Raw genomic sequence first — 72089 nt, forward strand, 5'->3', positions numbered from 1 at the left:
TTAGAGGGGATGTGATTAAAATGTTTAAGATTGCAAAAGAAACTGATAATGTTTGTACGTCAACATTTTTCATATTTAACACCGAGAATTATAGAACTAAAAGATTCAAATACAGATTTAGACAAGGCAGAAGCCGTCTTAAGCTAAGACAATTTTATTTTTCAAATAGATTGGTTGGCGTGAGAAATGGGTTGCATTCAGATGTTGTGGGGATAGAATATTTGAGTGAGTTCAAAAGAAAGCTTGATAGGTATATGAAGGATAAGAACTGGCTTTAAATTTATTTATTTAATACTCTTATTTTGGGTTAGAGAATGGAATAGTCAAGATTGACCAACAGGTCCTTTGTTGCTCTTAGGTTAAATTTGTCTAGTCATAATCATTGTCAATCAGAGTACTTCCCTGCGTTATTAGTTTGGAATACATTCTTAACATGTTTGAACAGTTGTCATTTCTTTTGTTAACCATTCCACTTAGATTGTAGCGTTTTTTTCCCTTGGCTATAATATAAAACAAACCAACAAATTCTGTTCAATGATTTTTATGATTGAGTTTGTTACATTCACTGAGTAACATAGTATTTCTTCAAATATAAGGACTTGTTATTTGTATAGTTTATGGATATGTTTTCAAAATAAAGTAAAACTTGTAATATATATTGAAATCGCATAATATTAATAATTGTGGCATTAAACTAAAAAGATTCTGAAATTTATTAAATTAATTATGAACATAAACCCACACACATATATATATATATTACATACACACTCAGTTATACAATGCCCGGCTTGGCCAGATGGTGAAGACACTCGACTCGTAATATGAGGGTCACAGGTTCTGATATCCGTCCTACTAAACATGATTGCCCTTTCAGCCGTGGGGGCGTTATAATGTAACAGGCAACTCCTTTTTTCGTTGGTAAAAGAATAACCCAAGAGTTGGTGGTGGGTGGTGATGATTAGTTGCCTTCCCTCTAGTTTTACACTGCTAAATTAGGAACGACTAGTGCATATAGTCCTCGTGTAACTTTGCGCGAAATTCGAAAAACAAACAATTATACAGCTAAATTTATTCAATGCTAGTTACCCAGTACTATTGCAATAGTTACCAATAAAAGTAATAGTATGTCTCATGTTTTACATAGTATCGGGATTTTTTACAGTAGGTGTCGGTAAGTTGTTGGCGATAAATTTCAACATAAACGGACACCACACAATCCACTTGTTTTAAAACAACATATATACATACGAACTAGTTCAAACGTATATACAAAAATTCGTTACACTATTGTTTACCACAGTTGAATCTAGTGCTTTAAATAATTATTTTCTTTTTTCTTCGTCCAAAGTCCATACAGTCTGGTTGATTTAACTCCGACCTCAACTGAAAAGAATAGTTGTCCTTCTCTATTGCTGTTGTTACAATACAAGACGTAAACTTCGTTTCAAAATCACCATTATAACTATTGGGTACCAGGGTACCACAACTGTATCCAGAGCTTTAAATAATTGTCTCTTCTTTCGTGAAAGTTCACGCAGGTGGGTTCAATTACTTTACACCTTTGAAAAGACAAATTATACTTTATCTGTATTATTACAATACAAATTGTGAAACTCTCACTTTAAAAATCGACTATGGTTATATTAACAATCACGCAGTCTAACTTCACATTCAATAACTTCCTCTCTGTAACTGTACGTATCAGAAACATCTATAAATTTCTAGCCCACTAGTAACAACAATAATAACCATAGCTAGAAAGACGTAGAAGCTTTGAGTACGATGACGTCAACAATATTACTGAAAGCCTAGTACAACAATGAAACTGTATAGAAAACGTACCACTCGTATACAGTTACGTAACAATACTTGTCGTAACTATTGCTTTTAAATAATTAACTGTTAACATTATTGTTATGAAAACTAAATATAACTCTTAAATTAAACAGTCTTGTATATCCAAAAGAACCGTAGTAAACAAAATGTGCCTCAATAGTCACCGTAACATACAAATACAAAATAAAGGAGAATAAAACGTAGAATAATTTAATTTATGTTTCATCATTTGAGTTGGAATTCATTGATCTTAGCAGTGTATTTGTCCAGAAACTCAATAGGTTCAAGCTAATTACCAAGTTTAGGTTAAGCCTAAGTCGCGTCCATAAAAGCTAATTGTAGAAACGAAAAAGTCCGTTGCTTTGTGTTTAACACGTCAGCACGTATTATCAAACAAAAGGACAAAACTAACCCAAATTACCACTAGCAATAATAGATGGTAATCTTAACTAACAAGTTAGCATTATATGACAAAGATTTTGAGTTAATTTATGTGTTCAGGGTTTAATCTTTTAGCGTGAAGTTTATGAGATTTCTTGTCAGAATATGAAAAAGGAATCAAGGCAAAAAATAGCTAATGTTACAGGCGGTTAATCTATCACCTGGGAAATTCTAAAACAATTTCCTGCTGCAACCTTTGTTTTCCGAATGATATAGGAGGACTAAGTTTCTTCCAACTGAGTCCTCCAGTGGCACTATGGCATGTCTGCGGACTTACAAAGCTAGAATCCTGTTTACGATACACGTGGTGGGCAGAGCACAGGTAGCCTATTGTGTAGCTTTGGGCTTAATTACAAACAAATAAAATGAACAATAGTCCAACTGAAATTTTCTGTATAAAATTTCAATAATATTTATAATTGCTTAACTTTTGTTAAGTGCTAATGAGAATGAAAAACAAGTAATAAGCTGTATGAAAATGACGTAATACTTTGTTTACTGTTTACATGTCGTTTTAATTCATTTTCTTTCGAATGGCTCTATAGGCTTAAACTATCTTAACTATATGTACATAGGCCCGGCATGGCCAGGTGGGTTAAGGCGTTCGACTCTTAATCTGAGGGTCGCGGGTTCGAATCTCCGTCACACCAAACATGCTCGCCCTTTCAGCCATTGGGGCGTTATAATGCGACAGTGATTTTCACTATTCGTTGGTAAAAGAGTAGCCCAAGAGTGGGCGATGGGTGATGATGACTAGCTGCCTTCCCTCTAGTCTTTCAATGCAAAATTATGAACGGCTAGCGCAGATAGCCTTCTTGTAGCTTTGCACAAAATCGAAACTAAACTAAAACTATATATATTATTATCAGTAGTAGTATTCAAGATTCTTTATTTACAAGTTTTTAACGAAAAGAATGGAAACAATAGTAAGTTTTGTAACAGTTTTAACAAAATTATTACATCATCAATCTCTTTTAAGTTATGAAGTTAAAAACTAAAAACTATTCAACTGAAACGTATATTATATCGCCTTCATAAAAAAAAGTCCTTATGTCTTTATTATAGTCTCGATGACAGATAAATAGTGGAAAACTCATACTGCATTTCCAATAACTTTTTAAATCTGTTTTCTCAAAATGATATTTAGGTGACAAGTAAACAGAATCATAGAAATAGCAGTTTTTCAACTCTCTTCTTAAAAAAAGTTCAAATGATATTCAGCTAGCGAGTAAACACACATACATACAGAGTATATTTAAAATAAGTTTTAGTTCCTGTCATTTCCATGCTTGATGGGAAATTCTGTGGTAGTTGGCATTTTAATGCTTTTTACGGATATACGGAATGTGATTTCTATGAAATTCATTGTACGTCATAGAAAAGGATCTTTTTTTTTTTTTATTGTGCCAAGAGTACACGTACAAAACTGTTCGAGTTCTTGCTTGTGATTAATTTCATTTAGTTCAACGCAAATTATAAACGTATTTACAACTTATTTAAAAATTAATCAAATATAAACAATTTTATCTTGTTTTCTGACTAGAGTTCATCATTCTTAATATAAGACCATTTTATCTCAAAGGTTTATGGTGTTAAGTGGCCATATTCGTGGAAAGCGAAATGTATTCAGTGTATGCTGTGAAACAAAAACTGTGTTAGATTTCTATTCAAATTTTGTCCACGAATCGACAAACTGCAATACTGAAGACTTTATAGCTGAAATGACGTGTTGAATGGGCCATTAAACGTTTATAGGTTCAGACTTTTTGCTTATTTTTGACTGATAAAAACGACGAGTCTTTAAGATAAGTATTACGCTTAACGATAACATCTAGTTTATCTTCGAAGCATAACTAAAAAATAAAAGAGTTTCACACTGTGCTATGTGTAAGAGAAATGTATGTGTTATTCATGTAAGCTGATGTCCAATAGATAAGTTTAATAGTGTCCGTAAGAATGCAGATTTCAGAAAAATATTGTATAGAATATTATTTTGTTTGTTTGTTTGATTTTTGAAATTTCGCGCAAAGCTACACAAGGGCTATCTGTGCTAGCTGTCTCTAGTTTACAGTGTAAGACTAGAGCGAAGGCAGCTCGTCATCACCACCCACCGCCCACTCTTGGGCTACTCTTTTATTAACAAATAGTGGGATTGACCGAACATTATAACGCCCCCACGGCTGAAAGGGCGAGCATGTTTGGTGCGACAGAGATTTGAACCCGCGACCATTAGATTACGAGTGGAATGCTTTAGCCCATCTAGCCATGCCAGATCTGTGTAGAATAATGTCGAACAGAAAAGGAAACAAGTAAATATTAGGAGCTTAAACAAACATTTATTCAGGAGTTACAAAAACACACCTAAAATGTAGCTGGTGTGGAGTGCAACTTGAAGAAAATTCAAATATTCATTAGTACAGGATAAGGATAAAGAAAATTAGACAAAGGGTTTTGTTGCGGCGTACTGTAATCCTAAAAGTGCATGTGCCACCATCTATTCCAAATAAAACATATAGGGAAAAGTTAATTAAACTCATACCAGTTTGTATAAGGCTTGCATACAATAAGGCCAAAGTGATACAAGCTTTCTTCTACCTAAATCAAAGGATTAGCACACGTATGATCTTTCAGCATTCACTTAATAAGAATATCATACTATATACAGAATACTGACACGAAAAGTACCTTAATGTGCCTGAATAACGACATATTTTAAAACTATTTAGGATAATATAAAGCTCTTAGCTGTTCAAGCTATGATAATTACAAACTATTTACGCTGAACAGAGCTACAATTTTACAAAAACAGAACCACATCTGTGATTCTACCGTGTAAACAAAATACGAAAAGATTTCTCTATGTCTCCTGGTACTTAAAGCAAGCATTTAGATTAGTCTTGCGAATTTTAAAATATTAATGTTTTGACACGTTTTAAGTTAACAATATGAAACTTAAATACACGTTTCAGGTTTTTAACTCATTGGTAGCTGATTCGCAGTATAATAAAGTAGGTTCGTCTCCGACAGTTGGATGCGAGTGTGTTGTATACAACGCACGTATAAAATAACTGCAATGAAAGGGTCAAAGAACAACTTTAGAGTTCTTTTCAAACTTTATTAATTAGATCAAATGATTTGTTTTATAAATTGTGATCAAGATGATTGTCATAGCCAAATAACTAACGTGCTCAGACTGTGAATCTGAGGATACAAAGTTCGCGTTTCTTTGCTGCAAAGAAACTCTTATTTATGGGACCGTAATGATCCATGAGCTGTAAGAGTGAGGGTCAGCTCCTACTATTTCGATAATACAAGTGTAACCCAAAGGATTGTGATGGATGCTGAAGAATAGCTATTTTCCTTTAACGAATATTTTATGATTTTGTTTATAACAAGAGAGTTATAAGCAATTATTTTAAAGTAAATGTTATGATAAGTTTAGTTACGTAGCTCGGTAAAAGTCATACGTTGTTTTTTATAACTCATTGATGTGGAGATTAGTGAATGTCGCGTGAAATTTATTAGCGTCGAAGATGTAGCGAGCGAGTAATAAACATGTAAAACGTGTGAAATTAGTGGGAAAAGTAGACAGATAGACAAAGACAGAGAAGAAAAGAAGTAAAGTTACAAGGCGAAATTAGGCCAAAGAGAAGTTAAACGCAGAGTTAATCATGGTAGGAATGGAAGACCTAATGATTAATATAGGCCTAATATTTGATATATTAGATCAGTGTTGAAATAAGAAGGATACGTTTATTTCATCAAAGAGAGTTATAAATAATTGAGCTTGATTCATAAACTTTGACAAAATGACAGACGATTCTCGGAAATACAAAGAGAAAAAAGGAGCAGATGATTTTGGAAGTATAGGATACAACCGTGGAAACTCGACGATAAAGTAAGTGAACTGTACTCGGGTAGTTTGGTCATAGCAATACAGAGAAACAGTTAAGTTTGTCAGCTGAAATTCTAAAGCAGTTGTGGACTAGTGAAAGATTTGTTTGCTTGTGTGTTTGTTTTGAATTTCGCCCAAAGCTACTGGAGTGACATTAGCGCTAGCCGTCCCTAATTTAGCGGTGACAGACAAGAGGGAAAGCAGCTAGTCATCACCACCCACTGACAGCTCTTGGGCTACTCTTTTATTAACGAATAGTGGGATTGATCGTGACTGCGTTATAAAGTTATAAATATGTCCCTCACATTGCGAGTCAAGCGCCCTAACCACCTGGCCATGCCAAGTGTTCGACAAGAACAGGAGTTCTATATAGTGTAAATAAGTTGTTGTACATAGTTTAAAATAATATACATATTATTTTGAAAACAAGTGAGTTGAGTGCCGTTCGTTTGTTTTTTAATTAGACTATTAACTTTTTATTTATGATATGTTGCTAGTGACTCTGTTTGATAGAATACATCAATAAACATCATATCTGTAAACAAATGTTCAACTGATAACATTATTTATTGTTGTCATTAAAGCCAATGACGTTTCTATAGAAACCATATGGCTGCATATTTATAACTCTTCCATTATTTGATTGGATTGGTTTCTCTTAATATTTGTTTTTAGCACGTCTTTGGAAAAATAAATAAATATAAATTGTCAGCAACTTGAAATCTTTACTAGGTTTGTCGAGAAATAAACCTACTTGATGTCTGAGCGCGTTCGCTTACCGAAAAACTAAAAAAGCGTAAGTGAACTTAGTAGAGTAGTTACAGTAGCTTGTCACGTCACGCGAGCGGGGAAACTCAGGTAACTTAATAATAGTGATGGCCAATGTAACTTTTTCTTGGAACTTCAATTGTGGTGCTCTGCGTGGGAGGGTGCCGTTCTGGTGAGACAGTTTTGCCTGTTCGCGAGCCCAAGCTACAGAAAAATAAATTCCTCAAGGTCGTACGGATTCTAGGTATCCAGACAATCAGATGGGAGTAAGCAGTTATTAGTTTGATCAACAAGCACGTGCCAAATAGAAGAAGCAACTCGCGTAATTTAATGTTGCTCGTGGAATCACTACAAAAACTAATTACAATTTTTTTACCTCATTAAATCAGTTTTTTTTTCTTGTTTTCCTACTGATGTCAGTTGTATTCGCTCTGCGAACTGGCACAGCATATAGCTACCTATACCTCTTTTGTATCTATCTATGTGTGTCATAACTACATGACCAAACGATTCAGTATTGTAGAAAACCTGAAACGTAGTGCATAAATACATCCAGTAAAGGTCAAGGTAACCTATCGAAAATTCTAAACAAGTGACCCGAACGACCTCTAGACGAGAGGTCAGAATGCCAATGATTATATTTCACTCGCGCTTTCTAAGGAATTGGCATTCTTTACCCCAGGAGACACAGAGCTAACTTTGTACGTGAAATATCATCTCATAAGTGTTTTACTTCAACATTTAAGATGTTTAAGAAAGAGAGTGCTCCTTTTGAAACCGTCCCCAGTAGCACAGCGGTATGTCTGAGGACTCACGACGCTAGAAATCGGGTTTCGATAACTAGTAATGAGCAAAGCATTGGTATCCCAATATGCTTAAATTACAAACAAGCAAACCTTCTAAACCGCTGAGATATATTAATAACGTTTAGATTTTCATTCTTTTTTCTTGGGCTTATTTTTAAAATATTGGGTGTCTAGGGTTAAGCCAGGATTTTCTTTATTAGCTAGCAATTTCTAGAATATCTTATTCACAAGAGCAAATTGATACAACCGAGTGACACATGAGAAGCGCCATCTCAATATAATAATAATTTATAAGTACAATTTTATAAAATAGTAGTAGGAACGGCTAGCAAAGATTTTCCCAGTATAGTTTTGCGCGACATTCAAACAAATACGGAACAATATAAATTATTCAGTGGCGTAAGAAGCAAGAACAGAAGGTATGCTTTTAGATCACCTGTGGCGCACATTTTCCTTGCTTTACTCGGTCGAATTGACCTTTGACCCTCCACTTTTAATTTATCCCCTGAATAAATTGTAAGTTTATGTTAATTCTAATGGTAATAAACGTTCTGTTTTTGTTATTCTGAAAGATATATACCAAGATGAAGGCCTTGAGCACTATCTTTTCAGTACTCGCTGTCTGAAGAAGTGAAAACTGTGACCGAGACAGGTGCGAGTTTGTTTATAGTTAAGCACAAAGCTATACATTGAATTATTTGTGCTCTGTCCATCACGGGTATCGAAACCAGGTTTATAGCATTATAAGTCTTCAGAGAAACTGCTGTAAATCTCTGGTTTGTTTTTTGTTTTTGAATTTCGCGCAAAACTAAACGAGGACTATTTGCACTAGCCGTCCCTAATTTAACATCAGACTAGGGGGAAGGCAGCTAGTCATCACCACCCACCGCCAACTCTTTGGCTACTCTTTTACCAACAAGTAGAGGGATTGATCGTCAGAGCACCATGCCTCAAGCCTGAAAGAGAATGTATTGGGGATTATGAGTTGAGCGCCCTATTCACCTGGCAATGCCGGGCCCTTTGGATATTAAATCCCACTGTACATAAAGTTTGTTTAATATGATTAACAATCCATATGAATTTTAAAATTCGTACAAGCGAAAGTTGTGTTCAATTTCTGTAATGTAATTGGATAAAACGTAATTTAAAAAAACACAGTCTTTTATGCACATCAGAAACTTGTTTCTTTTGTTTTTGAATTTCGCACAAAGCTACTCGAGGGCTATCTGTGCTAGCAGTCCCTAATTTAGCAGTGTAAGACTAGAGGGAAGGCAACTAGTCATCACCACCCACCGTCAACTCTCGGGCTACTCTTTTACCAACGAATAGTGGGATTGACCGGGACATTATAACGCCCCCACGGCTGAAAGGGCGAGCATGTTTGGCGCGACGGGCATGCGAACCCGCAACCCTAAGATTATGAGTCGCACGGCTTAACACGCTGGGCCATGCCGGGCCCTTCAGAAACTTAAGCATTAACAAAACAGAGAAACAACAAGGACATCTGTTAAGTTTTCTGTAGGGGTTTGAATATAATTAAAATAAAACCTAGGGTTAACCATAACTTAAACTTTCTTACTTTTAATTAAAAAGAAGATATTTTCCCCTATGACTTTTCTTTGCAATCGCAAAGCTGCAGAACGATCAACTGCGTTGTATAAATCTCAAGAATCGAGCCCTGATTTTTATTGTAATGATTTTGTAAGCTTGTTTTTTTATAAGAAACTTAAGCCAAAATTAAGTTAGTTACTATATTGTTGAACTCACTGCTACAGGACACAAATTAGTATGATTGTTTGTTTGTTTTGAATTTCGGGCAAAGCTACTCGAGGGCTATCTGCGCTAGCCATCCCTAATTTAGCAGTGTAAGACAGTGGAAGGCAGCTAGTCATCACCACCCACCGCCAACTCTTGGTCTACTCTTTAACCAACAAATAGTGGGATTGACCGTCACATTATAACGTACCCACGGCTGGGAGGACGAGCATGTTTGGTGCGACCGGGATTCAAACCCGCGACCCTCGGATTACGAGTCGAACGCCTTAACACGCTTGGCCATGCAGGGCCCAATTAGTATGAATACATTAATAAATCATTCTAAACAGCTATGTTTTAAGACGCTTATTAGTTTAAAAGTGCAATACATGTTTAAGGTGTGTGTAAGATGCAGTTTATCCAATTACAGCACGTGACTTTCCTTCGCAGTATAGTCAGTAAAATGCAACCACAGTTTTTCTTGTTTTTAAATTCAAAACTGCACAACAGCCTATCTGCGTTGTGACCATCGTAGGTATTAAACTCTGATTTCACTGCACAACAAACGTTTTGCTTCTTGAACACAGTTGGGTGTTCCTTATAGAGGTTTGGCTGCTGATCACGAAAATAACTTCCAAATTTGCCCATCACGTACCGTTTCATCGAAATCTTCAGTTTTGCTACAATGGAAAAACGATATCAGGGCAACTGGAATCCGTCAATGCTTGCTGATTACTGTTGGACACTGCAACGTGATGCACCGGACATTGAATACAAACGAAAATTAGGAGCAAAGCACTTTTAATTATGTTGAACTTAATAGCGTATTAGAAACATAAACGCAATTAAATACGTTATTGCCGGTAAACAGTTAACTGTCTATTTCAAAGAGTTCCTATGTGATGAAGCAAAACCAAAACCATATTTGTGCATAACCACCAGGTACCTGTCACAATCAACAAAAAGTTTTCAGGAAGCAAAATTTAAAAAAAAAATTGTTGTACAGTGTTTTTTGTTGTAAAAAGGCTTGAGCTTGCCATTGAGCCAACGCAGGAGAAACGGTACAAACGTAGTTAAGACATTGCTAAGATGTTGGTAGAAATTATACTTGTAAATTAATGTCACGTTAATAAGTAATAATAAAGTTACTTTCTTACCGATTTATAAAATTAATTATCTCTCTCTTTAACTAAAACCTATGACATTGATTTGTAAATGTAATAACTATCAATAGATGGCGCGTTATCATTGAATTATGCATGGATCAAATGACAGCTTTGTTTTATTCAAGACTGCACCAACACTTTTTGAAACTTACTATTGAAAAGTTTCAATTATCTCTAAATTTGGTAGCCGAATACTGGAGTTACTTAAATCTAGAAACTTTTCATTATTTAAATTACTTTCGTCCACAATAATTTAACATACAAAAATGACAAGCTAGATGTTCCGCTAAAATAGGCCTGGCATGGACAAGCGTGTTAAGTCTTAGAGTAGCTTTGTGGAAAACTCAGCAGGCAAACAAACGACTTTGTACGTATATCTATTAGAAAACTGATCTATCTAAAACTGCACTGGGATTCACAGAAAGTTGAAAAACTACGAATTAAAAGGGGAGTCGGTTAGTTGAAGTAAAGTACAAAACAACAACGTGGGCTATCTTTGTTCTTCCAACCAAGGGTATCGAAACCCGGTTTTTATCGTTATAAGACATGTTTATTTACCACTGCAGGCATAAAATGAAGAGAGAGAGAGAATCAAAGTATTAAGTTCACCCGGGACTAAACATGGTAAGTTTTCAGTAATATTGCAAAGGAGTTTGACAAAGACTAGAAAGCTAATATGAATTTAGTTAAACATAAGCGTGAAATGGTAAAGTTTATATGGGAAACGTAAAACCAAGTAAGTCAATTGAAATTACGTACGAGAACGTACAATCTTTAAGTGTGAATCAATGTGATTTTTAACAACAATTGAGGGTGAAAAAACTCGGAAAAACAAAGCTGAAGTTAGGCCTAATAAAATGGATTTAGAACAGACCAGTTATATTCGAATCTCGGTATACAAGTCAGAAACAGGACAGTACCAGAAATTAGAAAATAAAAAAGGTGTCACTGAAATTGTGGCTGTGAACATGAAGTTTAGAGGCAATATGTGAGCATTATCATAAACATAATTCGCATAGAAGAACTCATTGAAAGACAATTCCTTTGTTTGTTGAATTTTCGCGTAAAGCTACTCGAGGTCTATCTGCGCTAGATGTCCCAGATTTAGAAGCGATAAACTAAAAGGAAGACTGCTAGTCAACACTACCCATCACCAACTTTTACCCCGTTCTTTTTCGGTCCAGCATGGCCAGGAGGATAAGGCACTCGACTCGTAATTCGAGAGTCGCGGATTCGAATCCCGGTCGCACCAAACATGCTCGCCCTTTCAGCCACGGGGGCGTTATAAAGTTACGATCAATCCTCCTACTCGTTGATAAAAGAGTTGCCCAAGAGTTGGTAATGGGTGGTGATGACTAGCTGACTTCCCTCTAGTCTTATACTGATAAATTAAGGACGGCCAGCGCAGATGACCCTCGTATAGTTTTGCGCGAAATTCAAAATAAACCAAACTGTTCTTTACCAACGAATAATTGGAGTAAACTTCACATTATAATGCATCAAAAGCCGGAAGGGCAAATATTTTCTGTGATGGAATTCGAATTCACAATCCAATGATTACCAGGTAAACTTTCACCTGAGATTAAAAGATACCAAGTAATATAGATTGTAAATTTACCTGAAATGTAAGACAGTTAAGTCAGTTAGTGGGCGATACTAAATTCTTAATAATACTTTAACATTCAACAGTTTAAAATCTTACAAAAAGGTTAAGAAAAGCAGAACTATATAACTCCTACTAAAACTAAATAAAGCGCTATTAAACAGTAAGGTGTGTGTGCGTTTTCTGAGCGGGCTATCTGCTCAGCCCACCGAGAGGAATCGAACCTCTGATTCTAGTGTTATAAATCCAGAGACATACCGCTGTACTAGCGGGGGGCATAAACAGTAAGGATAGTGACTGAAAGACAAAACTAAACAAGAGTAAAACACTATGACGTAAAATATGAAAGATAAAACTAAATAAACAGCAAGAAAATTGACCAATCAAGAGTAAACAATGAAATTATACGTGAAAAACAGGAGTAAGTAGATTGTCAAGAAACTAACTGAAGCACATATATATGTAAAAACGGCTCATTTGGGTTGAGAAAATATTTTACGCAGAGGAGCGAACAACGTTTCGACCTTCTTCGGTCATGTGTGAAAACCGAGTAAATTACATCAATTTTGGGTCAACTACAGTACACTTCTACGTACAAAAGGTGTAAAACGAAAAAATGTGCAGCGTATTTTAAAAATAAAAAAATCATGTTAATAAGTTTTGATTTATGGCTTAAATATTTTATAGTTATTATATATATATGTATATACACACATATGGTTTTGAGGTTTCACTCATCAAGAGAATGAAAGTGTCGAGTTTAATAGGGTTTGAGTGCATAAACAGAAGAGTTGACAGAAAGTTGCAACAAGTTGTTTTCATTTAACACTTAGGAAAAAAAAACAAGGAAACATACTTCAACTGGTAACGATGGCTTTATGATTATAGAAAAAACAAACAAGGAAGAAACCAGCATGAATTAACAAGAAGAAAATAAGATAAGCTTTGATCTTTTAAATGAGGAACTGAATATTACGATTACCCACTTGGTCCCAAATGGACCAAATCTTTTCTGTTACACACTTCTCTCTCTCTCTTTTTAAGAAACGTGGACCATCCCAAAATGACTTTTGTACGTTATGGAAGGCGTCCAGAGATCTAGTTAAGTGAGTTATTTGTTGTGGATTTGAGGGTTAAAGGTAGCCTTAAAATTCATCTCCCATTCTTGTTACAATTATGTCGGCCCTCCTTACTCACCTAAGGTCTCGTGGTCTGATATCTTTCAAAATAAGTCCTAATCAAGAAATTTTTTGGAGGCTGTTTTTTGTCTTTTTTTTTGTATTCTACTTTCACGCATTATGGTTCTCGCCAAAGTTCTTTGTGGTTCAATGTCGATACCAGAGCATGATTTTACGTTTTGTTCGTCTCATCTGAAGGATCGCTTTAAGAGGAGACCACGCTTCGACTCATTATAACTTCACAGTATGCACTTAAGGAGAGTAATAAACTTTCCAGAAACGGCAGGAACAGACAAAGACTCAGATAATGATAGTTGTAAGATGCATCGAGGACAGGAACAGACACAAACTCAGATAATGATAGTTGTAAGATGCACTGAGGACAGGAACAGACATAGACTCAGATAATGATAGTTGTAAGATGCATCGAGAACAGGAACAGACACAGACTCAGATAATGATAGTTGTAAGATGCATCGAGGACAAGAACAGATATAGACTCAAATAATGATAGTTGTAAGATGCACTGAGGTCAGGAACAGACATAGACTCAGATAATGATAGTTGTAAGATGCACTGAGGACAGGAACAGACATAGACTCAGATAATGATAGTTGTCAGATGCATCGATGACAGGAACAGACACAGACAAGAACTCAGATAATGATAATTGTAAGATGCATCGAGGACAAGAACAGACACAGACTCAGATAATGATAGTTGTAAGATGCACTGAGGTCAGGAACAGACATAGACTCAGATAATGATAGTTGTAAGATGCACTGAGGACAGGAACAGACATAGACTCAGATAATGATAGTTGTCAGATGCATCGATGACAGGAACAGATACAGACTCAGATAATGATAATTGTAAGATGCATCGAGGACAAGAACAGACACAGACTCAGATAATGATAGTTGTAAGATGCACTGAGGACAGGAACAGACATAGACTCAGATAATGATAGTTGTCAGATGCATCGATGACAGGAACAGACACAGACTCAGATAATGATAATTGTAAGATGCATCGAGGACAAGAACAGACACAGACTCAGATAATGATAGTTGTAAGATGCACTGAGGTCAGGAACAGACATAGACTCAGATAATGATAGTTGTAAGATGCACTGAGGACAGGAACAGACATAGACTCAGATAATGATAGTTGTCAGATGCATCGATGACAGGAACAGACACAGACTCAGATAATGATAATTGTAAGATGCATCGAGGACAAGAACAGACACAGACTCAGATAATGATAGTTGTAAGATGCATCGAGGACAGGAACAGACACAGACTTAGATAATGATAGTTGTAAGATGCACTGAGAACGGGAACAGACATAGACTCAGATAATGATAGTTGCCAGATGCATCGATGATAGGAACAGACACAGACTCAGGTAATGATAATTGTAAGATGCATCGAGGACAAGAACAGACACAGACTCAGATAATGATAGTTGTAATATGCATCGAGGACAGGAACAGACACAGACACAGATAATGATAGTTGTAAGATGCATCGAGGACAAGAACAGACATAGACTCAGATAATGATAGTTGTAAGATGCATCGAGGACAAGAACAGACACAGACTCAGATAATGATAGTTGTAAGATGCATCGAGGACAGGAACAGACACAGACATCAGACAATGATAGTTGTCAGATGCATAGGACAGGAACAGACACAGACTTAGATAATGATAGTTGTAAGATGCACTGAGGACAAGAACAGACACAGACTCAGATAATGATAGTTGTAAGATGCATCGAGGACAGGAACAGACACAGACATCAGACAATGATAGTTGTAAGATGCATCGAGAACAGGAACAGACACAGACTCAGATAATGATAGTTGTAAGATGCACTGAGGACAAGAACAGACATAGACTCAGATAATGATAGTTGTAAGATGCATCGATAAATTAGTCTTTTCCTGGCGTTATTCTACTAGTACAAAGGACTTTTCGGTATTCACTACTAAGTGGCTGACTAATAGAATAGAAGAAGATCAGAAACTCTGTCAGCAACAGATTATTACAGGGGTGTCAATACTGCAAATTGCGTTTAACAACTTTGATAACCTATTAAGAATTTGAGAGAGCCCCGCGATGACTTAACTCAATCGAACCCTTTACCAATAAAGTTATAACCTGTTCTTAAAGGGTTATGAATTTGTTCTAAATATATTACTTAGTCTCAAATGCAGGTTAGTAAACGAAATTAATAAAAATGTACCTGAAGTCAAACTTCATTTACTTAGAACAGTACAAGAAATTTATGAGCGAGGAACTTTACCTGGCATTAATTTCAGTTATTCATATTAGAACAATACAGGCTAAAATTTGAAATAAAAGAGTCTAAAAGATTCACGTCATGGATAAAGCACAGCAACCTCTAAATAATCTATAATGAATTGTGAAAACAGGAGCAGAAAGAAACGCAAAAAAAAACAAAACACGATAGTGTTAAATAAAGTAAAAAGGTTCAAAACAAAACAAATATTTTGAAATAAGGAAACCATGAAATTAAATAAATTGAAAGATATAACCGCAGATGATCCCCTTAAAGTAACACAAACAAACATAGTTTAATAATACTTGTGTTTTTCAGTGACTAATTTCGGTGCAGCTTGTGAAAAACAAGAAAATATTGAAATATCTTAAAAATTAACCAGAAAACTTTAGTTTTTGTATCCATTTTTCCAATCTTCCCTCCGGTAGTTTCATGTTTAACAGAAAAAAACTGAGTTTTAGTTTTTGAATCAGAAGTGTCCAAAAATTTATAGAAAGTCATTTTTACTCAGAAAAATACCAAATGAAAACTTAATTAATCAAATTGTTGCAGGTTTAAATTGTTTATTATTTATTTTGCCTCAGAAACGAAATTAAATATTATATTCCCTTGATTATAATAGTAAGCAATTGATATTCAAGCTTGTATGTTTTTATAAAAAATGCATTTCAACTGTATTTTAATTGTAGTTTGGTCCAAATGTTATAAATTCGTACTTTCAGATACACTGCGCACTGTTCTAAACTTAGATTCATTAAACATTCAACACATATTTGTAATTACCCATTAATAGATATAATTAAATGATTAAGTTAAAAGCTGTTTTCGGTTTTGGCTTTGTTCGAAAGTTTGTGATTAAAGATACAAAAACTTTTCAAGGTGATATTGAATATAGTTATATGACTTTCGAATAAAAGTGGAAAAAAGTCATTGAAAAAACAAAGACGACACTTGAATAAAATAATATTACATTAAACACATTTTCTGATAACTAGAAATGTTTACAATAATTTTTACTTCACAAAAGCTTTTATTTCAAGTAGATCTCGTACAGAAATTGTAAAATGAATTATTATGTTAAAAAACACGGAACTCTCTTTTATTTGGACAGTTTTGTGTTCCATTAATCGTTTTCAAAGAACCACCAGTTTCATAATCCCATACTTGTTGCTTCAAATAAAAAAATAATAATAAGAAACAATGAACCCTCCTATTACTCTTCAGAGCAAATATGTTATATTCACATAAAAGCCAGGTTGTTTTCCGTGGGAAATGAAATGAAACTATTATAGATAGGGGCGTTGTTCACTCTCTCAGATAACCACGTGTTTGGCAGCTAGGAAACCAGCTGTATGAAAATCATACTGAAGAGACTTTGCATAGGTTTAAAGTAGACGTTAAAACGAACCAGTTACGGAACACTGATCTTACGTGTGTGTTGGCGATATTCATTTTTCTATACACAACATACTACTCTTCCCATATGTTTATGTCTATCTTTCGACTAATTAATATTTTCTGTTTACTGGGTTTCGATATCTATAGATAGTTAACAGTCTGTACCATGTTGTAGCTGTGCGTGTATTCCAAGAAACTGTACAAAAATTATCTATAGTGGTGGATACGTTTCTAAATAAAGAAAATGTTCATCGTTGATTCTTTCTGTATTTGAAGCACGAACTGGTGGCTCATTCGTTTGACTCTTAATCTGCGAGTTGCGGGTTCGAATCTCCGTCACCGCACATGTTCGTCCTTTCAGCCGTGGGAACGTTGTAATGTTATGGTCAATTCCACTATTCGTTGGTAAAAAAGTAACCCGAGAGTTGGCGGCGGGTAACATTGACTAGCTGCCTTTCCTGTCGATTATCTCTGCTAAGTTAGAGATGGTTATCAAAGATAACCCCCGAGTAGCATTTTACGAAATTCAAAACAAAGTAAACAACACTACATATATGTATGAAGAGTAAATGTCATTAGTCACATGAAGAAACATCACCCGACACTCTGCTATTTATATACATTCCTAGGTAAACAGAATTACACCTAACTAACAGAGAATAAAACGTATGGAATACATAAAAAACCAACGGAATCATATAATACTCATTTCTATTTATGTGCATTCCCCCCCCAAACTGGCAGAACCACACGCAACCAAGTTATAACAAAACTCAAGTAATGTGTGGTTGTAATAGATAAACAGAAAATATTGTTTAAATCCGGATATACGTACATAGGTAAATCAACAGAATCACATGTATTCAATAACCGGATATGTGCACGTTCTCAGATCAACGTTGCGATATGAGTAAGTGTATGTACATACATACACGGAATCATTGGTGTCTAATATCCAGGTGTAGTATACGTTGTTACGCTCTCTCATAAAAGAACTGGTCTATTCAATGTCTGCGTATTTTTACTTTCTCAGACAAATAGAAACATGTTATCAATGTCTGAACATATCTGTGTGTTCTCAGATATACAAAATATAAGATAACCAATCTGTGTATTTTTCCACGTAGTCACAACGAAACTCAACCAATACATGGACTTTTTAAGCAGGTTCCAATTTGGACAGAATAACACGTAAACGCCAGACAGATAAAATACCTTGTAACTGATACCTGGATAAGTGTATGTCTTCACATAGACAGAGCAAAACGTAATCTTCCTTGAAGATGGAATAAATCTTAGTTACTATGTAGATATTTGTAACTGGTTAATAACGACAGAGTAGCCAGTAAAAACAGGATAAATAATAAATTATTCTACGAATAAAGTTATTAACAGGTCTAATAAATGTTCAACATGTTGGCCATGAATGAAATGTTCAACATCTTGGGCAATAAATGTTCAACTGTTGGTCATTGATTCATATCAATAATGTTTAAAACGTTGACTGTTTACAAAAATGTATTGTTGAAGATAATCCTGAAAATTGTGTTGCAAGTTTTTCCCAGTATAATGACACAGTAAGAATAGTGTGTGTGAGTGCAGTAGAATCGGGATAACCGCGTTTTAAAGATAGAAATAACAGTAGTTAGCGCAGTTCTATTGCTCAGTGTGACTGGACTTTGTGAGATGGTTCCAGTACATGTAGACACATTCTCTTCATTTTCATGTTCTTTCTTCTACTTCCTAACATTTCGTTACAAAGTGTCATAGAACACGTGCTCTTATTTACCTGTTGACGGTGAATATACTTCATTTTATTACAAGCTATAGTCCATCTTGGCTCGACATAGTCAGGTAGTTAGAGCAATCAACTCATAATCTGAAGGTCGTGGATTCGAATCCTCGTCACAACAAACATGTTCGCCCTTTCAGTTGTAGGCACGTTATAAAGTGACGGACAATCCCACTATTCCTTGGTAAAAGAGTAACCCAAAAGATGAATGGTGATGACTAGTTGTCTTCTATTGTTACAATTCTAAATTAGGGGAATGTTAGCGCAGATGGCCCTCGTGTAGCTTTGAGCGAAATTAAAACAAACAGTCTTCTCACTCACATTTTATGACTGCTAAAGTTAAAAACCCTTTCTCGATCCTTTCAAGACTGGCTTTTACAGTCTCGTAAATTCTCATCATCAGGAAACAGATCTCATGTTAGAGAGTCGTGAGTATAACGTTTCTGATCTGATATCAATTTACTTAATCACGAAGTTTCAAAATATCTCTTAATTTATCCAGTGTTTGTTTATTGTTAAGTTCAAACTGCACAATAAGTTATGTGTTGTACTCGTCGATTTTTTAGCGAACGGAACTGTGGACATGCTACAAAGAGTGGCGGTGTTGTTATGACCACCCCCGGTTCTCTTTCATGCCCCCAAATTAAAAGGTTTTTAATCCTAAACTTCTGCCATGAATGTTATTTTATTTTGTTATCCGAGCAGGAAGCGGTAGTACAGAGCTATTGGTTGGTATTGTTGATTAGTTGTACAGATAGACTTGACCTCCAGTAACACAGCCGTATGTTGGTATTGTTGATTAGTTGTACAGATAGACTTGACCTCCAGTGACACAGCCGCATGTTGGTATTGCTGATTAGTTGTACAGATAGACTTGACCTCCAGTAACACAGCCGTATGTTGGTATTGCTAATTAGTTGTACAGATAGACTTGACCTCCAGTGACACAGCCGTATGTCTGCGGACTTATACTGCTAGAAACCGGACACAGCCGCATTTGGTATTGCGATTAGTTGTACAGATAGACTTGACCTGGACGACAGAGCACAGGTAGCTGCGGACTTTGCTAGAAACCGGGTTTCGATACTGCTTTGTGCAGCTTTGTGCATAATAACAGACAACAACAACAGATAGAATTTGTGTAGTTCTGCGCGAAAATCTAAAAGAAAAAAAAGGAAATATTTTCCCCGTAACACAGACAGAGATAAAAGAGACTGAGAAAGCATATTAAATCTCTTTGAATATATTAATTTTGACAAAAAAGTAAGGAACTTCAAAGTTATTTTTTTAATCTTTTCTCTCTTGGCAACTTATTTTGGAGCTACCCGAAGTCACGACAGAAAATCTGGGAAAAGTTTTCTCCTGAGATCATATCTTTGAACTGTGAAGTGATTTGTACGAGCTGACTAAACTATTACATGTGGTGGTACACTGGTTGAAGGTGCGTAATCTATCCGTTCATTTTATGTCTACCCTATCGATGTAACTGTTCAACAGAAAGTAGCGAATTCACAAAATCTGAATGTTCAAAGATGTGAAATTTAAAAATACGAGGATTATAAACCAGCTGAAATACAGGTGCTTCTATTGCCTTAATCAATGACCATGAAAAATCTGCAGGATCTGAGCCAAGGGCAATCAGATTATTTTAAATGTAAAAAAATAAATAACAATAAATTAACAAACTACATACATTTGGTGATTTAAACATAGTTATCGCTATCAGACTGACCCAGATTCCTGTTTAATGTTCACCTGACAAACTCCAATAGGTGAAAGCGAATACAATTACGGACGGGGTGGTTTTTCCTTATTGGACGGTTGAGCCTGATAATAAGCGTCACGTTATACTGACAGGCCAAGGGTTTGGCCGCCAAATACTCTGTTTCAGTTTCCCTAAGGCCTCACTTTACCAGGTGCCGGCCCACTACACAAGCCGCATGACACACACACACAGGAACCGCAGAGATGGGACGAGGAGACTTTCACAGTCCACTCTCACTGATATGACCTAAAGGTTACGATGGAGTTTAGTTTGGACAAGGACTCTGCTTCTGGAGTCAACGAAAGGAATCTCGCATCTGGATCTGGTGGAAGAGGGTTTGGATCTCGAGGTGAAAGGGTCTCTTCTCCCTGCTTGCAGGGAACAACCAGATTCACACAGATTACCAGTCTGGAAAGTTGCTGGCCAGCCTTCTTAAATGAGACTCCTGTGCACTTGCGACAAAGATTTGAGAAGATGGTAGCTATGGAAACGTTGCCACGAGCGGAAGAAACTCGGCTAATGATTGAGCCTCTTCAGACATCGTCATCTTGTAGTTTAGACAGATGTTCGGAAGAAAATGAGAAAAAATATAATAGATCAGACGGTAATCGAGTGTATGATGGCATTTCTCCAATGACGCGTAGCCAGAGACTGCGCTGTCTCGATATTTCTCAACCCTTATCGAAGGAAAGACGAACTCTATCTGATGAACGCGGAGCAAATCCCATTCAGTTCCAGGCAGCTAGTGAATGGAATACAAGGGAGAATAACGCCAGCAGCAGCGGTGTTGATGCTTCGAGACGTCGTCGTAGTTTAGTTCAACCTCCGCCGGCGATTCGTCATAAGCGAAGGCTCGCAGCTAACGCTCGAGAGAGACGCCGTATGCACAGCCTGAATGTAGCATTTGATCGGCTCCGAGAGGTGGTGCCCTCGATTGGTGACGACCGGAAACTATCTAAATACGAAACTCTACAAATGGCCCAGAGCTATATAACTGCTTTAAGTGACTTACTTAATAGATGAGTGAGAAGAATAAAGTGACTAGTCCCAAAAAATTTCAAGGTAAAATGTTGCCATGGTTATAGACAAGAAAAGCGGAAAATATTAGTGTGGTTATGAATATGCTTAAGACTTTTGTCGATAGTTTAATACTTGAATGTTTCTATTCACCAATGCTCAAGACGATTAGTAACATAGGTTAACAGCTTTGTAGCAACAGGTTTTACTAACATGTTTCACTTTGTGTTTTAATGTCAAGTAGCTAAAGTAATTCCAACCTTAAGAACACAAGTTGGTTGCAGTTGTAGTTGCAAGTTTTACAAATATGTTCCAGTTTGTGAATGTATTTTACGTCAAGTAACTCGATTAATTTTATCAAATAAATCAAGTTGCATAACACTTGTAGCTGCACATTTTTTTATTAAAGTTCTAGTTTGTACCTGAATTTTAGAGACAAGTAATCAAATTAATTCTAACTTCAAGTAACTCAAGTTGATTAACGGTTGTAGCTGCAGGTTTCTTTATAATATTTTAGTTTAGTTTATTTTAGCTTTGTTTTAACGTTAACTAAACTAATTGGTTAACGGTTGTAGCTGCAGGTTTCATTATCATGTTTCAGTTTAGTTTAATGTAGCTCTGTTTTAACGTCAAGTAATACAAGTTGATTAACGGTTGTAGCTGCAGGTTTCATCATCACGTTTCAGTTTAGTTTAATGCAACTCTTTTAACGACTAGGAACTCAAGGTGGTTAACGGTTGTCGCTGCAGGTTTCATTATCATGTTTCAGTTTAGTTTAATGTAGCTCTGTTTTAACGTCAAGTAATACAAGTTGATTAACGGTTGTAGCTGCAGGTTTCATCATCACGTTTCAGTTTAGTTTAATGCAACTCTTTTAACGACTAGGAACTCAAGGTGGTTAACGGTTGTCGCTGCAGGTTTTATTATCATGCTTTTGTTTGCAAATGAACTTTTTCATTGGGTAATTTAACATGCCTGTGTACAGTGTGAGATGCCTGGTCTCATTTGATTGCTGTACCTTGACACACTAGGTTCTGTTTGAATCTTCTGGGAATATTGTTTGTAACGATATGTTATTTTAAGTCTGTACTATTACCACCACGCGACTCTGTTAATATTGCTAAATTTGCAATGGCTTAGGATGAATCTAATTACTTTCTACAATTCATGTTAATATTATGGAGATAAATATTAAACTTATACGAATTTAACTCAAAACTGAAGAACAAACAAAATAGTATTAACTAATTCCAAATGATGCTTTCAAAATAATTTTATGAAACTTACAATATGTGCATAATGCGTTAGAGAATTTTTCGTTACGTAGAAATCTCTACTTGGGTGTCAGAACTGTATGTTAATTAAATTTTTTTAAACGGTAAATAAGAAATAATTTGATATTAAAAATTATTGTTACACTTTCATTATTGTCGATTAAATAAATTCGTCTCTGTAGGAGAGATTAAAAAAATGGTTTAGTTCGTGTCTTCTATATTAGTTTTTTTGTTTTGTTTGAAATTCGCGCAAAGCTATTCGAGGGCTATCTGCGCTAGCCGTCCCTAATTTAGCAGTGTAAGACTAGAGGGAAGGCAGTTAGTCATCACCACCCACCACCAACTCTTGGGCTACTCTTTTACCAACGAATAGTGGGATTGACCCTCACATTATAACGCTCCCACGGCTGAAAGGGTGAGCATGTTTGGTGCGACAGGGAATCGAACCCGCGACCCTCAGATTACGAGTTGAACGCCTTAACACACTTGGCCATGCCGGGCCAAAAGGAGTGTGATAAAGGCACCGGTGAGATTCGAACTCATAATCTTCCGTTTATAAGACAGGCGCTTTAACCAACTAAGCCACGGCGCCTTTCTATATTAGTATTTATAGATTAGCTGGGGTTTGCCTTTTTCTAACGGGTTTCTATGGTTAACGTTTCTCTACTGCATATCGTTCCAGCTTTCACTTTCAGTCCTTGCTCGCAAAATTTATAGTTGGTTTTAATTTATTCTAAATAATTTCCTTACGTGCCCACGATTAATCTGTTCAGCTAAGAATCGAGGCGAAACTTAGACAAACCTCTGGAGACTTTGTTTTTCCTTCACTTTATTTTCTCTCTGCTTATCAAGAGAATAATAATGGAGGCTGGTTAATTTCTGGATTTTGAAATTTTTGTTACGCATTGTAGAATTTTGGTATATTGTATGTGTTTACAATAAGCGACTGGTTAGATTGAATTTTGGTTTTTTAATTGGTTGTCTCCTGTTCTTGTGGTAGATAAAATCCCAATATTCTGTTGTTGTTTTTTTTTTTTTATTTTGTATTAAGGACGTCGACACGTGTCCAGACGAGAAATTTGTCCATGTGCAAAACATGTTTTTACGGCTATAGATCAGAGGAAGGTTTTAGTGTCGAGAAATTAATAGAAAATACTACATTGTTTATGTACAAAGAAACAGTACCACTGTGTTCGTCGAATTGATTAAAATTGTTTCCTTATTTTAAGATTTCAAATTGAAAATAAAGGTGAGTAAAATTCGATGAATGTTTGAGTTAAGTTCTTTATCATGCAGCCAGGACTGAAGTTGTCGATAAGTGCTTTGCTGAAGCGGATTTTGTTTGTCCTGGTATTAGTGAAGCAGTAACGGTGTGAATATTTAAAAATAATGCTTTTATTCGTCAACTGGAACGGTACGCTTGTGTTAACCTGAACTGGAGATTTACGAATGTTTGAACTATACAGATGACAGTAAATTCGAGTCTTTGGCGGTTATAAGTGTCAACCTCTAAAAGCTTGGACTGTAAGTTATTAACTTTTTAACGATGGCTATAAGATAAATGATATCATACAATTAAACGAATTACGAGGTGTCTAATATGGTAACAACGACTCGATTATAAGATGGATAATATTTTAATAACAATGGTTGAATTATAAGATGGATGATATTTTAATAACAATGGTTGAATTATAAGATGGATAATATTTTAATAACAATGGTTGAATTATAATCTGGCTAATATGTTATAACAACCATAACTTCGGAATCATTCAAGCTATAATAACATGTGGGTGTAACTGCTTTTCAATACAGTGTTTAAAATATATATATATATGTAATTATCGGTTCTCTAAACTTCATAATACGAATCATATATATGTGTATATACAATGTTTAGTGCTAAGAAATGTATTTACCAGAGAACAATTACGTCACTCATGTTAACAGTTATTGTTATATTGCATTTATAGCAGAGTTTCAATAAATAAATTATGTTTTTAGGATTAATTAACTATGTTTATGTTGTAAGGTAACTTGATTTTCAAAGCGGTAATATAGCTGAAGTTATTACTTTATAACAGTCGTGATTTTTCACGACATATTTGTAACACGATAGTTAACAGGCGAATATATATTATACGAGAATTCTTCCATCTGTAAAAACTTATGAAGTTTCATTTCTTTTTGTCCAACGGTTGTTGGTAATGAGCTGACCTAACAAAGAATGCACTAATTTCAGCGTTTATTTGCGAATGTAAAAGAAAACATTTCTGTCTTTGATTTTTGATAAGGAATTATGTTTACATTTGTTTTCATGATTCAAATATTGTTCGCTATTTTTAAATAGCTATTTAACGTTTTCAGTTGACAAATGAAAGCAATGTTTCATGGAGATTCTGCTGAAATAAAAGTTACTTAGTTTTCTAATTTTTGTCACAAGTTCTCTAATAACGAACCACCTTCAAAAACTGTATACGTATACATTCTTCTTTATTATTTAACGAAATATCTTGAACACCTTTACATTTTCTCTCAGGCATATTTTAAACTATGCAATTACTTATGATAAATACACATTGTATTAGTTTAAATTTTTTAAGAATTGTTATCAAAGTTTAGGATTACAACCCTTATATTGTGGTCCGGCACCAGTAACTTGAAGGTATCTGGTTCGAATCCATCACAACAAAAATGGTCGCCCTTTCAGTCATGAAGATGTTATAATGGTACTGTTAATTTTACTATTTGTTGGCACAAAAGCAGCCTAAGAGTTGGTGGTGGGTGGTGATGACCAGTTGCCTTTCCTCTGGTCTTATACATACTGCTAAAATTTGGACAGTTAGCGGCGATAGTCCTCGTGTAGCATTTCGAAATTCCAAAAAAACAAACAAATAAACAACATTTATACCTGTATGCCTGTGTGACCCTATGATAGGTTTACTAGTTTCTTTGGTTTACTTTACACAAAACATAGTCACACAACGAACTATCTATGCGCTATCCACTGAAAGGGGATTCGAAACCCGAATTTTAGCCTTGTGAGTTAAACTCATCACTGACTCACTGGAAGACCCCTGTGGTAGAACTCCAGATTCTGGAGTTGAATAGTAGGGTTCGAATTTATGCGATACCACAAAATATTTCTCGCACTTTATGCTGTGAATGCATTACAAGAGTAACAGTCAATCCCTTAGCGTGGATGGTAAAGCGTTGCTTCTTAGTTCAAAATTAGGGATTGCAGCATAAAAATACTTTTATATTTAAGAGTAAAAGTGTATTTTACACAATGAATGACGAGCGTTTTCAAATAATTGAGAAAGCTGCTCTTTTACAAACTGTGTTAAGAATGATTGAGGATATATATATTTATATTACATTTACTACTACTTTTTTTCTCAAACCGAACTGCTGGTAATTCAAACACTCAAGCTTTCAGTGTATATTACATTTCAAGTATTTTTTGACATAATTTTACGTTGGCTGGTAAGTTATAGTTACAAAAATGTGTGTGATTGAATTTCGCGCAAAGCTACACCAGATCTATTTGCGCTAGTTGTCCCTAATTTTGCAATGAAAGACTAGAGGGAAGGCAGCTACTCATCACTACCCACCGCCAAATCTTGAACTACTTTTTTTACTAACGAATAGTGGGATTAACTGTAACATTATAACGCCCCCCACGGCTAAAAGGGCGAGCATGTTTGGTGTGACGGAATTCGAACCTGTGACCCTCGGATTACGAGTCGAGTGGCTTAACGATTTGGCCATTCCAGGCCATTTGTATGAAAGAAAGAGCCTGGCGTAAGAAACAAAACGGATGAGAAGGACTAACCTGAACAACAGATATTTGAAATAACAAACATAAACAATAATCCCAAATAATACTTAACTAAACCCTTTATTTATTACATGGCCTGTCGTCGCCTGGTGGTTAAGGCGCTATATTTTTGATAATGGGATTCGAATGTCACAATTTATTGTTAAACATAACGTTTTGGAACAACATGGGACCTATTGGTCCATCTCGGCTCTTCCATTCTCTAAACTAATTAAAATAGTTTTAAAGAATAAAAAAAATCTTAAAATCAGCTCTTATCAGACATATACTTAAACAAGATTTTCCTTTAAATCGCCCAAATTTTACTGCTTCTACAACATCTGATGGTAACCTATTCTAAATGCCAACTACCCTGTTAGAAAAATTAAACTGTCTTAGCTGAAGATGGCTCCTACACTACCAAAATTTATATTTGTGTCCCCTAGCCCAACTATTCTATTCTCACTGTTTAATGTGATAAAAGTAATGTATCAACATTATTGATTCTCTTCACAATCTTAAACACCTCAGTCAGATCCATCCTAACTCTTTTTTTTCAAAAGAAAACAATTTGAGATATTTTAGGCTCTTCTTGTTTGAAAACAATCTTCATTTCAAACACCAGTTTAGTAATCCTTTTCTGAAATCTTTCCCACAATTCAATATTTTCTATAAGGTAAGGAGCCAAAGACTAAACACAATATTTATAATGCGGCCTAACCAGTGACCTGTACAATAAAATTATAACCTTGTTACACTTGCATTGAATATTTCTATACATACAACCTAAAATTCTGTTTTCCATACCATTACCAACCGTACACTGCTTACATAGTTTTTGAGACTGGTCGACTATTATGGCTAGATCTTAACCTCTTCATAACACTGTTAAGGTTATTCCCATCCAAATTATATTTATGATTCAAATTATGATAGCCCACGTGAATTATTTTACATCTATTCTAATTCAAACCCATCTGCCAGTTATTTGCCCAACTCACTAGATGATTTAAATCGTTTTGTAAATCAGCAGCATCCTCTCCACAGCTAACAACACCCAATACCTTGATGTGGTCAGCAAATGTATGTAATTTATTAACTTTTCTTCATCGATGTCACTTATGTAAATCAAAACGAGCAAAGGTCCTAAGACTGAGCCCCGAGGCACCTCATTTGTGACATTAATCCAGTTTGATTGAACTCTATTTGTAAAAACTCGCTGCTTTTCTCCATTCTGCCACTTGTCTATCTAGTTTGCTAACTTATCCCTCACATCTATAGAGATAATTTTTGTAAAAGCCTTTCAAGTGGCACCTTGTCAGATACTTTTTGAGTATCCAGATACAGCAAATCTGTATTCTCACCTTCACCTATAAATCCAGTAACCTTTTTAAAAAATCAGAAGGTGTGTAAGGCAAGATTTTCCCTTAATGAAATTAAATAATATTTGAAAAGATGGAATACATGCAGATATGAGAGCCGTAATATAATACTGTTTACAAAAAAATGTACTATAACACAAATTGTATTCCTACACAAGTTATGTTTATGTGAGGTTTGGGTTCAAATTTGTGTTTAGCTGTCAACTTGGTTGTAGCTAAGTACAAATCTACACAACGAGCTATCTGTGCTGTGCTCACTACGAGTAACGAAACCGGTTTTGTTTTTTTTCAGTGTTATACGTTAACAGACATTCTGCTGAGCCATTGGAGGGAGGGAATTGTGTTGGTTTATTTATATTTGTGTTCTATTTTGTAAACCCACGATTATGGTGTTGTTTTAAATTTGAACATAACATTGTCTCTCTTCCAATGGGCCTGGCATGGCCAAGCGCGTAAGGCGTGCGACTCGTAATCCGAGGGTCGCGGTTTCGCGCCCGCGTCGCGCTAAACATGCTCGCCCTCCCAGCCGTGGGGGTGTATAATGTTACGGTCAATCCCACTATTCGTTGGTAAAAGAGTAGCCCAAGAGTTGGCGGTGGGTGGTGATGACTAGCTGCCTTCCCTCTAGTCTTACACTGCTAAATTAGGGACGGCTAGCACAGATAGCCCTCGAGTAGCTTTGTGCGACATTCCAAAATCAAACAAACAAACAAACTCTTCCAATGTAAATTCATCATGTTACTTTAAGTCCTATCCGTTGTTGAATAATATAAAGAAGATTAATTAATACCACACTCTGGGTGTGACGCTTCGTTGACGCTTATGTTAATTTTTCACTTTCTTGTTTAACACCATACTACAAGCTAATAAACAGGTTGTAAACGAAAAGTAAAAGTTTTTTTTTGTGTGTGTTTATGATAGGACATGCAATATACTGCGCTACGTTATACTCATTTTTCAGAATGTCTGGTCTGATCTAATGAAGTAATAATTACTGGCGGATTCACGCATATGCTTTTAAATCGGAATATTCAAATTTGTTAAAACACATTCTAGGAAACAAGTTTACTTTGGCATTTCGTGCATGATTTATTAACTTCAAATTATACTTAGTATTTCAATTTGTTTTTTAGTAAAACGTAAGTTATTCAGACATCAGGTGTTCCTTGTTGCATTTGACAAGAATAATTATAGACAGTCTGTATTAGGGCTTGTAAAGTATATATATGTATGTATTACAAAAACGTTTTGTATCGCATAAATGTATACTTATGTATTGCAAACACGTGCGTCAGTTATACAGGAAACACAAAAACCGTAGGTTGTATGTTTCAACACCTAAACCCCGCCAAGTGGATCAGCAGCAAGTCTAATGGACTTGCTAAAGATGAACTCTGTTTCTATAACCGTGGTGGACTCAGCTCAAATAGCCCATTGTGTGGCTTTGGGCGGAACGACAACAAAAATTCATGTATTAAAACGACATTGTTAATTTGCACCAAAATAGCGTATTCGTTTAGTATTCCACAGTGAGACGGATGTTCCAAACACGAGATATGTATTACATAGGAATCTATCTGGTATGGTTGGTATGTTTGACTATTTGTGTATGAATTTAGATGATGTTGTTTTATATATGCTCTTATGAGAAGTGTGTTTTGTGTTGTTTGTAGCTTGGTTTTAATTGTTTTCTCACAGTTATCCAAGCTGGAGCTGCAGAGTTGGTTACTGGTCTAATGTACGTTTCGTAAATGTTTAGTATGTTGTCTGTTGATGCTCCACTATTCTTACCAGTTAGACACCTAGCAAAGTTGGTTATTCGTCATACTTTACTTTTAATTTCATTTACATGGTTAACCCATGTTAATTTTGAGTCATAGACTAGATCTAGAAGTTTTACCGATGTGGTAGTCTGAAGTAGTTTGTTTGCTTGCTTTTGAATTTTTGCGCAAAGCTACGCGAGGGCTATGTGCTCTAGCCATCCCAAATGTAGCAGCGTAAGGCTAGAGAGAAGGCAACAAGTCATCACCATCCACCAAGATCTCTTGGGCTACTCTTACCAACGAATAGTGGGATGGATCGCCAAATTATAACGCTTCCACGGCTAAAAGGGCGAGAATGTTTGGTGTAACGGGGATTCGAAACCGCGGCCCCAAAATTACGAGTCGAGCGCTTTAACCCACCTGGTCATGCCGGGAATGAAGAAGGTGTGATTCCAAGAAGTAAATTCATGCTTCTAGGTGGGCACGATTAAATTGCCCTAAAATACAAAAAAAGGTTGGATTCCGACAAACGAATTATGTTTTTAAGATGGATAGGAATAAACTGTCTGACCAATATATTCGCAACATTTTAATATCAATAAGGAAGAATTCCAACTAATGAATTAATGTTTTAGATGAGTAGGAATAACCTGCCTGATCAATATATTCACAACACTTTAATATAAATAAGGAAGGATTCCAACAAAAAATTAATGTTTTAGATGAGTAGGAATAACCTGACTTACCAATATATCCTCAATATTTAATAAAAATTGAGATGGATTCCAACAAATGAATTCATGTTTTAGATGAGTAGGGATAACCTGTCTGACCAATATATCAGCAACACTTTAATATAAATAAAAAAGGATTTGAACAAATGAACTCATGATTTAGATGAGTAGGAATAAACTGCCTGACCAATATATACACAAAACTTTGATACAAATAAGAATGAATTCAAAAAATAAATTTCTGTTTTAGATGCGTAAGAATAACCGGCCTGACCAATGTATCAATAACACTTTGATATAAATAAGGAAGAATTCCAACAAATAAATGCATATTTTAGATGAGAAGAAATGGCCTGTCTGACCAATATATCAGCAACACTTTAATATAAATAACAAAGGATTTGAACAAATGAACTCATGATTTAGATGAGTAGGAATAAACTGCCTGACCAATATATCCACGAAACTTTGATATAAATAAGAAAGAATTCAAACAAATAAATTTATGTTTTAGATGAGAAATAATAACCAGCTTGACCAATATATCAAATATTTTTAATAAAAATAAGGAAGGATTCCAACCAATGAATTCATGTTTTAGATGAATATAAATAAACTGCCTCACCAATATATCCACAACACTTTCATATAAATAAAAAAGAATTCCAAAAAATGTATACATGTTTTAAATAAGTAGGAATAACCTGCCTGACCAATATACTCAGAACACTTTAATATAAATAGGGAAGGATCCCAACAAATGAATTCATGTTTTAGTTGAGTAGGAATAACCTGCCTAAACAATATATCCACAACACTTAAATATAAATTAGAAAGGTTTCCAAGAAACAAGTTCAAGTTTTAGAGGAGTTGGAATAACGTGTCTGACCAATATATTCACAATATTTTAATATAAATAAGAAAGGGTTTCAACAAATAAATCATGTTTTAGATGAGTAGGAAGAACCAGTCTGATCAAAAATTCACCAACATTTTAATATAAATAAGGAAGAATTCCAACAGATCAATTCATGTTTTAGATGAGTATAAGTAACCTGCCTGACAAATATATCAACAATACTTAAATATAGCAAAGGAAAGATTCCAACAAATGAATTCATGTTTGAGATGGTTAGTAATAATCTGTCTGACCAATATATCCACAACATTTTCATATAAATAAGGAAGAATTCCAACAAATTAATTTATGTTTTATATATGTAGGAATAACCTCTCTCACCAAAAAGCCTCCAAACTTGAATATATATAAGGAACGATATCAACAAATGGATCCATGTTTTAGATGAGTAGGAAAAAACTGCCTCATCAATATATCAACAAAACTTTAATATAAATCAAAAAGAATTCCAACAAATGAATATATGTTTTAGATAAGTAGGAATAACCTGCCTGACCAATATATCCAGAACACTTTAATATATATAAGGAAGGATTCCAGGAAAAAAATTCATGTTTAGATAAGTAGGAAAAATCTGTCTGACCAATATATCAACAAAATTTTAATATAAATGCGGAAGGATTCCAACAAATAAATTCATGCTTCAGGTGAGTAGGAATAACCTGTCTGATCAATATATTCCCAACATTTTAATGTAAATAAGGAAGAATTCCAACAAAAAAATTCATGTTTTAGATGAGTAGGAATAACCTGATTTACCAATATATCCTCAATTTTTATTAAAAATTGAGAAGGATTACAACAAATGAATTAATGTTTTAGATGAGAAGGGATAACCCGAGTGAACAATATATCAGCAACACTTTAATATAAATAAAAAAGGATTTGAACAAATGAACTCATGATTTGGATGAGTAGGAATAAACTGCCTGACCAATATATACACAAAACTTTGATATAAATAAGAATGAATTCAAACAAATAAATTCATGTTTTAGATGAGTAAGAATAACCGGCCTGACCAATGTATCAACAACACTTTGATATAAATAAGGAAGAATTCCAACAAATAAATGCATATTTTAGATGAGAATAAATGACCTGTCTGACCAATATATCAGCAACACTTTAATATAAATAACAAAGGATTTGAACAAATGAACTCATAAATTAGATGAGTAGGAATAAACTGCCTGACCAATATATCCACGAAACTTTGATATAAATAAGAAAGAATTCAAACAAATAAATTCATGTTTCAGATGAGAAATAATAACCAGCTTGACCAATGTATATGAAATATTTTTAATAAAAATAAGGAAGGACTCCAACCATTGAATTCATGTTTTAGATGAATATAAATAAACTGCCTCACCAATATATCCACAACACTTTCATATCAATAAAAAAGAAATCCAAAAATGTATACATGTTTTAAATAAGTAGGAATAAGCTGCCTGACCAATATACTCAGAACACTATATACTCAGAACAATATAAAAAGAAAGGATCCCAACAAATCAAGTCATGTTTTAGTTGAGTAGGAATAACCTGCCTAAACAATATATCCACAATACTTAAATATAAATTAGGAAGGATTCCAAGAAATCAATTCATGTTTTAGATGAGTAGTAATATCCTGCCTGACCAATATATCTACAACATTTCAATGTAAATAAGAAAGGATTCCAACAAATACGTTCATGTTTTAGATGAGTAAAAATAACCAGTCTGATCAAAACTTCGCCAACATTTTAATATAAATAAGGAAGAATTCCAACAGATGAATTCATGTTTTAGATGAGTGTAAATTACCTGCCTGACAAATATATCAACAATACTTAAATATAGCAAAGGAAGGATTCCAACAAATGAATTTATGTTTGGGATGGTTAGTAATAACCTCTCTGACCAATATATCCACAACATTTTAATATAATAAAGGAAGAATTCCAACAAATTAATTTATGTGTTAGATAAGTAGGAATAATCTCTCTCACCAAAAATCCTCCACACTTTTTTATGAGCAAAAATAATCTTTATCGCCATTAGATCCTCCAAATTTTAAATTAAATAGGGAAGGATTTCAGCAAATAAATTCATGTTTAGAAGAGTAAGAATAACCTGCCTGAGAAATATATCCACAATTTTAATAAAAAAGGAAGAATTCCAACAAATGATTTGATGTTTTAGATGAGTAGGAAAAATATGTCTGACCAATATATCCAGAACACTTTAATATAAATAAGGAAAGATTCCAACAAATCAATTCATGTTTTAGATGAGCAGGAATAACCTGCCTGACCAATATATTCACAACCCTTTAATATAAATAAGGAAGGATTTCAACAAAAGAATTAATGTTTTAGAGAAGTTGCAATAATCTACCTGACCAATATATCCAGAACATTTCAATATAAAGGAAAGATTCCAACAAATGAATTCATGTTATATATATGTAAGAATAACCTAACTGACCAATATATCCAAAACACTTTGATATAAATAAGGAAGAATACCAATAAAAAATGCATGTTTTAGATCAGAAGAAAAAACCTGCCTGACCAATATATCCAATATTTTTAATAAAAATAATAAAGGATTCCAACAAATGAATTCATGTTTTAGATGAGTAGGAATAAACGTTTTCACCAATATATCCACAACACTTTAATATAACTAAGGAAGAATTCCAACAAATGAATACATGTTTTATATAAGTAAGAATAACCTTCGTGACCAATATATCCACAACACTTCAATATCAATAAGGAAGAAATACAACATATGAATTAATGTTTTAAAAGAGTAGGAATAACCTGACTAACAAATATATCCACAATTTTTACTAAAAAATTCCAACAAATGAATTCATGTTTCAGATGATAATGAATAACTGCCTCACCAATATATCAACAATTTTTGATAAAAATAAGGAAGGATTCCAAGAAAGTAATTCATGTCTAAGATAAATAGGAATAATCTGCCTGACCAATATATCCACAATTGTTAATAAAAATAGAGAAAAATTCGAACAAATGAACTCATGTTTTAGATGAGTTGGAATAACCTGCCTGACAAATATCCAATATTTTTAATAAAAAAGGAAAGGATTCCAACAAATGAATTCATGTTTTAGATGAGTAGGAATAACCTGTTTGATCAATATATCCGCAACAATTTAATGTAAATAAGGAAAATTTCTAAGAAATGAATACATGTTTCAGATAAGTAGAAATATCTTGCCTGACCAATATATCCACAACATTTTAATATAAATCAAAAAAATATTCCAACAAATGATTTCATGTTTTAAATAAGTTGAAATAACCTTCCACACCAATATATCCACAACAATTTAATATAAATAAGGATAAATTCAAAAATATAAATTCATGTTTTAGATGAGTAAAAATAACCGCTCTCACCAATAGATCCTCCACACTTCAACATAAATAAGAAAGGATTTCAATAAATGAATTCATGTTTTAGATGAGTAGGAATAATCTGTCTGACCAATATATCCACAATTTTTAATAAAAATAAGGAAGGATTCCAACAAATGAATTCATGTTTTAGATGAGTAAAAATAAACTGCCTTATCAATATATTTACAAAACTTTAATATATATAACAAATATATATATATATATATATTTACAAAACTTTAATATATATAACAAATAATTCCAACCAATGAATACATGTTTTAAATGTGTAGAAATGACATGCCTGACCAATAGACCTACAGCACTTTAATATAAAGAAGGAAAGATTCCAACCAATAAATTCATGTTTTAGATTAGTAGGAATGACCTGTTTGATCAATATATCCGCAACAATTTAATGTAAAGAAGGAAAGATTCCAAACAATAAATTTACGTTTTAGATGAGTAGGAATAACCTGCCTGACCAATATATCCAATATTTTTAATAAAAATAATGAAGGATATCAACAAATGAATTCATGTTTTAGATGAGTAGAAATAAACTGCATCACAAATATAACCGCAACACTTGAATATTAATAAGGAAGAATTCCAACAAATGAAAACATGTTTTAGATAAAAAGGAATAACATGCCTCACCAATATATTCACAACATTTTAATATAAATAAGGAACTATTCCAAAAAATGAATTCATGTTTTAGATGAGCAGGAATAACCTGTGTGATCAATGTATCTACAATTTTTAATAAAAAAGAAAGGATTCCAACAAATGAATTCATGTGTTTTATGAGTAGGAATAACATGCCTGACCAATATATCCTCAACAGTTCAATATAAACAAGGAAAAATTCCAACAAATTAATTGATGTTTTAGATGAGTAGGTATAACCTGGCTGACAAATATATCACCAAAATTTTCATATAAATCAGGAAATATTCCAATAAGTAAGTTCATGTTTTAAATAAGTAGGAATAACGTGCCTGACAAAAAATTTCCACAACAATTTAATATAAATAAGGAATGTTTTCAAAAAATGAATTCATGTTTTAGATGAGTAGGAATAAACTGCCTGACCAATACATCCACAATACTTTGATATAAATGAAAAAGTATTCCAACAAACACATTCGTGTTTTATATGAGCAAAAATAATCTTTATCGCCATTAGATCCTCCAAATTTTAAATTAAATAGGGAAGGATTTCAGCAAATGAATTCATGTTTAGAAGAGTAAGAATAATCTGCCTGAGCAATATATCCACAATTTTAATAAAAAGGAATAATTCCAACAAATGATTTGATGTTTTAGATGAGTAGGAATAATATGTCTGACCAATATATCCAGAACACTTTAATATAAATAAGGAAAGATTCCAACAAATCAATTCATGTTTTAGATGAGCAGGAATAACCTGCCTGACCAATATATCCACAACCCTTTAATATAAATAAGGAAGGATTTCAACAAAAGAATTAATGTTTTAGAGAAGTTGCAATAATCTACCTGACCAATATATCCAGAACATTTCAATATAAATAAGGAAAGATTCCAACAAATGAATTCATGTTATATATATGTAAGAATAACCTAACTGACCAATATATCCAAAACACTTTGATATAAATAAGGAAGAATACCAATAAACAAATGTATGTTTTAGATCAGAAAAAAAAAACCTGCCTGACCAATATATCCAATATTTTTAATAAAAATAATAAAGGATTCCAACAAATGAATTCATGTTTTATATGAGTAGGAAAAAACTTCCTCACCAATATGTCCACAACATTTTGATATAAATAAGGAAGAATTCCAACAAATTTATACATGTTTTAAAGAAGTAGGAATAACCTGCCTGACCAATATACTCACAACACTTTAATATAAATAAGAAATGATCTCAACAAATTAATTCATGTTTTAGATGGATAGGAATAATCTGTTTGACCAATATATCAAGGATATTTTAATATAAATAGGGAGGGATTCCAACAAATGTATTTATGTTTTTGATGAGTAGGAATAACATGCCTGACCAATATATCCACAACACTTTAATATAAATAAAGAATGATTCCAAGAAATAAATTCGTGTTTCAGATGAGCAGGAATAACCTACATGACCAATATATCCACAATTGTTAATAAAAATAGACAAAAATTCGAACTAATGAATTCATGTTTTAGATGATTTGGAATAACCTGCCTGACCAATATATCCAATATTTTTAATAAAAAAACGAAGGATTCCAACAAATGAATTCATGTTTTAGATGAGTAGGAATAAACTGCCTCATCAATATATTTACAAAACTTTAATATATATAATAAATAATTCCAATCAATGAATACATGTTTTAGATGTGTAGGAATGAAATGCCTGACCAATATATCCACAGCACTTTAATATAATGAAGGAAAGATTCCAAACAATAAATTCATGTTTGAGATGAGTAGGAATAACCTGTTTGATCAATATATCCGCAACAATTTAATGTGAATAAGGATAAATTCCAACATATAAATTCATGTTTTAGATGAGCAGGAATAACCTACCTGACCAATATATCTACAACATTTAAAAAGAAATAAGGAATATTTCAGACAAATATGTGCATGTTTTAGATGAGTAGAAATAACCTGCCTGACCAATATATCCAATATTTTTAATAAAAATAATGAAGGATTCCAACAAATGAATTCATGTTTTAAATGAGTAGAAATAAACTGCATCACAAATATAACCGCAACTCTTTAATATAAATAAGGAAGAATTCCAACAAATGAATACATGTTTTAGATAAATAGGAATAACATGTCGGACCAATATATTCACAACATTTTAATATAAACAAGGAAAGATTCCAACAAATTAATTGATGTTTTAGATGAGTAGGTATTACCTGTCTGACAAATATATCACAAAAATTTTCATATAAATCAGGAAATATTCCAATAAGTAAGTTCATGTTTTAAATAAGTAGGAATAACGTGCCTAACCAAATATTCACAACAATTTAATATAAATGAGGAAGGTTTCCAAAAAATAAATTCATGTTTTAGATGAGTAGGAATAAACTGCTTGACCATTACATCCACAATACTTTGATATAAATGAAAAAGGATTCCAAAAAACACATTCGTGTTTTAGATGAGTTGAAATAACCTTTCTCGTCAATATATCCTCCAAATTTTAAATTAAATAGGGAAGGATTTCAGCAAATGAATTCATGTTTTAGAATAGTAGGAATAACCTGCCTGACCAATATATCTACAATTTTTTATAAAAAAAGGAAGAATTCCAAGAAACGATTTCATCTTTTAGATGGGTAGGAATAATATGTCTGACCAATATATCCACAACACTTTAATATAAATAAACAATGATTCCAACAAATAAATTCATGTTTTAGATGACTAGGAATAACCTGTCTGATCAATATATCCCTAACATTTTAATATAAATAAAAAAATATTCCAATACATGAATTCATGTTTTAAATAAGTAGGAATAACGTGTCTGACCAATATATCCACAACATTTTAATGAAAATAAGAAAGTTGATTCAAACGAATGAACTTATGATGTCGATGAGTTGTAATAACCTGCCTGACTAATATTACCACAACACTTTAATATAAATAAAAATGTTTTGAACAAATGAATTAATATTTTAAATGAGTAGGAATAACCTGTCTGTCCAATATATTTATAATTTTTAATAAAAATAAGGAAGAATTCCAACAAATGAACTCATGTTTTCATTGAGTAGGTATAAACTGCCTGACCAATATAACCACAATACTTTGATACAAATAAAAAAGGATTCCAACAAATAATTTCATGTTTTAGATGGGTAGAAATAACCTCTCTCACCAATATATCCTCTACACTTTAAGTAAAATAGGGGAATGATTTTAACAAATGAATTCATGTTTTAAAAAAGTAGGAATAACCTGACTAACCAATATATCCACAATTTTTGATAAAAAATTTCAACAAATGAATTCATGTTTTAGATGATAATGAATAACTGCCTCTCCAATATATCAACAATTTTTACTAAAAATAAGGAAGGATTCCAAGAAAGTAATTCATGTTTTAAATGAATAGGAATAACCTGCCTGCCAAATATATCCACAATTTTTAATAAAAAAGGAAGGATTCCAACAAATGAATTCATGTTTTAGATGAGTAGGAATAACATGCCTGACCAATATATCCACAACACTTTAATATAAATAAAGAATGATTCCAAGAAATAAATTCGTGTTTCAGATGAGCAGGAATAACCTACATGACCAATATATCCACAATTGTTAATAAAAATAGACAAAAATTCGAACTAATGAATTCATGTTTTAGATGATTTGGAATAACCTGCCTGACCAATATATCCAATATTTTTAATAAAAAAACGAAGGATTCCAACAAATGAATTCATGTTTTAGATGAGTAGGAATAAACTGCCTCATCAATATATTTACAAAACTTTAATATATATAATAAATAATTCCAATCAATGAATACATGTTTTAGATGTGTAGGAATGAAATGCCTGACCAATATATCCACAGCACTTTAATATAATGAAGGAAAGATTCCAAACAATAAATTCATGTTTGAGATGAGTAGGAATAACCTGTTTGATCAATATATCCGCAACAATTTAATGTGAATAAGGATAAATTCCAACATATAAATTCATGTTTTAGATGAGCAGGAATAACCTACCTGACCAATATATCTACAACATTTAAAAAGAAATAAGGAATATTTCAGACAAATATGTGCATGTTTTAGATGAGTAGAAATAACCTGCCTGACCAATATATCCAATATTTTTAATAAAAATAATGAAGGATTCCAACAAATGAATTCATGTTTTAAATGAGTAGAAATAAACTGCATCACAAATATAACCGCAACTCTTTAATATAAATAAGGAAGAATTCCAACAAATGAATACATGTTTTAGATAAATAGGAATAACATGTCGGACCAATATATTCACAACATTTTAATATAAACAAGGAAAGATTCCAACAAATTAATTGATGTTTTAGATGAGTAGGTATTACCTGTCTGACAAATATATCACAAAAATTTTCATATAAATCAGGAAATATTCCAATAAGTAAGTTCATGTTTTAAATAAGTAGGAATAACGTGCCTAACCAAATATTCAAAACAATTTAATATAAATGAGGAAGGTTTCCAAAAAATAAATTCATGTTTTAGATGAGTAGGAATAAACTGCTTGACCATCACATCCACAATACTTTGATATAAATGAAAAAGGATTCCAAAAAACACATTCGTGTTTTAGATGAGTTGAAATAACCTTTCTCGTCAATATATCCTCCAAATTTTAAATTAAATAGGGAAGGATTTCAGCAAATGAATTCATGTTTTAGAATAGTAGGAATAACCTGCCTGACCAATATATCTACAATTTTTAATAAAAAAAGGAAGAATTCCAAGAAACGATTTCATCTTTTAGATGGGTAGGAATAATATGTCTGACCAATATATCCACAACACTTTAATATAAATAAACAATGATTCCAACAAATAAATTCATGTTTTAGATGACTAGGAATAACCTGTCTGATCAATATATCCCTAACATTTTAATATAAATAAAAAAATATTCCAATACATGAATTCATGTTTTAAATAAGTAGGAATAACGTGTCTGACCAATATATCCACAACATTTTAATGAAAATAAGAAAGTTGATTCAAACGAATGAACTTATGATGTCGATGAGTTGTAATAACCTGCCTGACAAATATTACCACAACACTTTAATATAAATAAAAATGTTTTGAACAAATGAATTAATATTTTAAATGAGTAGGAATAACCTGTCTGTCCAATATATTTATAATTTTTAATAAAAATAAGGAAGAATTCCAACAAATGAACTCATGTTTTCATTGAGTAGGTATAAACTGCCTGACCAATATAACCACAATACTTTGATACAAATAAAAAAGGATTCCAACAAATAATTTCATGTTTTAGATGGGTAGAAATAACCTCTCTCACCAATATATCCTCTACACTTTAAGTAAAATAGGGAATGATTTTAAGAAATGAATTCATGTTTTAAAAAAGTAGGAATAACCTGACTAACCAATATATCCACAATTTTTGATAAAAAATTTCAACAAATGAATTCATGTTTTAGATGATAATGAATAACTGCCTCTCCAATATATCAACAATTTTTACTAAAAATAAGGAAGGATTCCAAGAAAGTAATTCATGTTTTAAATGAATAGGAATAACCTGCCTGCCAAATATATCCACAATTTTTAATAAAAGGAAGGATTCCAACAAATGAATTCATGTTTTAGATGAGTAGGAATAACATGCCTGACCAATATATCCACAACACTTTAATATAAATAAAGAATGATTCCAATAAATAAAATCGTGTTTTAGATGAGTAGAAATAAAATGCCTGACCATTATATCATCAACTGTTTAATATAAACAAGGAAAAATTCCAACAAATTAATTCATGTTTTAGATGAGTGTGAATAACATGTCTGATCAATATATCACCAAAATTGTAACATAAATCAGGAAATATTCCAATAACTAAGTTCATGTTTTAAATAAGTAAGAATAACGTGTCTGAAGATATATCCACAACAATTTAATATAAATAAGGAAGGTTTCAAAAAAATGAATTAATGTTTCAGATGAGTAGGAATAATCTGCCTGACCAATATATCCACAATTTTAAAAAAGTAAGGAATGATTCCAACAAATGAACCCATGTTGTCGATGAGTAGGAATAAACTGCCTGACCAATATACTCACAACACTTTAATATAAATAAGAAAGGATGTCAACAAATTATTTCATGTTTTAGATGGATAGGAATAATCTGTTTCACCAATATATCAACGATATTGTGATATAAATAGGGAGGGATTCCAACAAATGAATTCATGTTTTAGATGAGTAAAAATAACATGCCTGACTAATATATCCAGAACACTTAAATATAAATAAGGAAAGATTCCAACAAAGGTATTCATGTTTTTGATGAGTAAAAATAACCTGTCTGATCAATATATCCCCAACATTTTAATATAAATCAAGAAATATTCCAATAATTGAATTTATGTTTTAAAAAAGTATGAATAACGAGCCTGGCCAATATATCCACAACACTTTAATAAAAATAAAAAAGTTGATTCAAACGAATGACCTCATGTAGTCGTTGAGTTGGAATATTCTTCCTGACAAATATTTCCACAACATTTACTATAAATAGGGAAGGATTTCAGCAAATGAATTCATGTTTTAGAAGAGTAGGAATAACCTGACTAACCAATATATCGACAATTTTTAATAAAAAAATTCCAACAAATGAATTAATGTTTTAGATGATTATGAATAACTGCCTCACCAATATATCAACAATTTTTAATAAAAATAAGGAAGGATTCCAAGAAAGTAATTCATGTTTTAAATGAATAGGAATAATCTGTCTGATCAATATATTACCAAAATTTTAATATAAATCAGGAAATATTCCAGTAAATAAGTTTATGTTTCAAAGGAGTAAAAATAATTTGCCTGACCAATACATCCACAATACTTTGATATAAATGAAAAAGGATTCCAACAAACACATTCGTGTCTTATATGAGTAAAAATAATCTTTATCGCCAATATACGAGGGCTCTTCAAAAAATACGCGGACTGACGTCACAAAAAATGTACTTTATTTAGAAGTTACAGGTCTGGGACCCCTTCAAAGTACTCTCCTCCCCAACGCACACACTTATCCCAACGATGTTTCCACTTGTTGAAACAGTTCTGGTACGCTTCTTTTGTAATGTCCTCCAGCTCCTTCGTCGCATTTGCCTTAATCTCGAAAATCGTCTCAAATCTTCTTCCTTTCAAGGGTCTTTTGAGTTTGGAGAACAAGAAAAAATCGCAAAGAGCAAGGTCAGGTGAGTAGGGGTGGGGGGTGGGAAGAACAGTGATCGAGTGTTTGGTCAAAAACTCACGAGTTCTGAGGCACAAATTTCGCAGCAACGCGGTGCATCTTCAATTTTTCAGTCAAAACCTCGTAACAAGATCCAACTGATATCCCACACTCTTCAGCAAGCTCCCTGACAGTTAGACGTGGATTTGTCCGCACCAGGGTGTTGATTTTGTCGACGTGTGGGTCGTCAGTTGACGACCTGGTGGAAGGACGACCAGGACGCTCATCATCTTCAATGGACTGTCGACCATCCTTAAAACGTTCATGCCACTTGAAACATGCCGTACGCTTTATAGCAACATCACCGTAAGCCGTGTTAAGCATAGCAAAAGTTTCAGTCGCAGATTTTCCAAGTTTAACACAAAATTTCACAGCAAGTCGTTGCTCCTTCAGGTCATTCATTCTGAAATCCGCCAAACGAAAAAATCGCACTTCACGTTAACCGCGTAGCTAATACACAAATGAAGATATCTGCAATCGGGAAATGGCGTCGTAATCAGCTGATTTGTGCGAACCTAGCGACACCAAGTGGATTTCCCTGGAACCAACTGGAGCCGCGCAATTCAAACAGTCCGCGTATTTTTTGAACAGACCTCGTATCCTCCAAATTTTAAATTAAATAGGAAAGGATTTCAGCAAATGAATTCATGTTTCAGAAAAGTAGGAATAACCTGCCTGACCAATACATCCACAATTTTTTTTTTAAATGAAGAATTCTAAGAAACGATTTCATGTTTTAGATGAGTAGGAGTATATGTCTGACCAATATATCCACAACACTTTAATATAAATAAAGAATTCCAACAAATAAATTCATGTTTTAGAGAAGTAGAAATAACCTGCCTGACCAATATATTCAAAACACTTTAATAAAAATAAGGAAGAATTCTAACAAATAAATTCATGTTTTAGATGAGTAGGAATAACCTGCTTGACCAATATATCCAGAACACTTCAATATAAATAAGGAAAGATTCCGAGAAATGAATTGATGTGATATATAATTAAGAATAAACTAACTGACCAATATATCCAAAACACTTTGATATAAATAAGGAAGAATACCAACAAATAAATGCATGTTTTAAATCAGAAGAAATAACCTGCCTGACCAATATACTCACAACACTTTAATATAAATAATAAAGGATTCCAACAAATTAATTCATGTTTTAAATGGATAGGAATAATCTCTTTGACCAATATATCAACGATATTTTAATATCAATAGGGAGGGATTCCAACAAATTAATTCATGTTTTAAATGAGTAGGAATAAATTGCCTCATTAATATCTCCACAACACTTTAATATAAATAAGGAAGAATTTCAACAAATTTATACATGTTTATGATGAGTAGGAATAACCTGTCTGATCAATATATCCCCAACATTTTAATGTAAAAAACGAAGGATTCCCAGAAATAAATTCGTGTATTAGATGAGTAGGAATAACCTACCAGACCAATATATCCACAATTGTTAACAAAATAGAGAAAAATTCGAACAAATGAATTCATTTTTAGTTGAGTTGGAATAACCTGCCTGACCAATATATCCAATATTTTTAATCAAAAAAGGAAGGATTCCAACAAATGAATTCATGTTTTAGATGAGCAGGAATAACTTGTTTGATGAATATATCCGCAACAATTTAATATAAATAAGGAATAATCCTAACAAATGAATACATGTTTTAGATAAATAGAAATAACCTGCCTGACCAATATATCCACAACATTTTAATATAAATCAAGAAATATTACAAAAATATAAATTCATGTTTTATATCACTAGGAAAAACCTGATTGACCTATGTTTCTGGAATACTTTAATATAAATAAGGAAGCTTTCCAAGAAATGAATTCATGTTTTAGATTAGTATGAATAACCTTCCTGACCAATATATTCACAACTCTTTAACATAAATAAAGAACAATTCCAACAAAAAAATTCATGTTTTACACGAGAAGAAATAACTTACCTGACCAATATATCTACAATATTTTAAAACAAATAAGGAAGAATTTCAACAATAAATTCATGTTCTAGATGAGTAGGAATAACTTGCCTGACCAATATATCCACAATAGTTTAATGTAAATAAGGAAGAATTCAAACAAATAAATTCATGTTTTACACGAGTAGGAATAACCTACCTGACCAATATATCGACAATATTTTATTATAAAAAGTAAGAATTCCAACAAATAAATTCCTGTTTTATATGAATAGAAATAACATGCGTGACCAATATATTCACAACACTTTAATATAAATAAGTAAGAATTCCAACAAATAAATTCATGTTTTAGATTAGTAGAAATAACCTGCCTGACCAATATACTCACAACACTTTATTATAAATAAGAAAGGATTTCGACAAGTCAATTCATGTTTTAAATGAGTAGGAAAACTTCCTGATCAATATATCCACAACACTTTATCATAAATAAGGATGAATTTCAGCAAATAAATTCACGTTTTAGATTAGTAGGAATAACCTACCTGATTAATATATCCACATCTCTTTAAAATAAATAAGTAAGGATTTCAACAGGTGAATTCTTCATGTTTTATATGACATGTAATAACCTCCCAGACCAATATATCCACATTTTTAAATAAGGATTCCAACAAATGAATTCATGTTTTAGATGAGTAGGAATAAATTGCCTGACGAATGTTTCCACAACACTTAAATACAAATAAGGAAAAATTCCAACAAGAGTTTTCATGTTTTTAATGAGTAGGAATAACCTGTCTTATCAATATATGCCAAACATTTTAATGTAAATAAGGAAGGATTCCAAGAAATAAATTGGTGTTTTAGATGAGTAGGATAAATCTGATAGACCAATATATCCACAATTGTTAATAAAAATAGAGGAATATTCCAACAAATGAATTTATGTTTTATATGAGTAACAATAACTTGCCTGACCAATATATCCACGACAGTTTAATATATCCTCAAGATTTTTACATAAATAAATGAGGATTCCAGCAAATAAATTTATATTTTAGGTGAATAGGAATAACCTGCCTGATCAGCATATATTTCCTACTGTTTAATATAAATAAAAAAGAATTCGAAGAAATAAATTAATGTTTTAGACGAGTAGGAATAATCTACCTTATTAATACATTTACAACTTTTTAATATAAATAATGAAGGATTCGAACGAATAAATTAATGCTTTAGATGAGTACGAATATCCTGCCTGACCAATATATCCACAATACTTTGACACAAATAAGAAATAATTCCAACAAATAAATTGATGTTTTAGATGAGTAAAAACAACCTGCCTGATTAATGTATCCACAACTGTTTAATATAAATAAGGAAGGAATTGAACATGTGAATTTTTCGTGTTTCATATGAGAAGGAATAACCTCCCTGACCAATATATCCACATTTTTTAATAAAAATAAGGAAGAGTTCCAACAAATGAATTCATGTTTTAGATGAATAGTAATAACCTGCTTGACCTATATATCCTCATCATTCTAATGTAAATAAATGAGGATTTTAACAAATAAATTCATGTTTTAAATGAGTGGGAATGACCTGCCTGACCAATATATGCACAACAGTTTAATATAAATAAAAAAGAATCCCAACAAATAAATTCATGTTTTAGACGAATGGAAACAACCTGTTTGACCAATATATCCACAACACTTTAATATAAATAGGGAAGGATTTCAACAGATGAATTCATATTTAAGATGAGTGGAAATAACCTGCCTGACAAATGTTTTTACAATAATTTAAAATATATAAGGAAGGATTTCGACAAGTGAATTCATGTTTTAAAGAAGTAAGAATAACCTGCTTTACCAATATATCCTCAACATATTAATATAAATAAATGAGGATTTGAACAAAAAAAATCATGTTTTCGATGAGTAGGAATAATCTACTTGACCAATTTATCCAGAAACGTTTAAAACAAATAAGAAAAAATTCCAACAAATAAATTCGTTTTAGACGAATATGAATAATTTACCTGACCAATATATCCACAATAGTTTTAAATACATAAGGAAGAATTTCAATAATTAATTCATGTTTTAGATCAGTAGGGAAAACCTGCTTGACCTATGTTTCCACAATACTTTAATAAAAATAAAGAAGAATTCCAACAAATAAATTCATGTTTTAGACGAGTAGAAATAACCTGCCTGACCAATATATCCATTACAGTTTAATATAAAAAAGAAAGAATTCCAACAAATAAATTCATGTTTTATACGAGTAGAAATAACCTACCTGACCAATATATTCACAATAATTTTATATAATTAAAGAAAAATTTCAACAAATAAATTCAAGTTTTGGATGAGTAGGAATAACCTTCTTGACCAATGTTTCTGAATAATTTAATATAAATAAGGAAGGATATCGACATGTGTTTTCATGTTTTAGATCAGTAGGGAAAACCTGCTTGACCTATGTTTCCACAATACTTTAATAAAAATAAATGAGAATTCCAACAAATAAATTCATGTTTTAGATGAGTAGGAATAACATTCATGACCAATATATCCACAATATTTTAATATAAATCAGGAAGAATTTCAACAAATGAATTCATGTTTTAGATGAGCAGGAATAACCTGCCTAACTAATGTTTCCACAATACTTTAATATAAATAAGGAAGGATTTCGAGAAGTGAATTCATGTTTTAAATGAGAAGGAATAACCTCCCTGACCAATATGTCAACAATTTGTAATAAAAATAAAAAAGGATTCCAAAATATGAACTCATGTTTTAGATGAGTAGGAATAACCTGTCTGACCAATTTATCCACAACAGTTTAATATAAATAAGGAAGGATTTCAACAAACAAATTCATATTTTAGATGAGTAGGAATAACCTGCCTGAACAATGTTTCCACAATACTTTAAAATAAATAAGGAATTATTTCAACAAGTGAATTTATGTTTTAAATAAGAAGGAATAACCCTCCTGACCAATATATTTACAATTTTAAATTGAAATAAGGAAGGATTCCAAAATATAAATTCGTGTTTTAGATGAGTAAGAACAACCTACCTGAACAATGTTTCACCAATACTTTAAAATAAATGAGGAAAAATTCCAACAAATAAATCTATGTTTTAGATGAGTAGGAATATCCTGCCTGACCAATATATCCACAACAGTTTAGTATAAATAAGGAAGAATTCCAAGAAATAAATTTGTATTTTAGACGAGTAGGAATAACTTATCTGACCCATATATCTACAATATTTTTATATAAATAAGGAAGAAATTCAACAAATGAATTCATGTTTTAGATGAGTAGTTGTAACCCGCCTGACCAATATTTCTACAACACTTTAATATGAAAAATGGAGGATTCCAACGAATTTATTCATGTTTTAGATGAGTAGTAATATCCTGCGTGACCAATATATTCACAACAATTTAATATAAATAATGAAGAATACCAACAAATGAATTCATGTTTTAGATGAGTTGCAATAACGTGCCTGACCAATATATCCACAATACTTTAATATAAATAATGAAGGTTTTCAACAAATAAATTAATATTTTAGATGAGTAGGAATATCCTGCTTGACCAATATATGATCAACCTTTTAATATAAATAAATGAGAATTTCAACAAATAAATTCATGTTTTAGATTAGTAGGAATAACATACTTGATTAATATATACACAAGTCTTTAATATAAATAAGAAAGGATTTCGACAAGTGAATTCTTCATGTTTTACATGAAAAGGAATAACCTCCCTGACCAATATATCCACAATACTTTAATATAAATAAGGAAGAATTCCAACAAATAAATTCATGTTTTAGATGAGTAGGAAAAACCTGCCTGACCAATATATCCATAATGCTTTAATATAAATAAGGAAGGATTTCGACAAGTGAATTTATGTTTTAGATGAGTAGGAATAACCTACCTAACCAGTATATCCACTACATTTTAATATAAATAAGGATTAATTCCAACAAATGAATTCATGTTTTAGATGAGTAGGAATAACCTGTTTGACCAATGTTTCCTAATAATTTAATATAAATAAGGAAGGATTTCGACAAGTGAATTCATGTTTTAGATGAGTAGGAATAACCTACCTAACCAGTATATCCACTACATTTTAATATAAATAAGGATTAATTCCAACAAATGAATTCATGTTTTAGATGAGTAGGAATAACCTGTTTGACCAATGTTTCCTAATAATTTAATATAAATAAGGAAGGATTTCGACATGTGAATTCATGTTTTAGATGAGTAGGAATAACCTACTTGAACAATGTTTCCACAATACTTTAAAATAAATAAGAAATTATTTCGACAAGTGAATTTATGTTTTAAATGAGAAAGAATAACCTCCCTGACCAATATATCCGCAATTTTAAATTGAAATAAGGAAGGATTTCAAAATATGAATTCGTGTTTTAGATGAGTAGGAACAACCTTCCTGACCAATATATATTTACAACAGTTTATTATAAATAAAGAGGAATTCCAAAAAATTATATTTTAGATGAGTAGAAATATCGTGCCTGACCAATATGTCCACAACACTTTAATATAAATAAGGAAGGATTTCAACAAATTAATTCATATTTTAGATAGGTAGGAATAATTTGCTTGACCAATATATTTACAACTTTTACTAAAAATAAGGAAGGATTTCAAGAAATGAATTCATGTTTTAGATGAGTAGGAATAACCTTCCTGACTGATATATTTACAACATTTTAAGTTTAATAAGGAAAAATTCCAACAAATTAATTCATGTTTCAGATGAGTAGGAATAACGTTTTGACCAATATATCTACAATTTTTAATAAAAATAAGGAAGGATTCCAAGAAATAAATTCATGTTTTAGATGAGTAGGTATAACCTACCTGACCAATATATCCACAACGCTTTAATGTAAATAAGGAAGAATCTCAACAAATGTATTCATGTTTTAAGTGAGAGGGAATAACTTGCCTGACCAATATATCTACAACACTTTAATATAAATAAGAAATGATTGCACCAAATAATTCATGTTTTAAATGAGTAGGAATAACCTTCGTGACCTATATATCCACAACTCTTTAATCTAAATAAGGAAGGATTTCAAGAAACGAATTCATGTTTTAGATGAGTAGGAATAACCTGCTTTACCAATATATCCTCAACATTTTAATACAAATGAATGAAGATTCCAACAAATAAATTTATATTTTAGATTAGTATGAATAACCTGTCTGTCCAATATATCCACAAGAGTTTAATATGAATAAGAAAGAATTCCAGCAAATAAATTCATGTTTTATATGAGTGGGAATAACCAACCTGACCAATATATCCACAATATTTTTATATAAATAAGGAAGAATTTCAACAAATGAATTCATGTTTTAGATGAGTAGGAATAACCTGCCTGACCAATATATCCACAATACTCTAATAAAAAAGAAAGTACGATTAAACAAACACACTCCTTATTGTTGACAGGGTGATAATTTATACTCTTACATTTGTAAGTGTAAACAATGATCCACAGACAAAGATGTGAGTTTGTAAACAGAATCAAAGTCATGCAGATGTTGAGTATGTTTGTTTGTGTATTTTACGCCAAGATATGCGAGAGCTATCTGCTATTTAGCAGTGTAAGACTAGAGGAAAGGCAGGTAATCATTACCATCCACTGCCAATTCTTGGGCTACTCTTTTACCAACGAATAGTGGAATTGAGCGTCACATTATAACGCCTTTACTGCTAAAACGGAGGAGCATGTTTGGTGCGACGGCGATTCCAAGCCGCAACCCTCGGATTACGACTCGAACGCTTTAACGCACCTAGCTATAACGGGCCCTTATCATTAGGGAAATATGGGGTTTACACTTTTCGCGTTTGTCTCATAGTTCTTATAACTGTGCTTTCCGGTGCCCCCTTGGCACAGCAGTAATGTTGTGGTTTCGATACCTGTGATGGGCAGAGCACAGACAGCGAATTGTTGTGTTTCCAAACAAACAATCGAGACTTTTGCCTCTACAGCACTAACTAGGTTTCATCTTCATCAATCAAAAATGGTTTCATTTGTGACTAAGTATTAATTTGAACAAAAATCGAAAATTTTTCGTAAGTACTCTTAGTACATTTTCATCTTATTTTTTTACATACATGAATAACATCTTCAGTTTCCCACTCACATGACTCAAGCAGATGTTTTTCCTTAAATTATGTATTTTATACTTTCTTACACCATCCAAAAATCTATGTGTTCCTATCAGAATATTTCACGTTTGTTTTATAACGCGTAAGACAGTTCATATTATATTATCATATTGTGGCTAAACTATTTTTGTACACTCATCTTTCTGATAAGAACAAAAACCCTAACGACTAAATACAGAATGTAGTGTTTGAAAATAAAACATCACTAATATCATTGGGTTGGATACATACAGTTTTTGTAACAAACTACTGTGTGTTTTTATAGCATACTCGTAATCTCTATTATAAAGCGGCTTGTGTCTGTAAGTCTGTAATAAAAATTCTGACTAAAATGAAGCTTTTAAGTATTCCAAGCTCCCCTTACTTAATTAATTTTCATATCTTTGTGTGTGTTTTTTTCGTATAGCAAAGCCACAAAGGGTTATCTACTCAGCCCACCGAGGGGAATCGAACGCCTGATTTTAGCGTTGTAAATCTGGAGGCATACCGCTGTACTAGCGGGGGGCTTTTCATATCTGTACACGTATTACTTGCATTTAAATTTCTCTATTCCTACTGCAAGGTAATAACGTACATGAAAGACGTTCAGGAAAGGCCAACGAAATAAATGCCGTAATTGGTACCTGGTACGGGTACCTCTTGTACTGTTCTTTAAAGCTAGCTCAAAATAGCCTTCATTCTGCTAGCACCAATGTGCAAGTCAATATCTCCAGATGGATTCCGACATGGAATTTCATTTATCCTCCTCATGAGGAGGGCAAATAAATGCGATTTTTTTTTTTTTCATTTAGGTGAGATTAATGATACAAGATTTTCACACATGTTAAGTCTTGCATACGAAACACCTTTCTCACTTCTTATATATTTTTTTAATTGCACAATTTAAATGCTTGCTTCTTAACTTTGGCGCGTGGAGAGGTGTCACTTTCAAGCAAGCAGTGAACGTGAAGCTCGTGGCTTGGGAAATAAATGAGCAAAATAGGCAGTAAGCACAGTAGATGCAGAGTCGTGTGGCAGGCAGTGTCTACCACATTAAACAGCTGGCGTTGCTTACGCCAGTACCAAAGACAGTTCCAGCGAGTAATAAATACCAATTAATATATGCTAAACATAGAGAAGAACTCTTGACCAGCCTGCTGAAGGCAAACCAAGCATGTGAGATAAGCAGTAACTTGACAAGTTAAGGCTGCTGTTTTTACCCAACATTCCACATAGTGCTAATAAAAACTGCTTGAAACTTATTCATTTATCGAACTGCACTCAAGTGAATTTTGACTTTCTACGTAAGATGTCTCCTCCCACTCCGTGGCTTAGCAGTAAAATTGGGGTCACCCCCTTCCGTACTGCCCGTGATGCAGCTTTACATTTGAAAATAATAATATTTTTATGTATTTTTTACAATACAAAATCATGCTGTTATGCTGTTATTGTTTTTTTTTTCAAGTACAATATTTCGCATTCGGAACACATAAAAAACATGTATAGAAAAAAAGTGGAAATTGAAATATTGATTTCCACAGGTATGAGCTACGTTGCTCAAAATAAAATATAAATATTGTGTTGTGAAGTTACAATAATTTACGTTTTCAGATAGGATTTTCTGGTTACAGTACCTTATGTGTTTTTGGAAAAAAATGATATCGAATAAGATGTATCAACAATGTTATTGAAAGGCTTATCCATTTTTTTTGTTATATTTCACGCATGAATGAACATGTAAGCAGTAGTTACCATTTTCAAAACATTATATCTTCTTTTTAAATACTAATTTGCAAATGTTTGTGATAGAAATGTTTTGATTACTATGCGCTTTCTAAAAATCAATTAATTAAGAAACAATTCACAAATAAATTTGTTTTTGTTAGGCATTTAAGTTTGTAAGATGGTAATAAACACTGCCATCTGGTATTTAAAATATGAACTATTTACAATATTCTTAGTTCATAAAAATAAATACCCTTTCAGTGGCTCAACGGCAAGTCTGAGGGCTTTTAATGCTAAAACTTGGGTTTTAATACACACTGTGGGCCCACCACAGATAGCTCTTTGTGTAGTTTTGTGCTTAACACCAAATAAACAGACAATCGTAATAATAAAAGTCGAACAATGTTTGATATTATTCTTAAGTTGAGCCATAGATACAACAATTTCCTATGTTCTAGAGTTGCCAGATTTCTTATCATTAAAGAGCTTAATGATTTGCTTAACCTCTTCAAGAAAACCAGTACAAGTTTATTGGCAAGTTATCAACAACATTGACAGACACCAAAGAATTGAAGGAGATGAATCATTTCATATGATGTTAATTGAAAACTAAACGTGTAACTGTTTAAGTACAGAATGAGGAAAAACCGAAATTTTTATCACAGTGAATGACGAGCCATAACTAAGTCAAACGTTCAAAAATTTACATCATACAAAACTGATGAAAGGTTTGGTTTGAATTTAGCAGTGTAGGACAAGAGGGAATAGAGCTAACCACTATCCACCGCCTACTCTAAGACTGCTCATTTAACAATGAATAGTAAGATAGACCGTCACATTATACATAACGCCCCTACGACTGCCTCTCAGCCGTGGACACGTTATAATGTGACGGTCAATCTCACTATTTGTTGGTAAAAGAGTAGCCCAAAAGTTGGCGGTGGCTGGTGATGACTAGCTGCCTTTCTTCCAGTCTTACACTACTAAATTAGGGACGGCTAGCGCAGATAGTCCTCGAGTAGCCTTACGCGTAATTCAAAAACAAACAAACCCTACGAATGAGTCAGGCTTCATAACTACTTGGTCGTTATTGAAAAATAAGGTAAAGATCAGAGTTTAAAGAAAAGATTTCGTAAAATATAATAACTAAAAAACAACTAAATCAAATTGATAAAAGACAATTTGTTTTTCTATATATAATTACTTTGTTTTTTATTCGGCATAACGTTCAGTTTTAAACAATGAATAATATAGACAAAGTTCTTTAAAGATTATACTCTCAGTGTTTACTACACAGAAATTACGTGGAAAGACATTACTAAGACTCATAATCACTACATAAAAATGGATACAAAAGCACATTAAAATCGACTGTTGAATAATGTGGCTTCTATGTAGATTTACTTCGATATTTCTTCAAAGATTTAATTATTGAGTAGTTTCCGAACTGCTATAAAATTTTAGTTGTCTATTGAGAAAGGCTTAACATGGCCTGTGGGTTAAGGCGTTCGACTCGTAATCTGAGGGTCGCGGGTTCGAATCTCTGTCGCACCAAAGATGCTCGCCCTTTCAGCCGCGGTGCGTTATAATGTGATGGTCAATTCCACTCTTTGTTGGTAAAAGAGTAGCCCAAGAGTTGGTGATGGATGCTGTTGACTAATTGCCTTTCCTCTGGTTTATCGGTTCAAAATAATAAACACGTTTGTGAAGACAACCCTTTTATAGGTTTGCGGTAAGGTTGAAAACGAATAACAAACAAGACATTCTTGGCTATTTATGAGCTTTGCGATGATTCGAGATTAATGATATTTTAAAGTTTAAGTTTTGCATTTACATCAGTTAGATGCTAAATGTGTTATATAAACATTCTATATTACTCTATACGGTTGTATTATATTTCGTTTAGACCACTCATTATTCATGAAATCTCTTGACATAAAGAATTCCTCATTCATATAAACAGTGTGTGTTAGTGTGTCTTCTTATAGCAAAGGCACATCGGGCTATCTGCTGAGCCCACCGAGGAGAATCGAACCCCTGACTTTAGCGTTGTTGTCCCTAGACTTACTGCTGTACCAGCGGGGGGCCCACATAAACAGACTAATGAGGTTATTTCAAGACAGCATATTTTTACTTTGAGCAAAATAGGCTTGAACTAAAACACCATTTTCAGCTTACCATAAAGCAATGGCTACTGTTAGAGAATCTACATAGTAAGTTTAAAGCGTTGCTACTCCAAAGAGTGTTATTACGTCTGTTACGAAGTTCATGTTGCTCCTAACAACGTACATTAATTCTATTGTCGATGTTCCCTGTGATTATTGTCCCGCCAATTGTTAACTGTTCTGCCTTCAGCATTAAACCGTTTATTGTAGAGTTCAAATTAAAAGATGCTGGGCAACAGCTCATTCAAGGTCGTACTGAAGTGTGAAGTCGTCAAAGGAAGATGGGAAGAATGGGAGGGAATAACCACGCAAATCAAGATTTACTACTGCAATGTTTCGATGAATCTGACCATTGAATGACAAACTTTCTTATTCTAGATAATAAGTTTTGCGACAAAAAAGATCCACTTCTGCAATCACTGAGTCTGGAACACTGCGTATGAGTGATTCGTGTTCTCTTTGTAAGACAGTGGCGGGAAAACAGTCAAGCTCATGTTTTCCTATTAACGTAACAGCTGAACTTTCAATTTAATTATAGGTTTTATGATCTTTGAAAAAAAACTTAAAAAAAACTTTACAATGTAAAGTTTATATTTTATCTAATAACGTTTCCCTTCGGTGGGCTGAGCAGATAGCCCGATGTGGCTTTGAAATAAGAAAACACACACATCTAATAACGGTTACGAGTAATAATCGAAATTTTTAATGATATATGTATGTGAAAAAAAGAGACAACATCGAACAAGAACACGTTGTTAAAAGGAAAGCAGTAAATAAATAGAAAAATTCAAAAGTAATAAAATAAAGAAATTAGATGTTTAGAAATAAATCACCTTAAAATTTATGGCTGTATTTTATATTCTTACAGATGTTTTTAGCAATTTTTTTTTTCAAGTAAGAAACAAAGCTGTTAGCTAATAGCAACTACGGGTACGTTTCGAAATTTTGTTAGTTTGTAATTAGGCAAAAAGCTACACGATGGACTAGCCGTGTTCTGCCGACCACTGGTGTCGAAATACGGTTTCTAGCGTTGTAAGTCAGCAAACATATCGCTATGCCGCTGCAGGTGGCGTTTTGAGAAGAAACGATACACTATAGCAGAATGTAACGCGAGATAGAGTCACAAGAATTAAACAGTATATTAACGTTGTGAAAAAATAGGTTGAAAACGTAATAAAAATTATTAGAAATGTAAAAAATAATTATAAAGCAAAGTTTGTTTGTTTCCGAATTTCGCACAAAGCTAAACGAGGGCTATCTGCCTTAGCCGTCACTAATTTAGCAGTGTAGGACTAGAGGGAAAGCAGCTAGTCTTCACCACCCACCGCCAACTCTTGTGATACTCTTTTTATCAACGAATAGTGGAATTGACCGTCACATTATAACGCCCCCACGGCTGAAAGGGCGAGCATGTTTGGTGTAACAGGGATTCGAACCCGCGACCCTCAGATTAGGAGTCGAGTGCCATAACCACCTGGTCATGCTGGGCCAGGTTCAGAGTTGGTCATGCTGGGCCAGCTTCAGAGTTGGTCATGTGGGCCAGCTTCAGAGTTGGTCATGCTGGGCCAGTTTCAGAGTTGGTCATGCTGGGCCAGCTTCAGAGCTGTAAAACGGTAGATTTATTGCTGACACCTGGATACTGGAAACATCATCACACATGTTCAAGATATATTAGGTTATATATACTAGTTTCAAAACAGTTGGCACAACGTAAACACATAGGTATTTGATAGTTTCAAAACAGTTAGCATAACGTAAATACACAGGTATTTGATAGTTTCAAAACAGTTGGCATAATGTGAACACACAGGTATTTGACAGTTTCAAAACAGTTGTTAATGTGAAAAACACGTAAGCATTAAACAGGTTCAGGATTTCTCAGCTGATAAGGTGTAAACATGGATATTGGACAGTTTCAGAACAGTAAATAAAATGTAAACAAAGATACTTGAAAAGTATTGGCCGGCCTAGCATGGCCAAGTGTGTTAAGGCGTTCGACTCGAAAATTGCTTCAGTGCTGTTTAAAAATATGTTTTATTAAAATCAGTTCTGAAAAGTTACCCATTTTCAAACCGATGCGGTACCTTAAGACATTAGATAAACATTGCAGTATCTACTTCAACATTTAAAGACGGTACAAACTGTGGGCGCATTATAATTGAAAGAAACCCAAATATTATTTTTTTCTAACAAAATTGTCTTCTAGGATGTCCATTAGTTAGCACAAAGCTCCACAATGGGTATCGAAACATGATTTCTAGTGTTGTAACACCATTGGAAGGGGAATGTATGGTCGTTCTAAAGATATCTTGTGCAAGGAATTGGTTAATGATACCATAAAGTACTATGCTAGTAAAAGCTCAGTACGTCTCTTAGAGGAGTTTAATTTTTATACTTAAGTTATTGGCTAGGCGTGGCCTAGTATCAGCATATCGGGAAGTCCAAGGCTCCAATCCAGAATATTCAGCTAAACAAATTCCGCTTTCGCTTGTGACCACATTATGAAAATGACTTTCAGTATCGTTATTCTTTTCAAGGAGTTTGTAGGAAGACATTGTGGAAATGTGTATTGCTTGCAATCTTAATTCCTTCTGGTGAGTATATCTCATAATTAAAGTTTCTAATCTGGTCGTTTGGGTGTTTCTCAGTTTCGTTATTCTGTTCCAGGAGTTTAGAGAAGGACATTCTGGAAATAGATGTTGCTGACAAGCTTATGTCCTTCTGGTGAGTATATCTCACATTTAAGGTTTCTAATCTGGCCGTTTAGGCGTCTTTCTGGTTGAAAATACTAATACCTGATAAGTAAACCATATTTACCTTATGAAGTCTAAAAAATGGACACAACTTATAAAATATTATACTTATTCTTTGTCGACTTTACAAATTAAAAGAAAAATAACAAACTTTACAAAGGAATAATGTTTTTAACGAAAAGTACGAGCGACTTTACTTTTTCTATTTCAATATATTTAGAACAAGTTATCATATAAAGTTTCTTTTCTTCTAATTGCTTTTAAGATTTCTATCATGGGACTTCAAATCGTTTTTAGCGATAAACAAAACTTAGCAAAAGAGCCGTAAACTAAGAGTAAGCACTTGTTAACAGCTTCACTTGTATAACAAAAGAAAATATCCTAGTTTAATATAGATAAAAGCTAAATTTGATTGTGTATCTAACTGCTTATTAACACTGGTTTCAGTTTTCAGCGGTTTCACAGAAATGTATCTCGTGTACAGAGTAGCTAAGCTACATATTTTATACACTGTTTTATCTTTACTGAGTTCAACACAATGGCAACACCTCGCCAAAAGAAATGTTCTGTTTGAGATTCTATCTTTTGTGTTTATTTTGATGTACTTGTAACTTCTGTTGAAGTTCCATGTCTAAAAACACATGTGTTACTAAACCAAAAATATTTTTCAGTTTTCTCCTTTTAACAAAACTTAGATACTTTAATTAGTTTGTTTTGAATTTCGCACAAAGCTACTCGAGAGCTATCTGTGCTAGCCGTCCCTAATTTAGCAGTGTGAGACTAGAGGGAAGGCAGCTAGTCATCACCACCCACCGCCAACTCTTGGGCTACTCTTTTACCAACGAATAGTGGGATTGACCGTCACATTATAACGCCCCCACGGCTGAAAGAGTGAGCATGTTTGGTGCGACCGGAATTCGAACCCGCGACCCTCAGATTACGAGTCGCACGCGTTAACACGCTTAGCCATGCCGGGCCAATACTTTAATTAGACTCAGGTGATAATCTAGCAACGATATTTAAGGTATTTTATCAATGTATTAGCGAAGGTTGCGCATGGTATTTATAATAAAATAACTGGATCGTACGCGAAAACATTTTGTATATATTTCAGAATGAGCTAACAGTTAACACATCTCAGAATGCTATTTCATCTAACATTTCACAAATATCTTCATGTTACAACTTTTCATATCATTATTAATGTATTGATCTATTCAGGTTATCATCACTGACAAACAAGTTTTTTTTTTTGTTTCGCGAGGGAGGGGGAGCTCAGAGAAAAACATAACAAAACAATTGTATGCGAAGTTTCTACATCGTCAATAACATTCGCATTTTGGTTACCAAGGGATAAAAAAATTTGTAACCCTAGCCAAACAGATATTGTCTCAGTTGGAGATTTTTCAAATAGATATCTTGACATACTTGTTTGAGGAAGTTTTTTAATCCGAGTTACCAAGTAGAAATAAAAACTTTTACACCAAAAAAAAAAAAGTACTCCCAAGTTTATACAGCTTAGCGTTGGAAGAAATAGTCCCAAGTTTTTAAAGCTGAGTGTTAAAAGAAAATAAACGAGTAATTATTGAACCTCACGACAAATATGCAGTTCTTATTATAACACTATGTACATTTAAATATAATATTGAAATAGCGATTATATTTTTAGTGCCTTCTTGAAAATATTTTACAGTTATTGAAAAGTAAACGAAATACTGTAATATGTTTCTTTGCCCATAACAACCAGGTTTTCTTACCTTAAAATCTATATAATTTTTAGTAAACTCGAAATATCCTTTATGAAGTACAAAAATATAAGACGAAACATTTTAAGACATTTTAGTTTATATTGGTTAATCCACAATATAATAACGTTGTTCAATCAGCCGAAGTTAAATTCTGCTTTTTGAATTGTCAACTTCGTGTTTGGTTGTTGGTACCAATATAATTATATTTCAAGTTATTCATCAACTTTTCATAGGTAGCCCGGCATGGTCAGTTGGTTAAGGCACTCGACTCGTAATCCGAGGATTGCGGGTTCGGATCCCCGTCACACCAAACATGCTCGCCCTTTCAGCCGTGGGAGCGTTATGATGCTACAGTCAATCCCACTATTCGTTGGTAAAAGAGTAGCCCAAAAGTTGGCGGTGGGTGGTGATGACTAGTTGCCTTTCCTCTAGCCTTACACTGCTAAATTGGGACGGCTAGCGTAGATAGCCCTCGTGTAGTTTTGTGCGAAATTCAAAACAAACCAAACCAACGTAAAGTAGAAACTGCTGGTAGAACTTAGTAAATCCTGTGCTGGACTCAGTAGGCCGAATGATAATATATATGTAATAGTAAATTTATTCTCCAGAATCAGTTAAACAGCTAAGGTGAAGGAAGAGCGTTTGATAATTCATTTAAGGATTAATTATAATACAAACGTTCAGGTGCGCAAAATCATTTATCACATTTCGTTATTAGTTCGTTGTTTTTGGCGCAGCAGAAGTAATCAATAGAATCGAATATTGCTATTAAAACTTCGCAGGATCATAAAAGACCCATTGATCTTACTTAGAGTCCTATCTCTGTGCATAAAGTGATGGTGAAGTCTCGACATGCATAGAGATTGATGAAGATGAGGGCTTTATATACATAGAAAGTTGCTTGGCTGCTCATTTCTTTAGAAGCTCCTCGTTAGAAAGAATAATTTATATCAAGAGATGAGGTCAGGCAGTCAATGAATATTTTTAAAATGTTATCTAGGCCTAGAGGGTAGTTGTAAAATAGCGAATTAGAGAGCATGTTTAGGCTTACTCTCGAAGAATATCGGTAAGAACCAAATATACCCCACACCTTCACATTGATAGACTAGTTCCAAACCTTCTAAGCCTGCTGTTTTATATGCTTATGAATTAAACAGACCTAGCAAGTTGTCTCCGTAGCTATACCTTATCTAAATTATCTGGTCAACTAGCATTCTCGAATCTGTCTCAGCTTTCAAACAATCATTCTGTGTTATCTAGTAGTAAAAAATCGTGACATATAGAACGTAGATGAGAACCACCGGGTGATATGGTAGATATTAAGTACGATTTACTGGTGTTTCTTTCTTTAGTCGTACATGAAAATTATTTTACTAAGACTATGACAGGGAAACGTTTCAAGGTTACAAAACAGAGCTGTCATCTATATTACGCGGATTAAAAGGCTTTCAGATGGCCTATCACATTGTTTTGCCAAGTTCTTAACATCATAGATATAAACGACGAATTTTATCTATGGAATTCACACTGTTATTCGCTGTCTAGGACTTAATCCTCAACTCCCTCATACGAGTAACTTATGTTAACTGAAATCTGTCTGCTCACATAACATGAAGAACAAATTAAAGAGATTCGTTAACGTTACTTCTAACAAGTTCTAGAGCTTACAATTAATAATTCTAAAGAAAATAAATTTGTGATTAAAAATAACTTGAAATTTCAATAATCTTTGTGTTGATTTTATGGGCAATATATAACTAGCCATGTGGAGTATAAGCCCAACATCTTAGGTGCCCTGTGATGCAGAATTCTTTAATCATTATTTAATAGACAAAAAAAAAAAAAACAATTCCTTTGAATGGACACTATATGAGCTCACAGCAACTCGTTTCGAGTTAAAAGGTTGTTCATAATCCTCCATGTGTTGAACCTATAAACAGGGATGTCCCTGTAAATATATCATCTTCAAGATGTTCAATATTTTTTCAGAAACCTATAGACAACAACAGCAACAAAACGTAGGAGGACAAAGAACATACTTGTAAATAAAAGTTATCAAAGTACGTTATAAATTGTTAATTTTCAATATATAGTAAATATATTGAATATATATAATGAATTGAATATATAAATAAATATATATAATGGAAAATATTTTACCTGTTATGTAATGAAAAATGTTTTAGTTGCTATTTAATATATGAAACATTAATTGTCACGCGAAGGAAAATGTTATACGCCATGCAATTGGCAATATTCTAGCAAAAACCAACGTGTAAATTCTGTACACGATATAATGAGGAATATTCTAGTTACTACGGACATGGAAAGCTTACACATGATATAACTGGCAATAAAAATACTATATACATGGAAATATAATACTCGATACAATGGATAGTAATACATTACTTGTTCTTAAGTGAACAACATTGAATTTTCAAAAAAACGTATAACTAAAATGCGCTACCTTCTGATGTCCTTACTTAATATTTTTAACCATTTCTTAAGGGTAATTCTAATGTTTAGGTAGGCCTGAACTACTGACTACATTAGACCAGATGGAAAATGTTTTTCTATTTTTAATCTATTTATTCATTTATACAGTCTAGAACCAATGAACTCTCTGTCTAGTTTTCATACGTAAATAATCTATTAAAGCTGCTCGCATCTTAATAAACATTATTTGCTCTCCTAATAACAACAGGCCTGATGATTTAAAATTCATAAAAGGTGTTTTGTTTTTAAAAAGGGATTTCCTATTATTCAAACGAGTAGATTTCGAAAACAATGTATTTTTTTTCTTATCAGGTACAGATTTTTTACCGGAAAGATTTGTTTTTGAAATTCACGCAAAGCTACACAAGAGCTATCTGCGCTAGCCGTCCCTAATTTAGAAGTGTAATACTAGAGGGAAGGCATCTAGTCATTATTACCCACCGCCAACTCTTGGACTACTCTTTTACCAACGAATAGTGGGATTGACCGTAACATTGTAACGCTTTCACGGCTGAAAGGGTGAGCATGTTTGGTGTGACGGGGATTCGAACCCGAGACCCTCGGATTACGAGTCGAGTGCCTTAACCACCTAGCCGGGTCCCAAATAGGGAAGAAAAAAATCTTACTCAGATCAAACTATTATTCCGTTTACCACAATGAACATTTTTATTATTATTAAGTTTGTGTTCTAGAACGATCGATAAGACTCTCACGTCATGATTCATCTAGAGAAATCTATAGCCAGTGATTGTCAACATTTGAAGCATAGCAAAACGTGACCCTATTTAAATGGAAATGATTCACTTATGTTGAACATGTAAAACTTTATATTTAAAAGTTGTTGATTTCGGTGAACTTAACATTCAATAACAACAAAGGGAATGAGGTACTACAACTGTTTAAAATATAAATCTCGGATTAATTTCCTTTTATCATTAACGAACAAGGACTATTTTGTAATGACTCACTTGAAGTAAAAATGTACATCAGGATGGCTGGTATGGGTATTAACACTTTTACTAATAAAGCTATGAACAATGTTTCGACCTTCTTAGGTCATCTTCAGGTTAACCACACCAGCCGTATGACTGTTTTGTTTCTTGATTAGATCATCTTATTGTGATTTGTTTGTTTCAGTGATTATTAGTCTTTGATTTTCCTCGTGTTTTTCTTTCCTGAACATAATGGTCAAACTTTATTTCCTCTTGTCAGTTATTTGGCAACGACTTTCATCGAGTTGAGAATCTTTTATCTGTGAACATTCTGTTATATTGTAGATACCCTTACTAAGCGTATCTCCTAACATGATTTCTCCTGTATTTCTGCAGTTCAATCTCCTTTTTTTAAAATATAAATCTCAGTTTCTCTTCTGGCAGATCTGTAGTGAATATTTTTCCAAAGTACTTTGCAGGAGTAACGAATACAATCGAAATGATAAAAGAAATAGATTAGACTTGTGTCTTGCTAAGTGCGTAAGTGGGAAGTTTTCCAGACCCACGAGGCTTGGGAATCACCACGTTTGTGAAACTCGAAACCACGTTTTGGCAAATAAAGAGAAATAAATTAATATTGAAATCTAGTACACAAAATAAAACAATTATCTTACAATCAATAATTCACACGAGTGACTTGCAACTCCGCAATACCAGTTGTTATTCTACGCCAAAAATCGTCGCATTAAACATCCAGTACTTGAAAGAAATATTTCGGGATATGTTACTTCTTAAAGTGCAGGAAATTGTAGCTTTTACAAAATGTTTTTCAAAACTCGTCTACCACCTTCTAGACATCTTGAATATGGCGTCTATCAGTCTTATCTATATCAGTTTTCAACAAAATGGTACTCTTAAAGCTAAACAGCTAACTCCACGTCTGATGCTGACAGGTGTTGAATCTATTTCATTTCTTAATATCGTGATATGCTGAGAATTTTTATCTTGTGACTTCCTCACCCGACAGCAATATTTCCGCTGCTGTTGGAAATGTGGTTGATTTAAGAACTGTGTAATGTGTCGATAAGAACTGATTCTACAGTCTCATCCTATTTATATCAGAAACATTATGAGTTTTATATTTCAGAAAACCCTGCCATTTTCGTTTTCATATTTTCTATCTGCATAATTAGTAAAATAGTCAAAACATGAGAACCAACAGGAAATTAGTTTAATTTTTTTGGTCTGTTTAAAATATTTTAATGATTAATTAATATATTTTACCGTAAAGAAAGCGTGATCTGAAAATTATATTAAGTCAACGATGGTGATGTTTGTCGGAGTTTCTATATACACGATACAGAACAAAACCTGGTGGTCTAATGCAAAGACCAATAGCTTGGCTGTTTAGTATTAAGAAAAAGTCTGGTTGGCCACAGTAACGAAAATAGCTAGTTGTCCACTGTGAAGAAAGAACCAGATTGTTTACTTTAAAAACATCTCTTTGTTCCATTAAAAAAAGTCCGGTTATTCATTAGGAATAAAAAACCCGGTTGTACATTGTACAAATTCTGACTGTCCGCTGTAAAGAAAGAATCTGGCTGTCCGTTGTTAAAAACAAAACTTGATTGTTCGCTGTATGTTTACTATCAAGAAAAAAATCTAGTGATTCAACGTAAATAACAAAACCTTTTCCTTCATAAAGACAAAAGTTGATTATTCACTGTAAAAAACTCTTGGTTGCTCATTGCCTGGAAAACATTATGGTGATTCAGTCTAAAGAATTTTGTTTGTTTGTTTTTGGAATTTCGCACAAAGCTACTCGAGGACTATCTGTGCTAGCCGTTCCTAATTTAGCAGTGTAAGACTAGAGGGAAGGCAGCTAGTCATCACCACCCACCGCCAACTCTTGGGCTACTCTTTTACCAACGAATAGTGGGATTGACCGTAACGTTATACACCCCCACGGCGGGGAGGGCGAGCATGTTTAGCGCGACGCGGGCCCGGCGACCCTCGGATTACGAGTCGCACGCCTTACGCGCTTGGCCATGCTAGGCCCAGTCTAAAGAAACATATCCGATTGTTACTTTCTACGATGTCTCTGAATTTCAATCGTTAAAATGTTCACATATTGGTGTGGCAGTCGGGGCCACTGATGTCCAGCAGATGATAGTATAGGTATTCATAACACATAGGTTTCAGAAATGTAATGTAAATAATATTCTCGAAATTAGCAAAAAAAAAGGCAAAACAAAGTAAGCAAATAAACTAAATATTTTTTTTCACAATACTGTTGTTGTTTTGAATTAAGCACAAACAATGGGTTATCTCTGCTCTGCCCACCGCGGGTATCGAATCCCGGTTTTTAGCGTTAAAAGTCCGCAGACATACCACGGAGCCATTGTGGGGCTTTTTACGATGAAAATCATGTCGTCGAATATTTCACACACTGGTCGGCTTTTAATTCTGATATAAAGTTAACCAGACTACTGGGGTTGAAATGACTCTTTCTGTGTACTTCTACAAAGGAAAGGGACAAAGGTAATTCTGAGTTACCGTCGAAATTCAGCCGAAACGTGCAATACACCAAAATCCAATGGCTGCAAATATCACCGATTACCCCAAACAACCTATGCAGAGAAGAAAAATCACATTCCTGTCTATCTGTGCCAGAATGGTTTTGTTTTGTTTTTTAGATAAAAGCACATGGGGCTATTTGCTGTGCATCCAACGTGGGAAAATGAACCCCATATTTTAGCGTTGTAAGTGCGTAACTTACAGTTGTCCCACTAGGAGACTTGTACAAAAATATGTGCCATTCCTTGATAAGAGCTCGCCTCAGGGTTAGTCTAAGCGATACAAGTTCGTAGCCGTTTACGCATGCAATTTTATCTGAGTTAACAACATTCAGTTAACAAAAATGTCAGATTATACGTAGAACACCTTCACGAATATTGGAAAAAATTACCTGAATATATCCAACTAAAGATATTACCTAAACTAGCTTTGGAAGTGTGAAATACAGTCATTTCACACAGCTTTTGAGTATATTGTTGGAGATTTATGGGACATTACGATCGAGGTAAACAGAACTGCCAGTCTGCACTCGACAACTGGGAGAATGAATCATGCTAACAGTGGTGCTCAGCGCTTCAGTAATAACATGTCCACTTAGTCGTAATCGAAAACAATTTACACAAAATAATAAGTATAACACAAAAACAGTCAATATATATATGTGCTCAAAGTCGTTAAAGTTAATTTTGTAATACCTGTTTGTTGTTTCGGATAATCATATAGTCTATACCGAAAAGGTTCAGGGGCACATTGCGAGTTCGAGCCTTGGATCACAAGATATACAACACGGCTAGGTAACCGCTCTGCCACTTACGATCAGCGACTTAAATATTCTAATACTGAAATTTCTTTATTTTTACTTTGGAGGTACGTGTTTAAAGAGGTCAAATAATGTAATATCATAATTAATGTACCCGAAAAACTATTTGCTTGTATATATATAGAAACAATACATTAAGGGGTTTGCACATCATTACAACTAACACCAAATACGTTTTTAACCCTCCAGGCTAACAGAGTGCAGCAGCATTTGTCTTATAAAGGTTTTTCTTTTTTTAATTCCGTGCAAAGCTACTAGAAAGCTATCTGCGCTAGCCGTCCCTAATTTACCAGTGTGAGCCTAGAGGAAAGGAAGCTAGTCATCACCATCAACTCTTGGGATACTCTTTTACCAACGAATAGTGGCACTGACCATAACTTAATAACGACCCCACTGCTGAAAGGGCGAGCATGTTTGGTGTGACTAGGATTCGAACCCGCGACCCTCGAATTACGAATTGAGTGCTTTAACTGCCTGGCCATGTCGTGTATTTTCTCATTAATTATTAAATATATTTATATCTAATGTCACATTTTATATATGGAGATATACATATAGATTATACAGAAACGCACAGTTCTAATGTACTTCTGTGATATTTAATATTTTGTTTATACATGCATATGAAAGAGGATAAAAATGGAAAATTCTATTTGTCAGTTCTACCCTTAAACATAGTCATCCGTATCACATTTGTATGACGAATGCAATTTTATTCAAAAACAAAAGCTACAAATATCGCCAGAAGGCGAGACTACATTTGGATATCAAAAAGTGTGTGGTCCGGCTTTAAAAACATTTATGACCAGAAAGGTCAATTTAAACTCCATAACAACGTCTTTCTTCTTACAAGGCGGCTACCACAAAGGGTTTTACCAAACCGAGATATTTTCCCCTGACGCGCGTAGGATCGGGGGTAAACAACATTCAGTAGTAATTCCTACACGACTTCAGCAAATTAGAGGGTAAGCAGTCAGGATAAGATAATTGAAACAATTCTTCCGCTAACTTAGATGTCTTCTGGAAAATCATCTAACCAGACGTACCTGAAAGGACAAACCCTCAAAACGGCAAGTTAGACATCACTTGTAAAGACTTGGTAAGAGCGTTCGAATGAGAAAGCTGTTATTTTTCTTACTTCTTATAAGGATCGTTAAGGAAAGTTTTCATAAGTCAAAATTTACAAAAATTACTTTCCTTCATGTAATACCCTTCTAAAAATTAGCCATTTTACAAAGAACAATGGCTCTTTCTTCAAGAGCCGTATAGTTGTAGAAACAAATGGAAGGTCATAAAAACAGTAAACTTGACATACTGTTATATTATTTACTATGTCAGACTATTTCCTTGTCGTAAGCCTAAATTACCAACGAAGGCTTATTCTGCCGTAATTATCACCACTCATCACATGAGAAGTAGTGAAGATATAATAAACAAAGATTTCATCACAATTTAGAATGGTGCATTAATTTATCATATTGATGTATTTATCCAGGGCTAGATCTTACAAGCAGTAATCATCTTGAAAACGACAGTTCATTTATTGATTTAAAAATACTTATATAATATGTTCAACAGCAAAAACAAAACACTTTAAAACCTAAGAGGTTAAATTAGTTGGTTTCAAGAGCTAGGAATGATACAGAGAAAGTGTTATAAAAGTTCATGTGGTTAAGTTGATATACGTGCATGTCAGAATATACATATATTTGTTTCACCTGAAAAACTAACAAACATTAAGAATATTCCAAGCCCCCCAGTGGCTCAGCGGTATGTCTGCAGACTTACAACTTTCGATACCCGTGGTGGGCAGAACACAGATAGCCCATTGTGTAGCTTGGTGCTTAATTCAAAACAACAACAATATTCCATAAACTTTTGTCGCTTTCGTCCAATAAGATAATTGTACAGAAACTACTGTAAAGTCCAATGGACTCATCAGTAACTCAGTAGTAAGTCTTCTTGTTTGCAGTGCTAAAATTTGGATTTCGATACTCGTGTTGGACGCAGTACAGATGACCCCTTATGTACCTTTGTGCTTAACAACATACAAAAAGTTCAACGGTAGAGAACAGCAATTACGAGTGCTCATGAAGAAAACCAAAATATTAAAGATCCAAGTTAAATATTTTTAATGTTTTTAGATTCATCAATTAAACAACACGTTCTGATTTTTTAATTAGGTTGAAAATGAGTAGGGAAATAATGAATTAAAATTTCTCAAATGCTCATAAACAAAAGAGGCGAAATTTATGCTCATTGTGAAGGTTATTGATTTGTGCTATAATGGAAGACTGACACAAATTTTCTTAAAGGTTATCTCTCGACTTGTAACAAAAATATGATTCCCACGATTATAACTAAGCGCACAGATAAGTAATCACGTAACGTGGGTTAGACAAGATAAACACATGTCATTCTGTAAGATATACACGTATATAATCCTTTTTTGTATTCCTTCTTTTTAATCTGTAGTGGTTTTAGTTATTCCAAATATAAACATCATGGAGTCGGACATAAATTAAGTCTTAAGTAAAAATGAATTCCCATTTTGTGATCTCTTTTATAATCATAATGATTTTACATGCCCTAACACAACATACTCGTTTAAAGGTAAGTTCGTTAGTTTGTCATTTATATGCAGACCATGTTCAGATTTTATTTGTACTTTTCAGGTTATTTACTTTCGGTATCAAGTGATTTATTGAGACAGACTTCGTAAGCTTATCTTATAAAGACAATCAGCAAACTCTATGTTCACTCAATAGCTGTTGAAGGAACATAGAATATTAATATAGAGATAATAACTTTAATTTACATAGCAATGAACTGTGTAAATACTCATGTCCGATAAAGTGTTGCGAAAATTTAACCAACGAAACAATTATTTAAACTTAAATCAAAAACTTTTTTGTTAATTATACCGTTTCGTTTTTCTTGCTGAATTGTAATAGCAATAGGAAATACATTTAAAAAACATAACAAACACACACACACACACACACAAAATCCGAATTTTAAACGAATGGATAAAACAATTCCAATTTACGTTGCTAATGTTGGAAATATAAGACTTGATAATATTACAAAGAAGATTCACAGTCAAATAATTTAAAACGCCTTACGTAACAAAGTATTGGATAATACGAATTCGCATAGTTACACTGCCCAACAACTAATACCATTTTAAACTTTGATTTATTTGTCTCAATAGAAGCGTTCCTTTAAGTGGAATACTAAAATTCCTGTAAGCCTAAGGATATTACCATTAAATCCTTCAGTCAATTCTGTGAAAAAACAAACATTTAATTTTTAAAACTTTAACGCAGTAATTTGTTCGTGCTTTTTTAATGTTGCGCAAAGCTACGTGAGGGCTACCTGCGCTAGCCGTCCCTAACTTTGCAGTGTAAGACTAGAAGGAAGGCAGCTAGTCATCACCACCCACTTCAAACTCTTAGGCTACTCTTTTACAAACGAATAGTGGGATTGACCGTCACATCATAACGCGTCCACAGCTGAAAGGCCGAGCATGTTTGGTGCAACAGGGACTCGAACCCACAACCCTCAGATTACAAGTCGAGTGCCTTAACCACCTGGCCGGTCTACTCTAGGACTGCTCATTTATCAAATAATAGTAAGATTGATCGTTAAATTATATATAACATCCCCTACGGCTGAAGGGGCGATCATGTTTGGTTGGAGGGGGATTCGAACCCGAACCCACTAATAACTGTCTTATTTATAAAAATAGAAGAAACATAGTCATTTTAAAAGAATACCATAATCTAATACAAATTGATCAGTTTTCCTAAAAGAAAAACACAAAATGAAATATTTTATGAACATCTGATTTGTAAACAATAGTTCTTGAATAATAGTCCTTAAATTTCCACCTTATTGATTTTATAATTTAATATATATTTCATCACTCACCAATACTTCCCCGCCCCCACCGCGAAATACAGCAAAGTTATCTTCTCCACTACATCATCGCTTAATTTTCTATATAGTTGTGGACGTTATTTTAACACCTAACGGATTTATTTTTATATAGAATCCTTACTTGATACTTGCATAAATTGTTAATGTTTCAAGAATACTCTTTATTTTACATATATGTGTTATCATAAGAACGTGACATCAAGACATCAATAAATATTTTCCCTAACAACTGAAATTACAATCTGTATTTGAAAACTGCCTTTAAGTTTATATAACTAAGAGCAAAATTACCGCATAAAAAAGTTAAAGTAAATTAATTTACATATTTATGAGCATTGTTTTATATTTCATTCAACATAACAATGGTAATGTACGTATTCAAATTATTTTTGCTGAGCTGAGAGTCGATTTTGATTGAGCGGAAAAGCATTTGCTCTGTCGTGGCCATAAACTCTAACCACGAAGCAGTTTTCATTATTTTTGCTTACATATAATAATAGTACATTTTAATATTACGGTTATTCCACATACAAAAAATAAATTTTAAAAAGGCACGTGTACAGTAATTTACATATTAAACTCATGATGTCAATGATCAGTTGCAGCACCCATTTGAGTTTATAATGTTCAATAGAAACACAGAGAAAATAGGCCATTAAGTTTTTCTAGAAGTCTTTGGTGATCAACTATCACAACTGTACGGTTACTTATTTTTATATAAGGAAATTAAAGGCTTTCTTTCCTTTTTTTTATAAAGTAACTTACTTCGGTAAAAACCTCTTTGAAATAAGATTTAAAAAATATATTTAACCACGAATTTACCCGTTGTTTTGGTTGTTTATTTATTGTCATTAACAAAAGAAAAATAAATCAAGCGAAAAAGTTACAATCAAAACATTATCGTATGTATTCTGTTATTGTTAGCTTTGAAAATAACACACGCATGTATATACATATATATATGTTTTTAAAATAAACTTGGTAATATTCATACATATTTTAGCGCCCTCTAGAAATTAAAGTAATTGCTTCTTTAAATAAATATCATAACTAAAAAATGTTTGTTTGTTTTTGGAATTTCACACAAAGCTACTGGAGGGCTATCTGTGCTAGCCGTCCCTAATTTAGCAGTGTAAGACTAGAGGGAAGACAGCTAGTCATCACCACCCACCGTCAACTCTTGGGCTACTCTTTTACCAACGAATAGTGGGATTGACCGTTACATTATAACGCCCCCACGGCTGGGAGGGCGAGCATGTTTGGCGCGACGCGGGCGCGAACCCGCGACCCTCGGATTAGGAATCGCACGCCTTACGCGCTTGGCCATGCCGGGCCAACTGAAAAAACAAAAAAAAAAAAAAAAAAATGAAAGTGAACTCATTTCATGAAGAAGTTAAAGGACAATTAGTGAATTCAAAAATTGTTTAAAATTGTCCAGCAATAAAGAAAACTAGAAAGTTTAGCGGTAAATAAAGTGGAGAAAAGGTTAAAATTAGTATACATTTATAAAATTTAAACAAAAATTAAAAAAAAAGTCTTGAAATGACTGATACATTTGTTTCAGTTTGTTTTATATTTGAAAAAGTAATCTCCATAAAGGTTATATTTAATCATAAC

At 33.3% G+C, this 72089-nt stretch overlaps 1 protein-coding gene and 1 non-coding gene across 2 annotated transcripts; one reads left to right on the forward strand and one right to left on the reverse strand.

Moving 5' to 3' along the window:
* Positions 1–20827: 20827 nt before the first annotated feature.
* LOC143255892 (uncharacterized) lies at positions 20828–25408 on the forward strand. The gene is made up of 2 exons (XM_076512273.1): positions 20828–21778; positions 24059–25408. The coding sequence occupies exon 1, from the start codon at positions 20975–20977 to the stop codon at positions 21737–21739; it is 765 nt and encodes a 254-aa protein (XP_076368388.1). The 5' UTR covers positions 20828–20974; the 3' UTR covers positions 21740–21778; positions 24059–25408.
* On the reverse strand, positions 23526–23599 carry TRNAI-UAU (transfer RNA isoleucine (anticodon UAU)). The gene has a single exon. It is a non-coding gene; the product is annotated as a tRNA-Ile (tRNA).
* Positions 25409–72089: the final 46681 nt, after the last annotated feature.

This window comes from Tachypleus tridentatus, chromosome 7, assembly GCF_004210375.1.
Source record: "Tachypleus tridentatus isolate NWPU-2018 chromosome 7, ASM421037v1, whole genome shotgun sequence".
Lineage (NCBI taxonomy): Eukaryota > Metazoa > Arthropoda > Merostomata > Xiphosura > Limulidae > Tachypleus > Tachypleus tridentatus.

What these genes read in the sequence shown, in the direction of transcription:
- LOC143255892 (XM_076512273.1), top strand. Translation starts at nt 20,975, where the DNA reads ATGGAGTTTAGTTTGGACAAGGACTCTGCTTCTGGAGTCAACGAAAGG.